The sequence below is a fragment of the Pelobates fuscus genome, chromosome 6 (assembly GCF_036172605.1).
Source record: "Pelobates fuscus isolate aPelFus1 chromosome 6, aPelFus1.pri, whole genome shotgun sequence".
Taxonomy (NCBI): domain Eukaryota; kingdom Metazoa; phylum Chordata; class Amphibia; order Anura; family Pelobatidae; genus Pelobates; species Pelobates fuscus.
The window spans coordinates 290,058,617-290,110,224 of NC_086322.1; the positions used below are offsets into that span (position 1 = coordinate 290,058,617).

Consider the following 51,608-nt stretch of genomic DNA (forward strand, 5'->3'; position numbering starts at 1 on the left):
GCGCTTTATATTCGATGGCGCGTTATATTCCATGGCGCGTTATATTCCATGGCACGTTATATTCGATGGCGCATTATATTCCATGGCGCGTTATATTCGATGGCGCATTATATTCCATGGTGCGTTATATTCCATGGCGCGTTATATTCGAGTAAATATGGCATACAGTACTATTATCACACTATATATTACTATTTTTATTTAGATTTATAATTTATTCTAGCAATATAAGATTTTTTTTATTAATATCATCCTTTATTTTCTTATTAGTATAAAGTTAATTAATTATTATTATTATTATTAATATATTGGGAGTTAAAGCCATTCCATTTCTGGGCGTGGCGCGCCCCCTGCTGGCCGCTGCCGGTATCGTCGAGGTTTTTGTCAGTCGAGGGAATGCGCGCGCACCCCGTGACGTGTTCCAGGCGCGTTCCCAGCAGTTGTTCGCATCTCGGTCGGTCTCTGGCTGGATCGCCATCCAGGTGGGTGTGAGTCCCCCCCCAGCGCGGACACGTGACCGGTGAGAGCCAATCGCGTGAGCGCGCAGGTGAACGCCGTGCCGCGAGAGCCCGAGAGGGGGAGCCAGAGCTGATCCCGGCCAGTCTCAGCATCTGACACACAGCGCGGCTGCCCGGCTCCCCCCCTCCGGCAGGTGACATGGTCTGATCCGAGACCAGCGGATTCTCTCACTGGAGGACAGGTAAGGCTGCTGAGGGCCCGGGCAGAACCGGAACCAGAACACAACCCAGAACCAGAGCTAAACCCAGAGCTGAATCCCAGCCACTGACAGAACCAGAACTAAACCCAGAACTCAACCCAGAACCAGAGCTAAACCCAGAGCTGAATCCCAGCCACTGACAGAACCAGAACTAAACCCAGAACTCAACCCAGAACCAGAGCTAAACCCAGAGCTGAATCCCAGCCACTGACAGAACCAGAACACAACCCAGAACCAGAGCTAAACCCAGAGCTAGAATCCCAGCCACTGACAGAACCAGAACACAACCCAGAACCAGAGCTAAACCCAGAACCAGAGCTAAACCCAGAGCTAGAATCCCAGCCACTGACAGAACCAGAACACAACCCAGAACCAGAGCTAAACCCAGAACCAGAGCTAAACCCAGAGCTAGAATCCCAGCCACTGACAGAACCAGAACACAACCCAGAACCAGAGCTAAACCCAGAACCAGAGCTAAACCCAGAGCTAGAATCCCAGCCACTGACAGAACCAGAACACAACCCAGAACCAGAGCTAAACCCAGAGCTAGAATCCCAGCCACTGACAGAACCAGAACTCAACCCAGAACCACAGCTAGAACCCGAGTCACTTCCCCATGGACACAACTAGAACCCGAGTCATTGTCCCGGGACACAGCTAGAACCCGAGTCATTGCCCCGGGACACAGCTAGAACCCGAGTCATTGCCCCGGGACACAGCTAGAACCCGAGTCATTGCCCCGGGACACAGCTAGAACCCGAGTCATTGCCCCGGGACACAGCTAGAACCCGAGTGATTGCCCCGGGACACAGCTAGAACCCGAGTGATTGCCCCGGGACACAGCTAGAACCCGAGTCATTGCCCCGGGACACAGCTAGAACCCGAGTCATTGCCCCGGGACACAGCTAGAACCCGAGTCATTGCCTCGGGACACAGCTAGAACCCGAGTCATTGCACCGGGACACAGCTAGAACCCGAGTCATTGCCCCGGGACACAGCTAGAACCCGAGTCATTGCCCCGGGACACAGCTAGAACCCGAGTCATTGCCCCGGGACACAGCTAGAACCCGAGTCATTGCCCCGGGACACAGCTAGAACCCGAGTCATTGCCCCGGGACACAGCTAGAACCCGAGTCATTGCCCCGGGACACAGCTAGAACCCGAGTCATTGCCCCGGGACACAGCTAGAACCCGAGTCATTGCCCCGGGACACAGCTAGAACCCGAGTCATTGCCCCGGGACACAGCTAGAACCCGAATCATTGCCCCGGGACACAGCTAGAACCCGAGTCATTGCCCCGGGACACAGCTAGAACCCGAGTCATTGCCCCGGGACACAGCTAGAACCCGAGTCATTGCCCCGGGACACAGCTAGAACCCGAGTCATTGCCCCGGGACACAGCTAGAACCCGAGTCACTTCCCCATGGACACAACTAGAACCTGACTCATTGCCCCAGGACACAGATAGAACCCGAGTCATTGCCCCGGGACACAGATAGAACCCGAGTCATTGCCCCGGGACACAGCTAGAACCCGAGTCATTGCCCCGGGACACAGCTAGAACCCGAGTCATTGCCCCGGGACACAGCTAGAACCCGAGTCATTGCCCCGGGACACAGCTAGAACCCGAGTCATTGCCCCGGGACACAGCTAGAACCCGAGTCATTGCCCCGGGACACAGCTAGAACCCGAGTCATTGCCCCGGGACACAGCTAGAACCCGAGTCATTGCCCCGGGACACAGCTAGAACCCGAGTCATTGCCCCGGGACACAGCTAGAACCCGAGTCATTGCCCCGGGACACAGCTAGAACCCGAGTCATTGCCCCGGGACACAGCTAGAACCCGAGTCATTGCCCCGGGACACAGCTAGAACCCGAGTCATTGCCCCGGGACACAGCTAGAACCCGAGTCATTGCCCCGGGACACAGCTAGAACCCGAGTCATTGCCCCGGGACACAGCTAGAACCCGAGTCACTTCCCCATGGACACAACTAGAACCTGACTCATTGCCCCGGGACACAGCTAGAACCCGAGTCATTGCCCCGGGACACAGCTAGAACCCGAGTCATTGCCCCGGGACACAGCTAGAACCCGAGTCATTGCCCCGGGACACAGCTAGAACCCGAGTCATTGCCCCGGGACACAGCTAGAACCCGAGTCATTGCCCCGGGACACAGCTAGAACCCGAGTCATTGCCCCGGGACACAGCTAGAGCCCGAGTCATTGGCCCGGGACACAGCTAGAGCCCGAGTCATTGGCCCGGGACACAGCTAGAGCCCGAGTCATTGGCCCGGGACACAGCTAGAGCCCGAGTCATTGCCCCGGGACACAGCTAGAGCCCGAGTCATTGCCCCGGGACACAGCTAGAGCCCGAGTCATTGCCCCGGGACACAGCTAGAACCCGAGTCATTGCCCCGGGACACAGCTAGAACCCGAGTCATTGCCCCGGGACACAGCTAGAACCCGAGTCATTGCCCCGGAACACAGCTAGAACCCGAGTCATTGCCCCGGGACACAGCTAGAACCCGAGTCATTGCCCCGGGACACAGCTAGAACCCGAGTCATTGCCCCGGGACACAGCTAGAGCCCGAGTCATTGGCCCGGGACACAGCTAGAGCCCGAGTCATTGGCCCGGGACACAGCTAGAGCCCGAGTCATTGCCCCGGGACACAGCTAGAGCCCGAGTCATTGCCCCGGGACACAGCTAGAGCCCGAGTCATTGCCCCGGGACACAGCTAGAACCCGAGTCATTGCCCCGGGACACAGCTAGAACCCGAGTCATTGCCCCGGGACACAGCTAGAACCCGAGTCATTGCCCCGGAACACAGCTAGAACCCGAGTCATTGCCCCGGGACACAGCTAGAACCCGAGTCATTGCCCCGGGACACAGCTAGAACCCGAGTCATTGCCCCGGGACACAGCTAGAACCCGAGTCATTGCCCCGGGACACAGCTAGAACCCGAGTCATTGCCCCGGGACACAGCTAGAACCCGAGTCATTGCCCCGGGACACAGCTAGAACCCGAGTCATTGCCCCGGGACACAGCTAGAACCCGAGTCATTGCCCCGGGACACAGCTAGAACCCGAGTCACTTCCCCATGGACACAGCTAGAACCCGAGTCATTGCCCCGGGACACAGCTAGAACCCGAGTCATTGCCCCGGGACACAGCTAGAACCCGAGTCATTGCCCCGGGACACAGCTAGAACCCGAGTCATTGCCCCGGGACTCAGCTAGAACCCGAGTCATTGCCCCGGGACTCAGCTAGAACCCGAGTCATTGCCCCGGGACACAGCTAGAACCCGAGTCATTGCCCCGGGACACAGCTAGAACCCGAGTCATTGCCCCGGGACACAGCTAGAACCCGAGTCATTGCCCCGGGACACAGCTAGAACCCGAGTCATTGCCCCGGGACACAGCTAGAACCCGAGTCATTGCCCCGGGACACAGCTAGAACCCGAGTCATTGGCCCGGGACACAGCTAGAACCCGAGTCATTGGCCCGGGACACAGCTAGAACCCGAGTCATTGGCCCGGGACACAGCTAGAACCCGAGGCATTGGCCCGGGACACAGCTAGAACCCGAGGCATTGGCCCGGGACACAGCTAGAACCCGAGTCATTGGCCCGGGACACAGCTAGAACCCGAGTCATTGCCCCGGGACACAGCTAGAACCCGAGTCATTGCCCCGGGACACAGCTAGACCCCGAGTCATTGCCCCGGGACACAGCTAGACCCCGAGTCATTGCCCCGGGACACAGCTAGAACCCGAGTCATTGCCCCGGGACACAGCTAGAACCAAATACAGAACCAGTATTATTACCCATGCCATCACTAGAATCAAATACAGAACCAGTGTTATTACCCATGCCATCACTAGAACCAAATACAGAACCAGAGTCATTGCTCCTGCCGTAACTAGAACCAAATCCAGGACCAGTCATTGACCCGGCCATAGCCATAACTAGAACCAAATCCAGAGCCATAGTCTCAAGGAACAGGATAAGGGGACAGGCATCCCCAGCCATGGGCAGAATCACAAGCCATAGCCAGAAGGTAAAGAAGGGCAGGGAGTGATAATAAGGCATGTTTGGCTATGGTTACCTAGCCATAGAGCTATACCAACACAATGAGCAAGGCTAAAAGTCACATGAACATATAGGGCTTCTCTAACATTCCTGACAAATAACTAATAATCACAGGATATAGCAGGGTAGGTATCCCCAGCCATTTATTTATAGCTACATTATAAAGGCGGGTAGGTATACCCAGGGATTTATTTATAGTCGTGGTGTAAAATAAGACAGATATCCCAAGCCATTTATAGCCACGGTATAGGCAGGATGCGTAACCCCAGCCATTCATCTATAGTTACAGCAGATATCCCCAGACATATATCTTAGGGCTCGACCAATATCATTTTTTTTTTTTAGAGCAGATATTGATTAGCAGTTGCATTTTGTGCCGATTGGCAGTAACTGGTACCAATATTCTGTATATTTGGGAAAGCATTGGATTGGCTGAAATCATCAGTCAGTGGTAAGCATATTATGGCAATATCGGTAACTATGGAGGCCTATTACGATTATTATAAAAATGCCGAATATCGGCTCGAATAATCGGCCAAGTCAATTGATCCCTAATTTATCTATAGGTGTGGTTAACAGCGGGGCACTGATTTTAGGCTTTTTTTGAGCAGAAAGATGTTTTGCCACACTTAATCTTCAAGCATGGAATGATTTTCTTATAAAGAATTTTGTTATATAAAATATTTATTTTGCACAATGCTTATATTTGAATTTCAAATGTATTACGATGTTGCATTTACAAACAGTAGGAATTGTTCAAACAGCTGAAATGTTTTCTGAATTGAGTGATAAATGGCAAACCACAAGTGACGAAACATCCCTTTCCGTGTACATCCTGTATGTTCTTATTTTCACACTTCACAATCAACTTTAAAGGCTACAATACCGTGAAATTATTTATACATTGGGCATATGTTTATACCATCCACAGTTTCCATTTTACTTTGTGATCAAACTGCAACTAAACCATTTCATCCTGTCTGCGTGGACTGACCATCGTGTATATATTTCGATGTATATACATGCATACTTTTTATTCTTTGTAAGTGGGCAGGACCTCAGTCGTAATTATTTATTTATTTTCATTTTTTTATCATCGCAAAGACGGACTTTGGAGCCTGATGAGTTGCAAAGAAGGGCAGAGTATTGATTTAAAATCCCTGTCTCCTCTTGCTCGGTCCCATTATCTGTCACTCTGGCTTATACTGGAGCAAAATTATATTTTAAATATTTTGTAGATAGAATAGGGGCTAGCCAACATGTAGTTCTTCAGCTTTTGTTCACATACAACATGCGATGCTTAATCAGCCACACATCTTTTTCCGATGATTGCTGAGCATCATGAGACTGAGAATTTATCCTCTGCTGGAATTCTATATCCCTTAATGCCCGGTTATTAGCCATATAATTAAGCTATGTTGCTTTGTAAATCCGCTTACATCTGGTATTTCAAAACCACAAATAGTTTAGACTTAAGACTTATGGTCAAATGGTCAAACACCAGTTAAACAAGTGAAGTCAGCTGATTTTCAGCAGTCCAGTGCTGGCTGCGTTTGTATTTACTAACAGCAAGTCAGCTCAAGGAGATGAAAGCATCATGACTCATTCAATGCTGGAAATGTCATTCTATAATTGTTTTGTGATTCTCATGCAAGCCTAGTTTGCTCATATCCTATTCAGAAATTTCTGCTCCCGCCTGTCTTTGATAATGTGCATTACTCTAATGAGACTGTAGTGATTGCATCTAGTACACGATACAAAATGTTCAGTTCCACTTTGAACAAAAAAAAACAAAACCATGATTTGTCAGTACAGTGTAACGTTTAAAGGGGCACTCTCAGCAGTATCACCACCACAGCTTCACCTTTAGCCACTCTCTACTGTGGTTGAAACTGAATTAAGATTAATATAACATACATACCTGGCGTACAATAGAAAATATGGTTCTCCAGAGAGAGTGTGTGTATTATATATATATTTTTTGTTTTGTTTGTGTATTGTGACAAACATGCTTTTCCAATGATGTTTGCCACAAACTCCTGGAGGAGTGTGGAATCTGGCCTCCTGCCCACCAAATATTGTCCAAGTCTGAGACCCCGTTCTGGAGTTACCCTGCCTAGTCCCCATTAGCAGCTTTCCCTCGGTGCCCCTGGTTCGGCACTTTCCCTCCTCACAAATGGAACCAAATGCTTGCTCCCTACGGCGTTAACAAATCCACGAATAGTCCTCAGCCGCGACCACTATGGAACTAATTTCTGCATAAGGACTTTTTGGAGGGAACGTGCCTGAGACTAAGGGGAACAAACGCTCCCTGAGAGCCAGGAAGAGCACCCCATATTTCGGGCGCAGGTGCTCCCGAAAGTTGACCGTCAAAAGCACAAAACGCTCTGAAACTATTTTGAGCTAGGACCACGTGTACAGCCGGTCTGAAATTTGCACCGGTGGCGTTTCCCCTACACTGCATGGATCTGAGTGCTACTCCGGCGCTCATATCAGGGCTGTTTGGGGATGTAGGACATGTGGGGTTATGTTTTTATTATGTTTTGGGGTACTTTTATGTTTTTGTGTTGGGCTCTATTTAGTTTACCAGTTGTTACGGACCGTTTCAGCATAAAAGGGGAAAAATCCGTTTAGGCGATAATCCCCTTTTCCCAAAAAGGCACAGCTACTGTAAAAGCACCAAAACTCACGAACTGGATATAGGTGAATAAGGTAGCACTCCAGCTGGAACCTCACGAATAGCTGCTAGCAGATGAATAGGAAAAGCAGACATCAGCTTACACTCCTTAGCAATCAATCTCCAACAGCATACAGTGAATCCCCCCAAGAACGAGACAAGGCTCCGTGTTGAGGGTCAAGCAGTGGTCTGAGGTGCTGGGGCACCCAGCCTGGTTTTTATTACATGAGTACACATACAGGCCCCCCCCAGGGGGAGGCATAAAATAACCAATCACATACATGGTTCAGCCCACACATCCCCTCCCCTCAGATAACATTAAACCTAATTATCCGGTACACTTTTCCAGCCAAGTTCTGGATGTACCCCAAAAACAGGGGGTACACCTTTAAATCCAGCATCGCTGGATAGCCCTTATTCAGGGGGGAAACATATCCAAAATTCAAGTCATTCGGATGAACAGTTCGGCAGATATGGGTTTCCAAAGATTTGACCGACCGCATGGGTAAAGTATCCGAAAACAGTTCCATGCATTTTGGCCCTGCGGTCGGTCACAAACAAGGGAATGAAAACAGACGAATTGCCTGTGTTATAGAGCCTGGAGAGGGTTTGAATGAATTCCCTTGTTTGTGGGGTTCTTTCTACCGAACGGCGGGTCATTCGGTAGTTTCCATACGAATTTCTGGAAGTATGGAGGTCTCAGCGGTGTTTGCCTAGTCAAGTGTCCGATTTTAGTTCCAGACACTCGACGGCAAAACACCGCTGTTCGGTAGTTTAAGATGGCCGCCGCCACGTGTTTGTTTCCCGAATGGCGGCCACCCAGAGGACAAAGAATACATTACACTGATTGCCAATTACCTGTTTGCAACATTGTTGCAAACTGTAATTGGAGGCACACTTATTCCTGGGTGGTCTGGTTCGGTAGTTTCACTCAATATAATGAATGGAGTGATTCTACCGAACAATCAGGTGAATGCTGCATACATATCACCCAGGTTAAACTTAACACATGAATACATATACAATATTACAGGCAGTACACTAGAATATGCTTCACAGTCTTAAAGGGACAGTAGTCCCAAAAGTCCCAATCTGTTCATAGATGATTTTAAAGGGCCAGTAGCAGCCATATACATTATCACATGCCCAAATATAGTTTTTATAGAGCAATATGTCCAGGGGCCGTAGTCCAAAGGCAGCAGGCGGGCAACCAGGCTCCTCCAATACAATGTGGCGAGATTGGTTTCGTCACACCAGTCTTTAACTCCATTATCTCCCAATCTCCCAGTATTGTATTATTTGGAGACCCCCTGCTGGGGTATGTGCCAAGTTTGGCTCATAAAAATCAGTTGTACTCCCAGTCGTCTAATTACTGGGAGGGGAAAGGGCTATTCACTACTATACTGTGTGTGTGTGTATATATATCATCCAGAGCTCCCACATACGTTTCATGTAGCCTGAAGAGTGTCAAGGCCACAGTCCTGGATAAAACCCAGAGCATCCACAAATACATCACGAAGATGGCTCCCAAAGATTAACTGCTAAGGGAATACCTGAGACTTCCACAGATCGAGGATGCAGAAAAGGTTCCTTGGCAAGACAAACCTTTCCATGGGGTGTACCACCGGCAGATAGTGGATGTGGCTCACATGACATCCTACCAATGGTTGGAAAAGGCAGGACTGAAAGACAGCACTGAGGCACTAATCCTAGCAGCACAGGAGCCGGCAGTCAGCACTAGATCAATAGAAGCTGGAGTCTACCACACCAGACAAGACCCAAGGTGCAGATTGTGCAAAGAGGCCTCTGAGACAGTCCATCACCTAGTAGCCGGAGGCAAGATGTTAGCATACAAGGGGAGACACAACCAAGTTGCTAGGATTATGTACCGAAACATCTGCACAGAATATGGATTGGACCTGCCTAAGTCCAGATGGGAGATACCACAAAGGGTAGTCGAGAATGACATGGCTAAGATCCTGTGGGACTTCAAGATCCAGACAGACAAGCAAGTGCTGGCCAACCAACCAGACATTGTGGAGGTAGACAAGGAACGAAAGACTGCATTTGTTGTGGATGTGGCAATACCCAGTGACTATAACATCAGGAAGAAGGAACATGAGAAGGTGGACAAATACAAAGGACTGAAAGAAGAACTACAAAGGATGTGGAAAGTGAAGGCAGTAGTAGTCCCAGTTGTGCACTCGGGGCTGTGACTCCCAAGTTGAGGGAGTGGCTTCCACAGATTCCATCTGAGATCGTTGTCCAGAAGAGTGCAGTTCTAGGAACAGCTAAGATACTACACAGAACCCTCAAACTCCCAGGCCTCTGAGAGAATGAGGAATAAACATACCACCCAGTAGGGGTGAGAAAATCAATTAAAAAAAAAAAAAATTAAAAAAAATTGTGTGTGTGTATATATATATGTATGTATTAAGGACGTTTGGCCTGTAATTGTGGGAGGGGCTTATTACTTTACTTGCCTATTTAAGGAACACCCCTTACCTGGTTCCATACCGTTCGAGGTCAGCATTTGAATGATCCTCCCACCACTCCACATTCTCAACACTTTTTCCTTTCTTTTTCTCTTTTCCTTTCTTTTCCTACTCCTTGGTGGGCCCTCTTTATTTACAGGCCTACCGTATCGTCAGTTCCGGCACACCACAACCGACTTGTTCTTTTATACTACCCTACGCTTATACTGGATCGTTACTCCTTATACGGCTATGTGCCTCTAACACAAATAAATATATACACACTCATGTGTATGTCATGTAACCATTTTTTGCCCCCTAGTGTGCTTTAAAAAGATACAAACTGCCTGGCCTTTAGAAAATGGAGACTAGATAAATGCTTACAATTAACATGTTCAAAGATACAGGAAGTACAAGTGTTTCGAATTAGGTTTTGTTTTGTATATAGCTTGTGGGTTTGTTTGTGTTTTCCTCTTTTTGTTTTCTTGCTGACATTTGTTTGTCTTTTTGACAGTTGTTTCCTACTCAATGGCAGAAGACAATGAGACCTCAGTAGGAAGTTCACCCGTGTCCTCCCCAGTGGATGAAAATTCTGCTGATCCCCATCAAGGCTATATCTGCACTTTGACCCCTGAACTTATCCTAAAAGCCAGAGAAGAACTGCAAGAAAAGCCTGAATGGAGGCTACGTGATGTGCAGGCTCTGCGGGACATGGTATGCAAGGATTACCCCTATCTGAAGACCCGTGTCGATGACTCTTTCCTACTCCGGTTCCTGAGAGCAAGGAAATTTGATTATGACCGTGCTTTACAGCTCCTGGTGAACTATTACAGCTGCCGGAAAAACTGGCCCGAGGTCTTCAATGATCTAAGACCCTCCGCTATAAAGCCCGTGTTGGACTCTGGATTTATTACAGTCCTTCCTCACACAGATCACATGGGCCGTCGGATTGTTTGTATTCGGCCTGGTATGTCACTTTTTATCTTTTTTTTTTTACAATCCAAATATCAACCATGTGTAACCCAGCTTTATCAGATTGAGCAAGCAGTGGCTAAAATTTAAGCTAGCTATTGAATTGCAATTTGACCAAAACTGAAGTAATTTTTTTTTAAACCATATACAAATTATTACAAATTCAGATTATTAATTTATTTTTTTTTTTTTATTTCTCCCTCTAGTTCCGAAAAAGAATAGTGGTGCAGGAAAGGTTTTCTAATTAATCTCTTATTGTATACACTGATCAGCCACAACATTAAAACTACTGACAGGTGACATTAGTAACATTGATTATATTGTTACAATGGCATCTGTCACATGGGCAAACATTGTATTCCCAGCATGCAGTGGTTAGTACCTACTAAAAGTGGCACAAGGAATGACCTGGCATAAGGGTAATAGGCGTCCAAGGCTCATTAATGCTTGTGGGGAGCAAAGGTTAGTCCATCTGGTCTGATAACACGCAAGAGCTGCTGTAGCTCAAATTGCTGAAAAACTTCATGCTGGCCATGATACAAAAGTGTTAGAACTGACCGTGCATTGCGGTGTTCTGCACATGGGGTTACGTAGCTGCACACTCCAAATAGTGCTTTGATAGGTGACTCTGGGACAGAAAGGGCCATTGACTATGTTTTACTGTACTCCGGCAACTCAGAGATCCGATCAAGCGTTCCAGAAAGGGACCCCAGGCACTATTACCAATTCAGTAAGGTGAAGTCGTGCTTACAGTGTCCATTTAAAACTTCTAGTCAAAAGTTTTCTATTTTAACTAAATAAATCACAGTTCATATAGCTTTTGCGAAACTGCAGTGATTACCTTGTAGGACTAAGAGGCACTTCCTGGATCCTAACAGACTTTTAGTCTCCTGACACTGGACGTCCTCACGCTCTGCATGAGGACATCCAGCGTCCGTAAAATCCCCAATAAAACCAATCTTTCCTATGGGGAGGGCTTAATGCGCTTGCGGCGCTCGCCACTCAATCGCATTAGGTCCTCCCATTGGAGGTGGCGGAGCGCTGACTCACCACAGAGGGAGATCGGCGCAGGAATTGCAGGTGTAAACAAAGGTGTTTATTTTTTAACCTTTTATTTCACATGGGTGTTGGGATGGGTCACGAGGGAGGGGTTACCAGAGGGCACTATATTGTAAGAAATACAGATTTTTATTCCTTACACTATAGAATCCCTTTTACCCAACGCACTCGACCTCTGACCTATTGATTTGTCATGCACGGTTCAACATCATAAACCCATAGATGCAACCACTTTAAAGATGTCCTACTCCGGCCCTCTGAGACTGTCACCCCATGACAGCACCACAACGGAACAATACACAGGCCTATTCTTTACTGTGTCCCGGAATTTGACGATCCAATGCAAAGCCAATGGTTGATGTCAGAAATCCAGCTAGATTAGACTAAGAAAGGTCTGTACCCAAAAGGGGCATTTAAAAAAAAATATATATATTGACATGATTAATTGCTCATCCTCCAAGCATCATCTCCGGCCATTAATAAGAGGGGTCAGGGGAGGATATTGCAGAGCTGATCACGACAAACACAATAATTTTCTCCAACACATTAGCCCAGGTAGATGTTCTTTATGGTGTGTTGTAGGGATCGACTGATATTGATTTTAAGAGCCGATACCAATAATCTGTGAACTTTCAGGCTGATAGCCGATTAGTTACCGATATTCTGTACATTTACCGTATATTTTTTTTGCAAATCTATTTTTTATTTTTTTATTTTATTAAGTGGTAATTGCACAAAATATACATGCCAGTCAGATTTATTTTATGTTTTCAAGAATATTTATGTTTGTGTGTAGTGGATGCAGTGAGAGTATTTGATTAGTAAATGCAGTATTTGTGCTTGTGTAGTGGATGCAATGTGTGTGTGTGTGTGTGTTTGGGTAGTGGATTCAGTGTTTGTAAATATGTGCGGAAGGAACTTCCACCACCCCTTACCTGTCTCTTAGTGCCCCCCATTCCCCTTATTGTTCCTCTCCCTTCTCTTTTAGTGGTCCCCCCACTACCCCAGTGTTCATTTTCCCTTCCCTCCCTGTACCTTAGTGTCATCCCTTAATGTTCCTCTCTCCCCCCTAGTGTTCTCCCCCCCCATCCCTGTTCCATAGTGTTCTTCACCCCCCCTTCCCTATCCCATAATGTTCTTCACCCCCCTTCCCTGTCCCATAGTGTTCTTCACCCCCCTTCCCTGTCCCATAGTGTTCTTCACCCCCCTTCCCTGTCCCATAGTGTTCGTCACCCCCCTTCCCTGTCCCATAGTGTTCGTCACCCCCCTTCCCTGTCCCATAGTGTTAGTCACCCCCCTTCCCTGTCCCATAGTGTTAGTCACCCCCCTTCCCTGTCCCATAGTGTTCGTCACCCCCCTTCCCTGTCCCATAGTGTTCGTCACCCCCCTTCCCTGTCCCATAGTGTTCGTCACCCCCCTTCCCTGTCCCATAGTGTTAGTCACCCCCCTTCCCTGTCCCATAGTGTTAGTCACCCCCCTTCCCTGTCCCATAGTGTTAGTCACCCCCCTTCCCTGTCCCATAGTGTTAGTCACCCCCCTTCCCTGTCCCATAGTGTTAGTCACCCCCCTTCCCTGTCCCATAGTGTTAGTCACCCCCCTTCCCTGTCCCATAGTGTTAGTCACCCCCCTTCCCTGTCCCATAGTGTTAGTCACCCCCCTTCCCTGTCCCATAGTGTTCGTCACCCCCCTTCCCTGTCCCATAGTGTTCGTCACCCCCCTTCCCTGTCCCATAGTGTTCGTCACCCCCCTTCCCTGTCCCATAGTGTTCGTCACCCCCCTTCCCTGTCCCATAGTGTTCGTCACCCCCCTTCCCTGTCCCATAGTGTTCGTCACCCCCCTTCCCTGTCCCATAGTGTTCGTCACCCCCCTTCCCTGTCCCATAGTGTTCGTCACCCCCCTTCTCTGTCCCATAGTGTTCGTCACCCCCCTTCCCTGTCCCATAGTGTATTCCCCCATCCCATCCCATAGTGTTCCTTAACATCCCTCCCACCCCATAGTGTTCCTTACCACCCCCACCCTCTCTCCCATAGTGTTCTAACACCCCTGTCCCATAGTTATTCATACCAAAGGAGGGAGTGATGTGCGCCCACCTCCTGCCGGTCACTCCGATCTAGTACACCCCGGGCTGGTGCGCCCTAAGACGGCCGCTTGTGTCGTCTTATGGACACGCCAGCCCACCCATTTATTATCAGTATTGCCGGTGATTATCGACCGATACTTACAAAAAAAATCGAAATATCAGCAGATAATATCGGCAAAACCGATAATCGGTCGATCTCTAGTGTGTTGGCTTCATATCTAGAGCAGCACATTGTATCTGCTGACCCCTAAGAAGTTAAAGGAACACTCCACGCACCGTAACCACTACAGCTCACTACAGAACAATCAGGTGACACTCTCTGCAAATAAACTAGCCCTATACTGCAGAGGAACTAACTGAAGTCCATGGTCAGGAACTTTGGCTCTCTGGCATTAGTAGTGGAGGCGGGGAACGGTGCTGGACAAACACCAGGTAAGCAGTCAAACTGTTTAAAAAAGGTTTAACTACTTACAGACAGTGCTGGCACCATAGCCACTACAGCACACTGTAGTAGTTATGCTGCTTAAAGTGGCCCTTTGATGACAGATGCCACACTTCTGGTGTAATGCTTAAGGGGCTTGGAGTGTTACTTTATATTATTTTGAACAAAATATTTTTTGTAAAATGGCAAACAGGGATATGCCATTTATAGACACAGACAAGTTCTGCGAACACTGGGAGATGAGGCCATGTTTAAAGCCTCTTTAAAGATCATACGTTTGCTCAGTTGGATGAGTCAACATTGACTTTATTAGTGAATCATTATGGGACTCATCTTCATCCAGTAAGCTCAAGATGAGAAGGAATCATTGATTCCATATATACCTCAAGTGTGTCTTCCCAAAATGGCAGTGACATTATATTAATCTAAAAATTCAAAAATCTTACCCTCAACTATATAAGCAAAAGTTTAAAAAGTCTGTATTATTGGTGGGGTTTTCTATTTTACTTACTTTTTACATCTTTATTTGTAGGTCAGTGGAGTCCCAGAAATTATCCTATGACTGAGAATGTTCGGGCCATATATCTCTCTCTGGAAAAACTGGTGGAGTCGGAGGAAACACAAGTTAATGGTATTGTAATCCTTGCAGACTACAACAACGTCGGCTTGTCTCAAGCTTCCCATTTCGGCCCATTTATGGCCAAAAAAGTCATTGGGATTCTTCAGGTAAGAGACGTGACTCTTGTTTGGGTGTTTATGGGGTAACTACGTAACCAAAATCTTGTTCTAGATAATGGTGCAATGACGTGCCTGTCCATGGGTCCCTGCAAGCAGTTGCCTTGCTTCTCATTTACAGCAATTTGCAAAACTTGCTGCAGCTATAAGCTCTACCCCATCATTCACAAATTACAGAAGGATAGCTTTATATTTTACCATTCCGTCCATCCATGCAAGAACGTATATGGCATATGCATGCTGTAAAAATCCTCCACTTACCATAACATGCTCCTACACAATTTACGGCATCACATCTGTAGATCTGTTCATAAAAAAAAAATAACGAAGCTATAAGCAAGATTATATTAACCACAGTGCAGCTACTATCAGCTTTAGCAACGATCGTCAACGATCGACAGCAGTTTCATTCATTTTGTCGTATGAATGGAACTTCTATCAAGTGCTGAACTACATCCCATAAACCTTTGCTTTTTGCACAATTCCCATTTAAAGAATTGAAAAACCTGCATTTTACACACAAAAAGCAGGAACTTTAAAGGATCACTATAGTGTCAGGAAAACAAAGCGGGCCCCTCCGGTGGCACTGAAAGGGTTAAAACCCCTTCAGCAGCTTACCTTTATCCAGCGCCGGGCTCGCTGGGAACGCACGCGCATTCAAACAGTCCATAGGAAAGCATTTCTCAAAATTTGCATTCAGCATCGCAGATGCGCCTCTAACGGCTGTCAGGAAGACAGCCACTAGAGGCTGGCTTAACCGCTAATGTAAACATAGCAGTTTCTCTGAAACTGCTATGTTTACAGCTGCAGGGACCTGGCACCCAGACCACTTCATTGAGCTGAAGTGTTCTGGGTTACTATAGTGTCTTTTTTACATTTTTATAATTTTATTTAATTTAAATATTTTCAAAATGGTAGTCTGTCCATTTAACTGATAATCCGATAACTTTATCAAGTTTTCTCACTGTTGTTCGACTTGTCTTACTGAACAGAGTGCAATGTGTTTTTTACCGTACAGCCACTGAATGGGATATAAAAATATTCCTTCTCATAATACTAAGCTGTAGCATAGCAAATGTATTCAATCATTTTCTGATTTTACAGCTGATAATGTTTTCCTTTAAAATAGGATGGCTTTCCCATCAGGATAAAGGCCGTAAATGTTATAAATGAACCAAGAATATTTAAAGGTATTTTTGCTGTTCTGAAGCCATTTCTGAAAGAGAAACTGGTGAATCGGGTGAGTGTATGAATATATTATCTTCATATTGTCTTATCTTAAAGGGATACTATAGGCAATAAAATAACTTTAGCTTAATGAGGCTGGCTGGATGTATAGATCACACCCCTGCACTGTCATTGCATATAGGAGTATCCCGTTTTTTGATTAAAGTTCAATTTACAGCAGGAGCTAAAAACTTTTAAAGTAAGTTTAAGGTCTGATTTGAAATTATAAGACATTTTTTCATAGAGGTTGTGTCAGTCACAGTCAGGAAAGGGGGGGGGGGAGGGGGAGAGCTACAGAAACAAGAGTGATTCAACTCCTAAATGGCAGAGATTTTTGGAGCAGGTGCATGATCTAGACATCAAAACTGCTTCATTAAGCTACAGTTGTTTTGATGCCTATAGTATCACTGAAGGTGTTTGTGATGTGATACCCTGTCACTTGTGTTAGTTACCTTCTTCATTTGTTTCAACGTGCCCCCTGTTCGTTTCCCGAACAGAGATTGGTATCCCCCTTTTATACTACCAAAACCCAGATAACCTCCCGGAAACGCAGGCAGCGGTACTTTGTTTTAGATCACATGGAACTAAATTCGGACACTACAACTCGCGAATCTGGTGAACGCCGCCTGCTCCTCCTACAGACAAGCCAGGAAAGCGCTCTTCAGGGAAAAGACTTGGTGAACTACGAGGAACATTCGTTCCCTAAGAGCCAGGGGGAACATTCGGTTGTTTTCTAACAGGAGCTCCTGAAAGTTGACCATCCACTGACTCTTTCTCCCTTGTACTGTTTTGGACTACAACCTCGTGGCTGGCTGGTCAAAACTTTACCCCGGTGGCAATTCCACTACACCGAACGGATCGGAGGGCTCTTTGGACAACTTGGGTGCTCAGATCTGGGCTATCCGGAACATAGGACATGTGGGGTTCCTGTGCGGATTTAATGGGGCCTTGGGGTGTTTTTGTGCAAAATCTGTATGTATCCCTGTAGCTGGGAGATATTTGAATTACCATGCTTTTGACTCCATTATCTCCCAGTCACAGAGACACCTGGGAGGAGTTTGTGTTGTTCTGTATGGAGACCCCGTGCTGGGGGTCTGGGTATAAATTCTGTGTGCTTTGCCCAAATAAATCAGATCTACTCCCAACATTAAGTCTCGACTACTGTGGTTGGAGAGAGCTATTTCACACTGGCAAAGAAAATCTGTGGCGGCAATATTCTGGTGGTCCACCACAGCGTTAATCTGAGTTGCCCCCCCCCCGAGCGCCCTTCCACACAGTTTCTCTCTTTGAGCAGGCAAGGAAAGCATTGGGCACTATTGATTGGCTGAGTGCATCAGCTGATGCTTTTCACAGGATACTATAGTCACCAAAGCAACTTTAGCATAATGAAGCAGTCTGTGTTTAGATCATGCCTCTATAGTCTCACTGTTTAATTCTCTGCCATTTATGAGATTTGTTTCCTTGCAGCCCTGCCTGTGATTCACACAGCCCGTGTAAAAAAAGGCTTTGTTTTCAAACAGATGTTAACTTACCTTAGAAGTGTATCTCCTGCTCTGTAAATTAAACTTTAATCACATACAGGAGTCTCTTGCAGGATTTGGCAAGCTATCGGCAGAGCAGGAGATAAGAAATTCAAAATTAAACAATTTGCAATAAAAGAAGTGTAAGCATTAGATGACTCTTTACAGGAAGTGTTTAGAAAGGCTGTGTAAGTCATATGCAGGGAGGGCAGCATAAGCAAAGTAATATAGTTCCTAAATGGCAGAGAATTAAGCAGTGAGACTGCTGGAGCATGATCTATGAACCAAACCTACTTCATTAACCCCTTAAGGACACATGCCATGTGTGACATGTCATGATTCCCTTTTATTCCACAAGTTTGGTCCTTAAGGGGTTAAGCTAAAGTTGTTTTGGTGACTATAGTGTCCCTTTAAATTCAAGGAAATTTGACAAAGCCCTGATCTAGAGAAACTGATAACTCAAGGATGTCAAATGAATTTGCTATCTTCAATCTATATTGAATTGTATTTAGCATATTAGCACAAACGTGTTTTAAAACAGGAACTGGTCACATTATACAGACCATCTGGCATTTATCTGCTGTCAAACTATGTTTGTCGTTAAACCGCCTTACAGCATGTATTAAGATCGCCTCTCTCTTTCTTGTGACTTACAGTTCTTTCTCCATGGGTCAGACTTGAACTCCCTACACAAAAACATTCCAAATGATATCCTGCCAGATGAATATGGAGGAACGGTGGGGAAGCTCGATCCATCTGCATGGGGTCAGGTACTTCTGACCTCTGAAGAAGACATTGCTGAAAGCCTTTGCCGGGCTCATCCTGCCTGTGAAGGCTCCTTGCAAGGGTTTGTAGAGGACAATAGTGAGTTTGACTACTTGCAGTGTGAAGAAACAGCACGCGGGGTAAAATCACAGCTATACTGTTACTGAACGACATCTCATCTCCGATATTGGGTATATATTATGTCTGTGCGTGTGTTTTATACAGCAGCAGAGCTGTAGCTAAAACTCTAAATAAATGTATACCTATTTTATATGTGGGTTTTTTTAATCCGTTCCCTTGTGTAGTCTTTTAACCAAACGTATATAACCCATAATGCTTTGCCAGTCTTAGAGAGGCATAGCACTACAGTAGCTGAGAGGGTACTTTTTTGGCCTTAAATGAAATTATTTGCCAAATCATAATAGGCCAAATGTTATCGAGGTAACACGTTCTGACCGTAAACCGCTTACGCTTTATTTCAAAGATATTCAAATAGTTGCCTTCCTACTGCTGGCAACTCCCACAAGCCTTTGCCAGGCGCTCCCTGTGTTTCTGGCTGTCAAAAGGGTCCAGTATTTCATTACTAGTTTGTGGTGTTTAAAGGTCTTCTGTAAGGGAGAATAAAGAGGTTTCAGTGATGTATGAGTGAGAAAGAGAGATATTTTTCAACTCGAATATTAATTTGATAATGTCAAAAAAAATACACTGCTGTTGCGTTACCTGTAAAACGTGTTGTCTGCTGTTACTTGATTTTTATGTGCCCACTTGGTATTTCACCAAAATAAACCTGCAGCGATCAGCCATTTTGGTTTTCCAATAACCCTCCTGTGGGGTTGATTATTATTAGATCAATTTGTATAAAATGCAATTATTGTTGTATCTAGATGCACTTTGTGTACACAATTCTACAAAGCATTCTCTGTGTATTATGTTTTAATGTATATCAGATGCATATATACACTGTCGGCAGTGAACAGTATACATTGTATAGAGGGGGATTACTCCGAATATATTTTATAGGTATTTATTATTCATGTTAAAGGACAATGGTCGCCACAAAACAATTTTTTTAATCTAGTAATCCTTTCATCAAGTTTTGAAAGGAAAGCTATTTTTTTTTATATGATGTATATGTAAAAAGGAAAAATAGAAGAGCTTTAATATATCTACCTTTTAATATATGACCGGATCCTTCAGCCACATACATGCACCTTTGGTCAGTCAGTGTTTGAAAACCGACAGCCTTGTGGTCTTCCTCCTTTTTTCCATATACCTAATTAAAAACAAAATGTATTTCCATTCGAAACTTGATAAAAGGATTATTATAGAAAAAAAAAAAGATTTCTTTTAACCCCTTAACCCCTTAAGGACACATGACATGTGTGACATGTCATGATTCCCTTTGATTCCAGAAGTTTGGTCCTTAAGGGGTTAAATGCAGACTATCCACTAATGGAGGTATTCACTAAAGTGTAAACTGGCAGGAGTTCAAAGCGAATTTCATGATTTAGGTCCAAGTGATTATTATTACTGCAATGTGCCGTATAACCTTGACATTATTAGTGAAACTTTTAGTTCATTTAGCAGATTTGAATAGAACTGTATGTTGACCATTCTCCATCTAATGCTTCATTTTCTGTTCAATGCTTAATGCTCTGCTATGTGACACCTCTACAAAAGGCAATTTTTTGTAATTTTTAAGAACATTCAGCATTTTCAGTGCTTAGCCCAGTGACGTCCAGTTTCAGGTCTTGGACTGAGTAATAGAAACTATGAAAATGTCTCAGGATGCTTAATACGGATTGAAATGTACTATTTCCCCTTTTTCTGCATTAAAAAAATGGTTTACATATTACCATTTGTTATTGGACAAAAATATTTATTCCCCTCTGTATGAATCCTAAGTTTCCCCCCTCTCCTTCCCAGTTACTTTGGTTCATACAACTTATGCTTATAGCGATCGCCAGCTCTTGTGCATACAGGTTTAATGTTAATAAGAAACATTAAGCTGGGTTTTGCATTATTTTTCATGACCTGTCACTCTGCACCTGTTGCCAAGTATTGTAGGAGAGAAACGCACTTAAAGCAGACTTGTCAGGTTTTCTACACGGAGACTCTTATACTCCAAGCACCCACACCAATTCAGTGATTTGAAGTGAGCATGGTGGCTGGAGTCTGCAGGTGTAGCACATTTGGATTATAACACCACCGGCAGCACCATTTGGATGATATTTGTCAACAAGACTTCTGGGCTAATTATTGTAACTTCTGTGCATATTCCTATGCAGAAAATTGCATTCACTAGCTGAGAACAGTCAGCTGACAGTCTCAGCCAGTGATTGGCCAGCAGGATCAACTTCCGGCTTCTGTAGAAGTCACATGTCATCACTGGCCACAGGAGGACACACTGTTTGTCTCATTACCAGGGTCTTCTTGGCATCATAACCAGTACAGCGGGCGTAAATACTGCCCGCATATTCCATTGAAATGTCATTTAACTGAACATTCCAGTCCAATAACACTTTTGTGCCATAAGGTAATGCTTTCAGTTGGAGAACTGATTGACAAACTTTCTGGTCTAAGCAGGGATCCTTGCAGAAGCTGTAATACTTGATATATTTTTTTGTGTATGTATAGGGTTGGTTAATGGGTCCACACTTGGTCTAACTCAGAAGTAAATGAATACACACTTAAATAGGCTCTCAATCTCAGTTTTTTTTAACAGATTGATACCCAAGATGTTTCCTGGATGACCATCTGCAATATTTTTCCCTTCTCCGTTTGACTACTGTACTAAGCAGAGAAGGAATCATTGGGCACATGTGATTGGCTGATAGCATCATTGGCCACCCATTGTTAATAGCAGTGCATACAATAGGTGGCCAATCACAGATTGAGAGTGTTAGCTGATGTTGTAAACCAAACACCAGCCCCAATGCGTCTCGCTGCTCCCTCTCTGCTCCCTAAGATGGAAAGAAGAGAATAGAGAAAACATTTAGGACAGGAGCCCAGGGAGCATCTCAGGTGTTAAGGCTGTTTGAAAGCAACTCGCCAACAAAACCGGTGCTACGAGGGAAAAAAGGTAAGTGAACCTTTTTTTAACCAAGGCAGAGGGGGTCGGTCACCTAAATGGTGACTAGCACTATAGCGTTAGGAATACATTTGTATTTCTAATTCTAAATTGTTTCTTTAAGATAAGATGGCACCCAGGGACTTCAGCCTTCAAAACAACTTCATAGAGCTACTTTGAGGGTAAAAAAAAAAATCCCTCTTAATCAAGAAATATTTTGAGCGATTTGTCAGTTTGGATTGTTGAATGTAAGAACCTTTTCCTAATCCAACTCTCGTATCAATAGGTTTTAAATACCATTGTAACATGTTCCCAATAGATCTAGTCTTGTAAACTTGGTTTGCAAGCCAAGTTTGCCTATTCATCCTCTGTTTCATCACTGGTAGATAAGACGGTTGTAACAAATTGATTTTATTAATATTGGCCATGATAAAAATGGTGTATAACCTTATTTTAAAATTCTTGTGGTGGATGAAATGTTTTATTTTTATAACGGTTTATTCATTGACAGTTTTATAAACAAAAGTGGAAATGTATTTAAAATGTCATTTGTAATGCATGGGTGAATAAAATATGTTTTTAAACCTACATCTTCATCTTGAGTCGTGTGTTGTTCTGTTGTAAAGCACCTAAGGGGGTCCTAATTAAAAAAAAAATAAAAATCATGCCTGACTGCCAAGCTTAAATCAATTTTATGCAGCCCTAGTTATATCTCCTTGCATGTGACTTGCACAGCCGTTCTAAACACTTCCTGTAACTAGTCATCTAATGTTAGTACTTCCTTTATTGCAAAATCTGTTTAATTTAGTATTTCATATTTTCTGTTCTGTTGACTGCTTGCTAGACCCTGCAGGAGCCCCCTGTATGTAATTAAAGTTTAAATTTGCAGCAGAAAAAAAAACAAATTTGAAAAAAAGTTACATTGATGAAACGGTTTTCTTTCAGGAAGCTGTGAGTCACAGCCCGGGGAGGTGTGGTTAGGGCTGCAGAAACAAAAGTGACAACTCCTAAATAGCAGTGAAATCAGAGGCATAATCTATACACCAAAACTGCTTAAGCTAAAGTTCTTTTGGTGATTAATGTCCCTTTATCTCTAACCCACAACTAAGTGGTATTCTGGCAAGATATGATGATCTGAGCGGTTTTGGCCTTGGCTGGCTCAGCAACTGGTTTGTGATCAGCTGAATACTTATCCCAGGACGAAGCACCGTTGCAACGGGAAGTCTGAGGCCTATGCCAGGGAAGAGATTCTCCACAATTGATCCCTTTCAGGCTGAGAGCCGTACGGGGCTTTCATCCTTACCACTACCCACACGTGTGGAAGACCACCAAAAAGATCCGACAGACACCGTGGTCTGTTTTCTAGGTCTCTGTACAAACCCATTGTGGGGAAGACCGCAAGCAAAACTGCTACTGGGGCACTGGCAATATGGTGCGGCTCACTTGCAGGCCTGGGGCTGGTATGTTTTGTGAATTCCCCTGCTGTGCTCCAATACTTGGACCTGCCATGAGACCTACCTATGGGTTTATATCACCTCTTACATGACAATATGACCATTCTTACCATTTCAGTCCTTAGAATTATACTCTTATTTGCAGTTTTCTACTATTTCAAAGTGTGCAGCCCAATTTGTGATGCTAAAGTGACAGTATTCCATTTTCAAATTGTCCAGATCTGTGTTATGTAAACTACCCTGTGACATCATTTAAGTAGCTAATCTATACCTGCACAAAAAAATTTAGGCTATAACTTAACTCTAGCGAAAGTGCGTGGCACCCGTTAATCCTTTTCAGATACCAAACAATGAGTAACATACTAAAACCCTCCCTGTTTAGAAGAAGCATGCATTATTAACCATTTCACTCTGCTGAACAGCGTATGTTAAATGAGGCGTGATTGTTTTACAAAGTGGGCACAGTCCATGCTTATATTTGCAATCCAAGAAATAGGACAATGGACTAAGCTTGATTTAAAGATTATTTTATTTATATATTAAATAGTACACAGAATGCAGTGCAAACCTTTAAGTGCTTATACCATTCTCAACCATCACATTATATCCGTCCATTCTGCCTTAACCCCTTAAGGACACATGACGTGTGACATGTCATGATTCCCTTTTATTCCAAAAGTTTGGTCCTTAAAGGGTTAAAGGGAATTTCACCATCAAATGAGAACTTAAGTCTTTAAATAAATTCAAACAATGTTTTTTGCCAACTGCAGTTTGTTTAAAATGTAATTTATTCTCTCTTTTTAAAGAGTATAATATATCTGTTTGGAACATGGCACTAGGTGCCTAGGGAAAGGTTTAGAAAGATTGAATTGAAAATAGGTTATTTTTATCTTCTGATGCCAAAAATCCAAGTGTAATAATCAAAGTCTTAAATTAGAGTTAACCAACTTTCATAAATGCCTTAAAAAGAATGAAGATATTATTGTTTTCAAATGGAGACACGGAACGTAGAAGCACTTCTAGTGGCGGTCTCAGAGGTGTTACTAGGCAGTAATGTAAACACTGCATTTCTCTGAAAAGGCAAAGTTTACAGTGATGAGGCTGCAAGGACAGGCTGTATAAACCGGAACCACTACTTTAAGCTGTAATGGTTCCAGTGACTAGATAGTGTTCCTTTTGAGTGGTGTAGATCCAACCAGACGTTCCTGCAAGGACTGGTTAAAAATGGGGAGAAAAACCAATGGATGAGAAGCACTCACTTCAGTAATAGGTGATAGTGCTTTAATATTTTATGGCTCATATTCCGCTGCTTATTGGAATGTAGAAATGAAATTTGACATACTATAAAGTGGACATTTTCAAATAAAATGAATGCCTTACCTTTGGCACCCTAACATCTGAAAATGAACCACGAGAATTGCTGTAAGTCTACATTTGTATTATGCAATTGGCGTATTTCAGGTTGTGTTGGCAGGACTATAAGCATGGTTGTGTAGGTTAGTTTCGATGATGGGTGCCCTTTAATGATGTACATCAGCACATTCTTTGGACATTATATTCCACAACCAATAAACAGACTGGCAGCAGAGATCGATGACAATTTCATTGTTAAAAATTAAAAGGGGTATTTGCTAAAGTGATAAATCAAAGTGAATTTCAAGATACGCCGAAATAAATGAGAGAAATACTCCATGTAAATTCTATTTTCAGTCTGACTATTTTGGTTTTACCTGTGAAATTCCTGGAAATTCTCACTTTCGTTAATAATCCTGTTGGACTTGGTCAATGTCCACAATTGTTGCAATGTCCTGCATTACACAATATGATCTGGTCCAAAGGGCAGGGGGCAATCTTTGGCACTCCAATTGTCTTATACACAACTGCCATCATGACAAAGATTGTAAACCCAATTGCCACAAAACACAGAATAAAAAAACATCTCTTCAAACATTAGTAGAACAGCTTACAAAAACAATTACTGTATATTTTAAACACCATCAATTACAGTAAGTAGTGCCACATAAATAGAACGTATAGAAAATCTGACATCCATTTAATACTAGATTAAAAGTTTCTTTGATACCATATATCAGGCAGATCAGCAGTAGCAAATAAAGCAGCAGAATACATAATATAAAGCTTGATTAAGGGGGTCAATTCACTAAACCGTGATTAGTGTCTAGCGATCAGACTTCAAAAACTGTAGCAAAAACAAAAGGAGGAATCCTTTCCCCTCCTAACTTGGCAAACCAGTTGTTTGTGAAATGACCCCCAAATAAAAAACATTTCTTACAGTGAAACCCAACGTGTTTTGTTTGTGTGGGTGTAAGCCTATACCAGCAAAAGTTTATTTTGCTCTTCGTTGGCTAAATTTAACTGAAGTCTCGATTGGTGAGGATAAGGGGCGCTATCATGGTCCAGAGATACAGCAGCAGACACACCCAGCTGGAAACCATCTTTACCCAAACAGCGGGCCACTTGCTAGTTATGGTTTTAAGATCCGCATCCGGGCTGCAAAAAAGAGAGAAAAAAGCTTATTTACAAAGGAGCATTAAATGGTTTTGTCGTTACAATATTATATCCATTGGGCAGATGGACTTCAAGGTATTGCTTTAAACATACTCTGGTGTTTGACATTTTCTATAAAGGTTTTGGAAAGTAATGTCACTTCAATTATAACTTTCATACAGCAGATATATAATTTGCATTGTGAGTGTATACAAATAAGCACTTTAATTGTTTAATTTATAGTTTTAATTCCATGTATCAGATTAATTTGCAAAATTATATATATATATATATATATATATATATATATATATATATATATATATATATATTTCTCAATGCTCTTACTAACAGATTGTTTAAATACACTTCAGCTTATTTAGCACTAGCACCATTTGTCTCCCAAGTTTGTAATTAGTGTAGGACCCACCAATTATTGGGGTACTGTGAAGTAGTGGTGGGCTTAAAGGAACACTGTAGGCACCCAGACCACTTCAGTTTATTGAAGTGGTCTGGCTGCAAACTCCCATCACCCTTAACCCTGCAGTGGTAATTATTGCAGTTTTTATAACTCATCCTCTAGTGGCTGTCTACCAGACATGAAACTGTCCGTTATCGGACGCTAGACGTCGTCATGCTATGCATGAGGACCTCTAGCATCAGATTGTCCCCATAGGAAAGCATCATATCAGTTTCCTATGGGGAAATCCTAATGCAAGCGCAGCCTTTGCCGTGCATTGCATTAGGTCTTCCCCACCGGTGGACGTAGTCAGGGGAGGAGCGTGGGCACTGGACCACGAGGAAGCTAGTTTGTTATCCTGGCACTATAGTTTCCCTTTAACACAATATGACCATATGGTGGAACTGAATTCCCATATTGGTTTGCCGAGATAGGTCATTTTAAGTAGCCTTGTAAAATCTAGAAATGTATTTTATTAGTCCACTGTTCCTTAATCTGTATTATGTATACATTTTGGTCACTACGGCAGTACTATTCCTGCAAGATGCATGGTCCCCCCAGTTCCCTTTTGTTTTTACTATATAAGCCAAGCTACAGGCAGCTAGAATGAAATATTACTACATGCCATAATTCATGCACAGTTCCACTCACCTGTACCAGTTAGTGAGAGTCATCATTACATAAAGAGATGCAAAGCACAACAAGGCATGATAAAAAGAATAGCTGTACTGAACGCCATCTTTTTCATTGTCCTCAACGCGACGGACCTCCCCATCCTCCAGTCCAACGTTGCTTCCAGTAGTGTCATCGAGCATGACGCTGTCATGTCCAGAGAGAGTAAGCTTATTGACTTGGCTGTGGGAGGAGTTACGGATACTGCAACAGAATTGGGACGAATATAATGAGCAATTTAAAAACTAAAATGCGTTAAATCAAATTTAGATCTTGCCTTCACTTGGTGGAAAAACAAAACATGATCGACCAGGAATGCTGCATTAGAATTTAGTGTGTTTGTGATTCAACGGTTTTTACTCTGAAAATACTTGTAATATTTATGTCTACAATAATTAAGAGCCTCTGTCACAGCCCACATCCCAAAATAAAATCTTTATGAAATAAGCACATTGTGTTGGAAATTCACTATTGACAGCTATGAGTGAAAAGGCTTTGTCTAAGGATGCTCTCACAGAATCCTCCATGAGCCATCAGAGATGTATTCTCACACGTGTGGGCTCCTGACAGATTAAGCATCGGGAGCTAAATAGAATGCACCAGATGGTTATGGCGGTAGTGAGAGACCGCTTCACGGAAGTAAAATATATCTTCCTCTGCACCGCAAAGTGAACATCGGGGATCTTTGCAAAATATGCAGACTCCATAGAGAGAGACGCTTTAAAAATTGTATTCACAGAACATTACAATATCCATATCAAATAAACCCACAGCTAGGGTTGCAGTCATAACACTTGCTAGCATGGTTTTCATATTGTATAGGCATTTACTGTTCCTTTTATTTAAAGTATTCCATTTCCTTGCAGAGTAAAACAAAACAAAGTCTACATATTTTGGGAAGCTAAGAGAGACATATAGTGTTTGATTTTTTTTTTACTGTTTATTTTGCATTGCTGAAGCACAACCATTCCTGAAGAACCTTATCCAGATCCTGGTCCAGGAAAAGAGTGAGATATTGATGTACCTGACTTTGTTTTTTATCTTGTAAATAAAGCTGTTAACTGTGTTTATACTGCTACACAATGGGTTTGTCTCTCCTTTCCTTCCATGTACTGAACAGGAGGTAAGAGAAAGAAGGTCATATACGATGAAGGTTTTTTTACGTGCCTACTATCAATTGTACCTTTGTGAGTACAATAATTACTCCTCCTACTTTTTTTATTCCTTTAGATTGCATATATGTTTTGATATTTTGGGAAGGGTTTTTTTATTTTATTTTATTTATTTATTTATTTTTAAACCTCCAGGACATAGGATAAAGCAGAATAGTCATGATACCAAGGAATGCATTTAAGTTAGTTCTAAAAGTAGTTTTCCAGAAACCATTACCCCTTATTAAGACTCGGCATCCACCTAATTGGCTGATGTTATTTGAAATATTTTCACATCATTACGATTTGTTCCAGAACTGGTGCCGGAATCAAAAGATAGGCAGGTTTATAGCTGTAAAAACAGGCTGAACACAAATTTGTGCTCTCTAAACTACACCTTGTTTGACAAAACGCTGCCAGCTGGTTTGGGCCACCAGTGTGCTGTTCCGGTTTATTCATTTCGAAATGGACCATAATAAAAGCTAAGTATTGTGTGTGCTGTTATTTGTAACCACGGCTGGCTTTACCATGAACACCATACTTTCAAGCTCACCTGGAATACAGCAGACAAAACACAAAGAGTACAAGCCCGATAATATTCTGGGTATCCCACCACTGCAAGGACTTAGGTGGTTCAACTGTGGCAGGTACCATGGTTCCATTTGCTGTGTTGTGCGTTGGAGAGGATACAGAGGAAATGATGCTCAGTAAACTTGGGTTACAACTTCGATCTGAAAACAAGAGCAAATAATGGTTTTACTTGTGATACAAGGTCTCGCAGTAAACCCACTCTGCAATCAGTCTCTGCTATAGCTTGAGATCTCTGCACAAGTGTACATGTCATTAGTTTGAAGATACTCACCAGGTTCGTTGGACATTGCAGACCAGGTCAGGTATACGGTGTACAGGGTGATCATTGACGACTGAAGAAGACCAGAATTTGGATTTGCATCCTGAAAGGAACAAACATTCATTAAATGTTCTAATAATGTATCCAGAATTAAGGATTTTACGACACACACCAAGTACGTATACTGTACCTGAATTTTAGGGAGGATGGAAATCACAGATAAAATGACACACAGTATCAGGTTAAAACTGATGAAGAATTTGTTTTCTGTGCATCCATCTGATTTTGTGTAGAACACATAGAAAAGGACCACACCGATCGCGGCCACAGTGTAGAGAAATCCAGTAACAGAGAGCAACACTAAAATAAAATGGAAGAAATTCAATTATCAGGACACAATGGGCCACACAAAGTGATATGGTTTATGCAACGGCTTTCCCACAGGGGAAATAGTAAGCTTACAGTAAAATCTGCAAAAAAATAAAACCATTTTACTTACCTGGAATCCAGGGCCAGGTAAAGCTCTCGGCACGTACTTCCCCACCCCCACCTACGTCACAGGGGCCTCACGCATTCAAGTCACAGGCTTCTCTAACCGATTCACCATCTAAGATAGGGGTCCTCAAACTCCGGCCCCCCAGATGTTGCTGTACTACATCTCCCATGATTCTTTGAATTACATAGATAGCAAGAGAATCATGGGACTTGTAGCTCAGCAACATCTGGGGGACTGGAGTTTGAGGACCCCTGATTTAAGAGCACATAAGTGCACACTCGGGGCCGGTGAGGGTCGGGAGTTTTTTTAAAACACATGAATACTGCTGTGCCATAAAGGGAGTCGTGAAGTGAATGGGGAAGCAGGCGCTCTGCCTGTAAAGGAGAAATTAGCATGTCTGTCACCAACGCGCTTACAACAGATGCAAAATATGTACAGAGTTGACACTGGCTGCCCTGGGCAAACCAATGTCACGTGTGCTGGGGGTGCAACTTGCCCCTGGCACACAATTAAAATTATCTCAGTATGTGCAGAGTTTCAAGCAGATACCACAATAACCACTTCTAATCACTGAAGTGGTAATGGTGGTTGGAATATCCCTTTCAGAGTGCCCATTGAAAGATTATGAGAGGATACTCTTCACTCCCTTCCATTGTCAGAATATTTTTTTCTAAATATTTGCAACATATCACAAAATAATAACGAGAATTTAAAATATCTGCCACAGATCAGTGGAACGCACAGTCCCAGATATCATTTGTTGCTAAGGAGCGTAACTACCACTAACACAGGGCTCTGTGCACAGGTTTTCGTTACAAGGAATGACGAGTGATGTCACAAATCATGAACTTCCAGTTTAATTATTGTTTCTGAATCCATGGAAATATGAGCAGAACAGCTGCATAGACAGGACTGTCCTCAAACTACCCACTTACACAGATACCGATGGACACACGCATAACCACAAATTCTCAGTGAGACCCACTAACACGCCATGACACCTCAGCCCAGGGCCAGAGGGGAACGCGAAATAGACCCAAGTATTAAAGCACCATGACCACTTGAATTATTGACGTGGTCATGGTGCCTGGAGTCTGTAATGTGTAGTTGAAACGCTGCACATACAGAGATTGACCTTTTAGCTGCCAACTGTAACTCGACCCGAGAAACAAGAGTTTCGGGTGACTAATGTCAATTCTGTGCAAAACTATATCTGACTCCAGCACGCACACCATGCAGGCGCCAGACAATCTCCTCCACACAGTCTGTCCACCTTCCCCTCCAGTGAGGAGGCGTGACATGAGTCAAGGAGGAGTGGGCTGAGGAGAAAACCTTGTAAACACGGAACACAAATAAAAATCCCATTCTTAAAATTATATTTTTTTCAGTTTGGGTATCACTTTATAGCAGACCTGTCACCTGAAGTAGGATTTGTTTTTCAGCGGATCACACATAATCAGGAAGGGAGGTACAAAATCAGGATGTTCAGAAAAAAAATATTAAGAAGTCCACTGCACCAACACCGAAGGGAGCAGAAAAGATTGTGGCTAGCACATTTCTAATGAAGCTTAAGTGGGGCCACATCTTACCTGCATACCAGCACTTTGAGTTTCCCTCCTCCATACGCTGGACCCATCTTTCATTTAACGAATGTGCAAAATCATTCAGCAGCACCAACTGTATAACGATGAACGAGCAGGCTCCGCCGATGCCAACCCCAAACCACACTACAGAAAAGAATGCAAGGTTTAAAACGAATGTTTAGGCAAAGATCCAGGAACACAAATTTGCGTAATGAGTAAGGCAATGGCGTACACTATCTTAGAGGAGTTTATGACACACGCTGATGATAACGGACTGACAATATTAAAGTTAAAGTAGCCAGGTTGGAAAAAAATAAAAAAAATATTCAAATTCTATAGAGATTTTTTTCCCAGCCTGTGAATTTTAGCCATAGGTTTTGCTAGTCTGCTGTCACATGTCCTCCATAAACCGAGACATCTCGAATACATTTAACCTGGTCACTTAGCATAAATAGCCAACATATTTATTTTAATTGGACATTAGCGTTTTCAAGAGATTGACTATAAACTCCTATTGAGACGGTGATGTACATCTTCTATATATAACACCATATTTATTTAGAAAACCTAAGTAGTGTCGGAGATGCCATGGAAGATCACTGCCATTTCTAATTTGTGAAAATTAATTTGCTCTGAACGTATTGAGATGGGTGTATGACCACATTATCAAGACTTCAAAGGTAAAGATCCCCCTTCGAAGCCCCTCTCTTACTAAACTATATGCCCTTTTCTGTATCTCAATAAAAAAAAGAAAAGAAAAAAAAAAAACACACTTCTAAATCAAAACATATCTAATGCCACAAACACATTGAGGGTTATTCAATAAAGTAAAACTTCAAAGTAAATTTCAAGTGAACTTCTTACTTAAGGGCAAAGTAACCGAACTGGATACCTAGCTGACTTAGAGAATCTTCCACTTTGGCTATTTTTTATCCTGAAATTAAAATTCACTATGAATTCTTACTTTAGTGAAGAACCCTGAAGACTTCTGGGCTATAACAGTTTGAGTGCAGCTCTTAAAATGTATTTAATTTATTATTTTTGTTTGGTTTTTAAAAACAGAAAACGATTTCTGTAAAACTTTGTGCAATACAACAAAAATGTCTTCACGGATAAAAAATAAAAAAATTACAACAAGCTGCATTTTAATAGATCTTCCTCTCTCCTAGATTCTAAATTTGCCATCCTCTCATATAAAGAATTCATGGGATGTGCTGTACAACTACACACACACACACACATATACATACACATACACATACACAATCTCAAGTAGTTGAATGGTGTTATTAGTGTGATTACCTCTTGTAAACGACCCTTCTGGAATGTAGAAAGCCCCAACCATAATTCCAACGATTATCAATATTTTGAAGAACCAGAATCTATAACAAGTAAAAATAATCTTATTACACAGGTATCTGTAAAGGTGAGAATGCCATCAAAACAAGTTAAAGCACCTATGCTATGATTATCATTGTCTGTACAATGCATTATCTTTTTAATGAGTCATGTAAATTATAGAATACCAAAAGGACCAAATTATCCGCTTCCACGTCAATCAGACGTGTAATGAATAAGTCCCTTGCATATTCATTAGAGTTCGGATATATTAAAAGAAACCCATTGAGAATTTTACTGACATATTAATGACATTTGTGTATTTACTCCAAGGGATGTACGATTTAGAAACGAACAAGCATGACAATTCAACTATAATGCAAGCAAAAGGCAAATGAAGTCGCGTTTGGGTGACATGAACTACGAAAGTGTCAGCTTTGAGACTGGAGTTTCCACAAGTTAGATAAACACATTCATATTGATTTTATTACTATATTCTTAGATAGCTGAAATTGTATTCGTACATTTAATAAGTATAAGAACATTTTTAACAAAGATCATTCGTGCTCACCCATTGTGTATGGCGGCTCTTGGATCTCTGCTAGTTTTCACATTAAACATCAGCAGGCTGAACAAAAAGAAAAACACGCTCATAGCGAAGCCCACACGATAGACAGCTTTGTATCCAACTAACATATTGCAGTCCACATAGCCATTTCTATGCAAGATCTCAGAGCCAAAGCTTTCTTCGCAAAATCCAGGCACCTGGGTCGGGACAAAAAAAAAAAAAATCGTAAGAGAAGTCACTTATGTCCCGGTCACTTGACAATTTTAAGTCCTATGTAATCTCGCTGTATACAATACATTCAGGTGGGATCAGGCTAGATCATAACATGAGAAAAGCAAAGATGGATGGGAACACACGTCAGAGCAAATACAATGGTGGGGACAAGGAAAGATGTAGTGAGGTCAAATGATTTGGAGAGATAGAGACTACGGCAAACAGGCTGGGTGGGCCAGAAGTTTGAAAGAACTACCAAAGAGTCAAAGAATTTCATTTGTGAATAGGCAGATTTTCAGGAGCGTTCGCTAATCGGAGAGGAGTATGTTTGCTTGCAATTCTGTATGTCCCACAGTGACAAGTTAACAATTACGACTTATTTTGTGTGTTTCTGTCATGCAACGTATCATAGTGGTAATAATGGAAACTGCAATTTCATCTATGCTGCAACAAAATGTGCAAATAAACATGCATTCAATATGGCGGATTTGAGCACAGAAGCATAGAAGTGCAGCCATGCTAGTCAGTCATATAGCACAGCATTCTGGGATTGCGCCATGATTTTGTGAGAACAATGTGTCTCACTAAAACGCTCTAGATGCAGACATGAAACATACAATTTCTGGAGCTTATTATGTTATTATTATTATCGCCATTTATATAGCGCCAACAGATTCCGTAGCGCTTTACAATATTTAGTACATGTATACTTAAAAGTGCACACTCTGTAAGACAGTTTGGTAATTTTAAAAACAGCCATACACACCAGGCTTAAAGGGACACTCCAGGCACCCAGACCACTTCTGCTCATTGGAGTGGTCTGGGTGCCAACTCCCACTACCCTTAACTCTGCAAGTGTAATTATTGCAGTTTTTCATAAACTGCAATAATTACATTGCAGGGTTAACTCCACCTCTAGTGGCTGTCTACTAGACAGCCACTAGAGGTCACTTCCTAGTTTATAGCACAGGTTTCCTGTGCTAGAGCGTCGCTGGACGTCCTCACGCTGTGTGAGGACCTCCAGCGTCGCTCAAAACCCCATAGGAAAGCATTGAAATTATTTTTCAATGCTTTCCTATGGGGAGACTAATGCGCATGCGCGGCATTTCCGCGCATGCGCATAAGGTCTCCTCGGCCGGTGGGCGAGATTAGTCTCGCCCACCGGCCGACGTAATCACAAGGAGGAGCGTCGCGGAGGCGGAGACAGCGGCGAGGGGCATCGCCGCTGTCCCTGGTAAGTCACCGAAGGGGTTTTCACCCCTTCAGTAACCGGGGTTTGGGGGGTGGGAGGGAGAGGGACCCTCCAGTGCCAGAAAAACGGATCGTTTTTCTGGCACTGGAGTTTCCCTTTAATCCTTATAAGTAGGAGTGGCAAATCATAAAAGAAAGCATAGAAAAAGGTAAAATTCCCTAAAAATTCTGCCAAATCATAAGAAAAGACTAACTAAACAATGATACGAAGGAAAATCTTTAAGACGGGTGCAGAGCAAACACAAGTCCAAATACCCGTTATATTGGCTTCCTGGTGGGAGATTTGAGACTGAAAACCACAATTAAACTTTAAATCTAAAAGGCACACAGCAATCTAAATGCTATAAAGAATATAATTCAACCATGGGAAATCAGGAAAATATATCTGACGTGTGAATTGATCAGAATACCTTCAAATATGTTCATTTAAAGCGGACTGGACATCAACTGATGGGTAAATGGTCTAATTTGTGCAAGGAACACATTTTTACTTACACACTAATCTAGCCACACTACTAGGTAAAAGTTTTCTTTCATTCCCACAATCACCATGCACAGACTTGCAATGGCACAACGCACAATAATTGTACATGATGCCATGTCTCTGTACACAAACTTTGGGTATGTTTGTGCCAACAGAACACACAAACAGAGTTATTCACAAAAGTAAGAATTGTCAGGAGTTCAAAGTGAATTTCAAACTAAACGCCAAAATGGCTGATCTGGAAAAGATCTTCAAGATAGCTATGATTCCAGATATTTTGTCCTTAAATGACCACTATAGTGCCAGGAAAACATACTCGTTTTCTTGGCACTATAGTGCCCTGAGGGTGCCCCCACCCTCAGGGATCCCCTCCCGCCCGGCTCTGGGGAGAGGAAAGGGGTTAAAACTTACCTTTCTCCAGCGCCGGGCGGGGAGCTTTCCTCCTCCGATCCTCCTCTTCTCCTCCCATTCGGCTGAATGCGCACGCGCGGCAAGAGCTGCGCGCGCATTCAGCCGGTCTCATAGGAAAGCATTATCAATGCTTTCCTATGGACGATTGCGTGCTCTCACTGTGATTTTCACAGTGAGAATCACGCAAGCGCCTCTAGCGGCTGTCAATGAGACAGCCACTAGAGGATTTGAGGGCTGGATTAACCCATTCATAAACATAGCAGTTTCTCTGAAACTGCTATGTTTATAAAAAAAATGAGTTAACCCTAGCTGGACCTGGCACCCAGACCACTTCATTAAGCTGAAGGGGTCTGGGTGCCTAGAGTGGTCCTTTAAATTTCAAATTCCCTTGCAATTCCCAACAACTCTCCCTTTAGTGAATAAGTGAAAATATCTGTTTAATATGAAAAAGTCTCAATCCAATATTGAGTTTCTCCTTTCTATGGTTCACCTCCTTTAGACACCATGTGTGAACAGGCTATTTGTATTAATAGCTTCTATTATCAGATATACCTTTTTCAGCTGGTCCGATATTCCTGGTGCGAGCATCACGCAGGAGAGGACAGCCCCAAGCAGCATCAGGAAAGCGTACACAAGACGCGTCACAGTAGAATTGCCGGTGCTTGGGCAGCATCTGCAAACGACACAGGCAGCACTGCTGCACAGACAAGGAATCTGGGGGAAAACAAAAATAAATATTAATTTAAATTACTTTCTAACACAAAACCCTTGCACTGCATGATGCTCTTACCTTTGCCATGATGAGAGACACTCAAGTTAACACTAAACTGATACAGGGGATATAGTTATACTTTCTACTAACCACTTGAAGACAAACAAAATGACTCATTTGGGAACAGTGGCAGGAAATCTGATTACCGAATGCCATACAATGAGCACGATTAACCTATGGTTGATTTGCTACTATTGTGGCAGACAGACTTCGTAACACTAAAAGACCCAATGTAAATGTTGTTGTTTGTTTAAAGAGACATGCATTGCTTTGAGACAACTCTGCAAAGAATACATGAATAGATGTTTTTTTATCTTATGCACGCCACACCCACTCCTGGCACTGAAATAAACCAACCAGTGGGCTATGCCTAGGAATGCTGTAAACAGAGCTATACAAGTGCAGTTGGAAGATTGCTGCACAGTTATGTTCTGGTTCTGTCATAAATGGACTGGGTCTGAAACAGATAGGTGGATAAGCGGGTGAGTAAGAGGTGTACCTATCATTTCAATCTGACCTAGTTTATAGTACGTTTATAAAAGTTTATTACATACTTTCCTTGCTATATTATGGTTTGTAACTTTGAGGGGGGTAAAAAAAAAAAAAGGTCCTTTAAAAGAAACTATAATCACCAAAACAACTTTAGCCCAATGAAGCAGTTTTAGTATATACATCATGCACCTGCAGTCTCACTGCTCAATTTTCGGTCATTTTATGCAGCCCTAGTCACATCCTAAACAATTCCTGTGCCGAGTTATATAATCTTTAAACTTCCTTTATTGCACATTCTGTTCAATTTAGAATTTCTTATCTCCTGCTTGGATAATGGCTTGCCAGACCTTGCAGGGGCCTTCTATGTGCGATTAAAGTGTAATTTACCGAGCAGGAGATAAAAACCTTCTAATGTAACTTAACATCTGATTTAAGATGTCAGGCACAGCCAGGGGAGAGCAGCATGGACAAAACCAAAAATGATTTAACTCGTAAATGGCAGAGAATAAAGCATTGAGACTTCAGAGGCCTGATCTGTACACCAAAACAGCTTCATTAAGCTAAAGTTGTTTAGATGACTATAGTGTCCCTTTAAGCAAAAATTGAAATCTAGATCTTTCCAGGAGAAAGCTAGTTTGGTAATAACAAGACATTTCAAGATCTTCCCGATAACTGTTAGCATTAAAACGACACTAAGCACCAAAATCACTTCATATTTTGTGGAAATGTAAAACACTGGTGTTTCAGAGAACCCCAATCTTTACATTTGGTAATAAAACACACCTCTACTGGCTGTCATGCTGGATGATGAAAAAAAACGTATATGTACTGAAACCAATATTTATCTTTGAAATTCCTGTAATTGCTGCAAATCCCCAAAACTTTACAGAATTCACCATGACCTCAAAACGGGACTAGGATATGGCTCAACCGGGGCGGAGCTTGACAGCCCAGCCGAGCGGTCGCAACACAGGAGAGCTCCGGGTGAAATAGCCCAATTTAAGCCACAAACTCCTCCACACACGACAAAGTTCCTGACTTTAAACCCCAGAACTAGGGGCCTGCAACGGGAGGAAGGCCAAATCGACATATGGACCCGGCTGGGCGACCACAGCCGATGGATGGACCTGAGGCCTACATGAGGCCTACCTGGGAGGCGCGGGGGAGACGGACGATCCCTCAGCCGCCCGAGGCCCATTACGCTGAAGGTCTCCAAGAGCCACCCTCTCCCTCCCCCCCTGCCGGTGAGGGATATCCCGGCAATTAAAGCTTGTAGTCCAGCATGGAGAGGCAACCTCAAACGACCGACACGCCGACATACACCATGGCAGATGCCACGTGGGCCTCAGCGCCAGAGCATGATCTGCCCCCACTATCGGTGCGAATAGACCGCATCCTCGCCGATTTCTGGGCTAAGATCTCCAACCGCGGGAACACCCTGGATGAAAACCCAGGGACAGCGACTAAACGGACACCCAAGCTAAAGCCTGCTACACGGACGAACGCCCCAAGAGGGCCACAGAGAGCGGGGAAGAGCCGTCCAAAGCTCATTGACCAACGCCCACGGATGGGCCGTCTGGGTCTCTGAGCAGCGGCGAGTCGCCGGGAGCCCCCACAGAGACTTACCCCAGGTTTGCCCCATCAGCGGCCTGCACTCCACCGGCCACGCGCTGGGAGACCCCGGGCCCCACGACGAGGGCCGACCCAGAGCAATCCCTCCACAAAAGCCCAAAAGCATACCAACCAGCACACAAGCACTGCAAGGTGCTCTGGGCGCCCACCTTGCCGGGGCGGCAGCTAGCCTTTCCCTACTAGCCTAACAGGAATGCCTAAGAAAAGAAAATGTTACCTGCGCTTTTTCCTTAATCCCTATGTATATTTAGACAAATGGAGGTCATTTAGTTGCTCCAATGGCCATTGGAGGGATGCCCGCCTGCCAACGTCAAGGCAGACCCCCCCTAAGCGGGTCCTAACACTGACCCTTCAGCCTGCTTCCTTGAGCTTCTGGCAAAGATATCTCTAATGAGACAGAAAGGGGTATTTTTTATATACACCCCTTTACTTATTAACCCTTAATAGGGAACACATGGGATGGGTAGCAGCATTGTAACCAGGCTGTGTGATACAAAGTAAATACAAATACAAAAAGAGAAGTCCTGCGCTAAAGCAGCATGGACTACAACACACATCAGCCCCAATATGTAGTAAAAACCAAAGAAAAGAAAATGTTACCTGCGCTTTTTCCTTAATCCCTATGTATATTTAGACAAATGGAGGTCATTTAGTTGCTCCAATGGCCATTGGAGGGATGCCCGCCTGCCAACGTCAAGGCAGACCCCCCCTAAGCGGGTCCTAACACTGACCCTTCAGCCTGCTTCCTTGAGCTTCTGGCAAAGATATCTCTAATGAGACAGAAAGGGGTATTTTTTATATACACCCCTTTACTTATTAACCCTTAATAGGGAACACATGGGATGGGTAGCAGCATTGTAACCAGGCTGTGTGATACAAAGTAAATACAAATACAAAAAGAGAAGTCCTGCGCTAAAGCAGCATGGACTACAACACACATCAGCCCCAATATGTAGTAAAAACCAAAGAAAAGAAAATGTTACCTGCGCTTTTTCCTTAATCCCTATGTATATTTAGACAAATGGAGGTCATTTAGTTGCTCCAATGGCCATTGGAGGGATGCCCGCCTGCCAACGTCAAGGCAGACCCCCCCCTAAGCGGGTCCTAACACTGACCCTTCAGCCTGCTTCCTTGAGCTTCTGGCAAAGATATCTCTAATGAGACAGAAAGGGGTATTTTTTATATACACCCCTTTACTTATTAACCCTTAATAGGGAACACATGGGATGGGTAGCAGCATTGTAACCAGGCTGTGTGATACAAAGTAAATACAAATACAAAAAGAGAAGTCCTGCGCTAAAGCAGCATGGACTACAACACACATCAGCCCCAATATGTAGTAAAAACCAAAGAAAAGAAAATGTTACCTGCGCTTTTTCCTTAATCCCTATGTATATTTAGACAAATGGAGGTCATTTAGTTGCTCCAATGGCCATTGGAGGGATGCCCGCCTGCCAACGTCAAGGCAGACCCCCCCTAAGCGGGTCCTAACACTGACCCTTCAGCCTGCTTCCTTGAGCTTCTGGCAAAGATATCTCTAATGAGACAGAAAGGGGTATTTTTTATATACACCCCTTTACTTATTAACCCTTAATAGGGAACACATGGGATGGGTAGCAGCATTGTAACCAGGCTGTGTGATACAAAGTAAATACAAATACAAAAAGAGAAGTCCTGCGCTAAAGCAGCATGGACTACAACACACATCAGCCCCAATATGTAGTAAAAACCAAAGAAAAGAAAATGTTACCTGCGCTTTTTCCTTAATCCCTATGTATATTTAGACAAATGGAGGTCATTTAGTTGCTCCAATGGCCATTGGAGGGATGCCCGCCTGCCAACGTCAAGGCAGACCCCCCCTAAGCGGGTCCTAACACTGACCCTTCAGCCTGCTTCCTTGAGCTTCTGGCAAAGATATCTCTAATGAGACAGAAAGGGGTATTTTTTATATACACCCCTTTACTTATTAACCCTTAATAGGGAACACATGGGATGGGTAGCAGCATTGTAACCAGGCTGTGTGATACAAAGTAAATACAAATACAAAAAGAGAAGTCCTGCGCTAAAGCAGCATGGACTACAACACACATCAGCCCCAATATGTAGTAAAAACCAAAGAAAAGAAAATGTTACCTGCGCTTTTTCCTTAATCCCTATGTATATTTAGACAAATGGAGGTCATTTAGTTGCTCCAATGGCCATTGGAGGGATGCCCGCCTGCCAACGTCAAGGCAGACCCCCCCTAAGCGGGTCCTAACACTGACCCTTCAGCCTGCTTCCTTGAGCTTCTGGCAAAGATATCTCTAATGAGACAGAAAGGGGTATTTTTTATATACACCCCTTTACTTATTAACCCTTAATAGGGAACACATGGGATGGGTAGCAGCATTGTAACCAGGCTGTGTGATACAAAGTAAATACAAATACAAAAAGAGAAGTCCTGCGCTAAAGCAGCATGGACTACAACACACATCAGCCCCAATATGTAGTAAAAACCAAAGAAAAGAAAATGTTACCTGCGCTTTTTCCTTAATCCCTATGTATATTTAGACAAATGGAGGTCATTTAGTTGCTCCAATGGCCATTGGAGGGATGCCCGCCTGCCAACGTCAAGGCAGACCCCCCCTAAGCGGGTCCTAACACTGACCCTTCAGCCTGCTTCCTTGAGCTTCTGGCAAAGATATCTCTAATGAGACAGAAAGGGGTATTTTTTATATACACCCCTTTACTTATTAACCCTTAATAGGGAACACATGGGATGGGTAGCAGCATTGTAACCAGGCTGTGTGATACAAAGTAAATACAGATACAAAAAGAGAAGTCCTGCGCTAAAGCAGCATGGACTACAACACACATCAGCCCCAATATGTAGTAAAAACCAAAGAAAAGAAAATGTTACCTGCGCTTTTTCCTTAATCCCTATGTATATTTAGACAAATGGAGGTCATTTAGTTGCTCCAATGGCCATTGGAGGGATGCCCGCCTGCCAACGTCAAGGCAGACCCCCCCTAAGCGGGTCCTAACACTGACCCTTCAGCCTGCTTCCTTGAGCTTCTGGCAAAGATATCTCTAATGAGACAGAAAGGGGTATTTTTTATATACACCCCTTTACTTATTAACCCTTAATAGGGAACACATGGGATGGGTAGCAGCATTGTAACCAGGCTGTGTGATACAAAGTAAATACAAATACAAAAAGAGAAGTCCTGCGCTAAAGCAGCATGGACTACAACACACATCAGCCCCAATATGTAGTAAAAACCAAAGAAAAGAAAATGTTACCTGCGCTTTTTCCTTAATCCCTATGTATATTTAGACAAATGGAGGTCATTTAGTTGCTCCAATGGCCATTGGAGGGATGCCCGCCTGCCAACGTCAAGGCAGACCCCCCCTAAGCGGGTCCTAACACTGACCCTTCAGCCTGCTTCCTTGAGCTTCTGGCAAAGATATCTCTAATGAGACAGAAAGGGGTATTTTTTATATACACCCCTTTACTTATTAACCCTTAATAGGGAACACATGGGATGGGTAGCAGCATTGTAACCAGGCTGTGTGATACAAAGTAAATACAAATACAAAAAGAGAAGTCCTGCGCTAAAGCAGCATGGACTACAACACACATCAGCCCCAATATGTAGTAAAAACCAAAGAAAAGAAAATGTTACCTGCGCTTTTTCCTTAATCCCTATGTATATTTAGACAAATGGAGGTCATTTAGTTGCTCCAATGGCCATTGGAGGGATGCCCGCCTGCCAACGTCAAGGCAGACCCCCCCTAAGCGGGTCCTAACACTGACCCTTCAGCCTGCTTCCTTGAGCTTCTGGCAAAGATATCTCTAATGAGACAGAAAGGGGTATTTTTTATATACACCCCTTTACTTATTAACCCTTAATAGGGAACACATGGGATGGGTAGCAGCATTGTAACCAGGCTGTGTGATACAAAGTAAATACAAATACAAAAAGAGAAGTCCTGCGCTAAAGCAGCATGGACTACAACACACATCAGCCCCAATATGTAGTAAAAACCAAAGAAAAGAAAATGTTACCTGCGCTTTTTCCTTAATCCCTATGTATATTTAGACAAATGGAGGTCATTTAGTTGCTCCAATGGCCATTGGAGGGATGCCCGCCTGCCAACGTCAAGGCAGACCCCCCCTAAGCGGGTCCTAACACTGACCCTTCAGCCTGCTTCCTTGAGCTTCTGGCAAAGATATCTCTAATGAGACAGAAAGGGGTATTTTTTATATACACCCCTTTACTTATTAACCCTTAATAGGGAACACATGGGATGGGTAGCAGCATTGTAACCAGGCTGTGTGATACAAAGTAAATACAAATACAAAAAGAGAAGTCCTGCGCTAAAGCAGCATGGACTACAACACACATCAGCCCCAATATGTAGTAAAAACCAAAGAAAAGAAAATGTTACCTGCGCTTTTTCCTTAATCCCTATGTATATTTAGACAAATGGAGGTCATTTAGTTGCTCCAATGGCCATTGGAGGGATGCCCGCCTGCCAACGTCAAGGCAGACCCCCCCTAAGCGGGTCCTAACACTGACCCTTCAGCCTGCTTCCTTGAGCTTCTGGCAAAGATATCTCTAATGAGACAGAAAGGGGTATTTTTTATATACACCCCTTTACTTATTAACCCTTAATAGGGAACACATGGGATGGGTAGCAGCATTGTAACCAGGCTGTGTGATACAAAGTAAATACAAATACAAAAAGAGAAGTCCTGCGCTAAAGCAGCATGGACTACAACACACATCAGCCCCAATATGTAGTAAAAACCAAAGAAAAGAAAATGTTACCTGCGCTTTTTCCTTAATCCCTATGTATATTTAGACAAATGGAGGTCATTTAGTTGCTCCAATGGCCATTGGAGGGATGCCCGCCTGCCAACGTCAAGGCAGACCCCCCCCTAAGCGGGTCCTAACACTGACCCTTCAGCCTGCTTCCTTGAGCTTCTGGCAAAGATATCTCTAATGAGACAGAAAGGGGTATTTTTTATATACACCCCTTTACTTATTAACCCTTAATAGGGAACACATGGGATGGGTAGCAGCATTGTAACCAGGCTGTGTGATACAAAGTAAATACAAATACAAAAAGAGAAGTCCTGCGCTAAAGCAGCATGGACTACAACACACATCAGCCCCAATATGTAGTAAAAACCAAAGAAAAGAAAATGTTACCTGCGCTTTTTCCTTAATCCCTATGTATATTTAGACAAATGGAGGTCATTTAGTTGCTCCAATGGCCATTGGAGGGATGCCCGCCTGCCAACGTCAAGGCAGACCCCCCCTAAGCGGGTCCTAACACTGACCCTTCAGCCTGCTTCCTTGAGCTTCTGGCAAAGATATCTCTAATGAGACAGAAAGGGGTATTTTTTATATACACCCCTTTACTTATTAACCCTTAATAGGGAACACATGGGATGGGTAGCAGCATTGTAACCAGGCTGTGTGATACAAAGTAAATACAAATACAAAAAGAGAAGTCCTGCGCTAAAGCAGCATGGACTACAACACACATCAGCCCCAATATGTAGTAAAAACCAAAGAAAAGAAAATGTTACCTGCGCTTTTTCCTTAATCCCTATGTATATTTAGACAAATGGAGGTCATTTAGTTGCTCCAATGGCCATTGGAGGGATGCCCGCCTGCCAACGTCAAGGCAGACCCCCCCTAAGCGGGTCCTAACACTGACCCTTCAGCCTGCTTCCTTGAGCTTCTGGCAAAGATATCTCTAATGAGACAGAAAGGGGTATTTTTTATATACACCCCTTTACTTATTAACCCTTAATAGGGAACACATGGGATGGGTAGCAGCATTGTAACCAGGCTGTGTGATACAAAGTAAATACAAATACAAAAAGAGAAGTCCTGCGCTAAAGCAGCATGGACTACAACACACATCAGCCCCAATATGTAGTAAAAACCAAAGAAAAGAAAATGTTACCTGCGCTTTTTCCTTAATCCCTATGTATATTTAGACAAATGGAGGTCATTTAGTTGCTCCAATGGCCATTGGAGGGATGCCCGCCTGCCAACGTCAAGGCAGACCCCCCCTAAGCGGGTCCTAACACTGACCCTTCAGCCTGCTTCCTTGAGCTTCTGGCAAAGATATCTCTAATGAGACAGAAAGGGGTATTTTTTATATACACCCCTTTACTTATTAACCCTTAATAGGGAACACATGGGATGGGTAGCAGCATTGTAACCAGGCTGTGTGATACAAAGTAAATACAAATACAAAGTAAATACAAATACAAAGTAAATACAAATACAAAAAGAGAAGTCCTGCGCTAAAGCAGCATGGACTACAACACACATCAGCCCCAATATGTAGTAAAAACCAAAGAAAAGAAAATGTTACCTGCGCTTTTTCCTTAATCCCTATGTATATTTAGACAAATGGAGGTCATTTAGTTGCTCCAATGGCCATTGGAGGGATGCCCGCCTGCCAACATCAAGGCAGACCCCCCCTATATAAAAAATACCCCTTTCTGTCTCATTAGAGATATCTTTGCCAGAAGCTCAAGGAAGCAGGCTGAAGGGTCAGTGTTAGGACCCGCTTAGGGGGGGTCTGCCTTGACGTTGGCAGGCGGGCATCCCTCCAATGGCCATTGGAGCAACTAAATGACCTCCATTTGTCTAAATATACATAGGGATTAAGGAAAAAGCGCAGGTAACATTTTCTTTTCTTTGGTTTTTACTACATATTGGGGCTGATGTGTGTTGTAGTCCATGCTGCTTTAGCGCAGGACTTCTCTTTTTGTATTTGTATTTACTTTGTATCACACAGCCTGGTTACAATGCTGCTACCCATCCCATGTGTTCCCTATTAAGGGTTAATAAGTAAAGGGGTGTATATAAAAAATACCCCTTTCTGTCTCATTAGAGATATCTTTGCCAGAAGCTCAAGGAAGCAGGCTGAAGGGTCAGTGTTAGGACCCGCTTAGGGGGGGTCTGCCTTGACGTTGGCAGGCGGGCATCCCTCCAATGGCCATTGGAGCAACTAAATGACCTCCATTTGTCTAAATATACATAGGGATTAAGGAAAAAGCGCAGGTAACATTTTCTTTTCTTTGGTTTTTACTACATATTGGGGCTGATGTGTGTTGTAGTCCATGCTGCTTTAGCGCAGGACTTCTCTTTTTGTATTTGTATTAACAGGAATGCCTACCTGCTTCCTCCGCTCACCGACCAGCCAGGGCCCATCATGGCAGGGAGACAGCCTCAAACCTGGGACTCAAACTTGGCCCGCTAGCGGCATAGGCTGAGAGACACCGGAGAGATCCTCGCTCAGCTCTGCACCGGACTCAAACCCTGCAGCACTGCTATTTCTCCTCAACACCTCCAAGATATTGACCCACAGTTACCACACAGTTGGCTGGACATTGACGTTTATTTCTATATGTCTCCTCATCTTTACCCAAATACCAGCATGGTTTGGCATGGATCCTGCCCTAAGCACTCATTTCCCGACCACCCACGTGTCTAGCATGTACAGCAAGTTTGTATAGCCGCTACAAACTTGAATTACCCTGATTCTGATCAGTCTACATCTAGCTATATAGCCAGAAATGCCATAAATACCTAAGTCATATATGTTATATTCCTACTTGTAATATCTTGCATATTGAAACAGTTGATGCTAGTATCATGTTTAAAGTTTTGGGTGCCTCAGTGGCTTTAACCTCCCAGTGTCTGACAAGCATTTTAGCCTGCACAGCTGCTAGTCTATAGCTATGCATACCTCTAGAGGCTACAACAGCCTGACAACTGTTCCATGTGGCACTTAACTGACAAGTACATCTTTCGTCTTATAATTATGATACTAATTACCTTCTTGGACATAGTGTTACCACCGACTACCCAGCTACTAACTCAAACATGTTAAAAAATGGCTGAATACTAATGTTAACAACGTCTGTTATTTTACAGTTCACCAATAAGCCTGTTTAACCTTTAACAAGATGTAACTGTTTTACTCACAATGCCCTCTTTTACATATACGACCTATTCCTTAACAAAAAACGTGCAACAGTAAAATTACCGTTTGCGCGGGCCTGATCCCTGCTTACAAGCCTTGGGTATAGGGTGAAGGTACCAAATATCCCACTGCTCACTATAGCCTCCCTGCCCATTTAACCATGTTCCTACACTCTGCGAGCTAAGCTAAATAGCCGTTGGTGGTTTCCCTAGCTAACAATACTATGTTATAGCCTACCCCTTACTAGCACAGTTCTCATGTTTAAGTCCACGACTATACAATTGTTTATAGCTAATACAGAGGTCTATGTCACTATGGGAAAGTGAAGCATTTTTGACACCTCTCAACCTCGCTATGCCTTTTCATGTATATTCTTGAATACACCAATGGGATGTGTCACTGTATGCATGTTTGTTATAATTTGCACCTATATTGGTATGGTGAAAATAGCGTAGTTAAGCATTAATTGTTTTATTTACATTCATTTTTACTCTAACGTTCTAACTGTATGGTCAAGCTTGAAAGATATATATAAAAATGTGCAAACTGCAATGCCACTATCTAACTCTTGCAACTCTTACATAACGCTGTTGTGGCGTCTGTTAACTATCTGTAACCAACTGCACTACATAAATAAAGAATTTTAAAAAAAAAAGGATATGGCTCAACCAATCAGAATTGTATTCACCTTTATTCACTGCTTACAGTTTCTTCAAATAGAAGGCCTCAGACTGCTACGGATAGAGGAGCCACTGGTTATCTGAGAGAGTCAGCTGATGCTTTAAGCCAGCGGTTCCCAACCCAGTCCTCAAGTACACCCTACCAGTCCAAGATTTATGGATTACCTTGTTGTGTCTAGAGTGGTTTTTTTCTTCTTCTAAAAACACCTTAGACACAACTTGGTAATCCCTAAATCCTGGACTGGTAGGGGGTACTTAAAGGACTGGGTTGGGAACCACTGCTTTAAGCCAACAGCTCAGCATCCACAAAACAGCATGAGAAACGCAAGTAATTAGCGGCGCCCCTGTCTGCGGCAGTCCAAGCTTCATGGGAGACGTGAAAGGACAGGGCAGAGCGATATGGTGCTGGAGAGAAGACTGAGGTTAAATAATTCACAAATGGTTCAACCCCTAAAGGTAAAGGGGCACAAGGACCTTCTGGCACCATAACCACTTCATCCAGATGAAGCTGTCATGGTGCACAGAGTGTTCCTTTAATGGAGTTGTATATCATAACAGTGCACATATTGAAAAATAACACTTTACTTTAATTAATTTAAGTATTGGTTCTTATCAAGCCTATGAGCTCATTATTGTGGTAGCCAAAGAATAGGCCAAAAGGTAGCGCGCCAGTATTAACATTTTATTGACTTCACTGAAAAACACTGATCATCACCTAGAACATGCGTTAACCTTTTTTATTTTTTATTTTTTACTAGATTTTCTGTTTTCTGGTAAATTTATATTTAAGATTTATCAAATGATCACAATCCAATACAGAATGAAAATTGAAAAATAAAGTTTCATTTTTCTCTTAATGCTAGGTGGGAAGGACAGACACGGACAGAGAGTTAAAGGGGAGGCTATCAGTAGGAGGATAAATTCTATTCATATATTTTATGGGGGTTTTCAAGATCTCACAGATATAAAATGCTAAATATAGTGGTAAGTATTAAAAATCCTGGCAAGTGACAGTTACCCTTTAAGCTTCTATTTCCATCCTATTAAACTAATCACATTTACCGGAGACTGGGAAAAACTGGTAGGAAAAAAAATGGCAGGAAGCACAAACATTTTAACCCCTTAAGGACCAAACTTCTGGAATAAAAGGGAATCATGACGTGTCACACACGTCGTGTGTCCTTAAGGGGTTAAGGGTTAAGTACATGTGTAGCTCTGCACCAATGATCCCTGGTGACAAATGTCATCAGGGTACAAACTTGTAGCCAGTGTATGAGTGTCTTCAACAGGAAGTACAATAAACGTTTATTAACATGTCAGAGTGTTGAGCAACAAATTGCAAAGGAATAAGTTACACAAGCCAACGGAAACTAATGCAGGTGTGTGTAACAAAAAAAGAAAAAAACAACACAAAAATAAATAAATAAATAAATAAATAACTAGACTGTGGGACTATAAAGAAGCCTAGACCTTCAGGTAGAAAAATACATACCTGTCTTTATGAAAATATTCAATAAATACATTTATGGTATTTGGAAACTAAGGTAAAGGTAAAACTGGGTACATTCCAATCATCTGCCCATACATAAGCAATCTCGCTATTAAAGTTTGACACAGATTCTCTGAACAAAAACGCTAAGCACTAAAGCGTGCTGTCACCACCATGTGCGCATCTGATGCGCCATATTTCAAAGTTATTTTACCACTCTGCAAAGGGAAAGGAGGTAAATTATACAAACAAAATATGCCAGTAGAATGTTCAGATCTGTCAAGGCACACAATCGCTTCGTGGGACATTTTCCTTTTATTCTTCCCAATCACTCAGACATGCTGTTACCTGGTATCAGGAAGACTGAGGGAAACTACAGCGCAAGCCCATGATTAAACACGGTCATGGCTCCAAACACAGTGTAGTGGTTATGGTGCCAGCAATGTCCAGACGCCCACCACTGTAAGTAGTCAAATTATTTTAGAACTGATTTGGCTTCTAAACTGTGGTCCAGCAGTTGCTGCTCCAGAACTAAGCTACTTCTGAACAGAGAGACAGAAGCTCAGGTATTCCCATATTATAATAATATTAATATATCCCACATCTAACCATCCCATATTATAATAATATTAATATATCCCACATCTAACCATCCCATATTATAATAATATTAATATATCCCACATCTAACCATCCCATATTATAATAATATTAATATATCCCCCATCTAATCATCCCATATTATAATAATATTAATATATCCCACATCTAACATCCCATATTATCATAATATTAATATATCCCCCATCTAATCATCCCATATTATCATAATATTAATATATCCCCCATCTAATCATCCCATATTATCATAATATTAATATATCCCCCATCTAATCATCCCATATTATCATAATATTAATATATCCCCCATCTAATCATCCCATATTATAATAATATTAATATATCCCCCATCTAATCATCCCATATTATAATAATATTAATATATCCCCCATCTAATCATCCCATATTATAATAATATTAATATATCCCCCATCTAATCATCCCATATTATCATAATATTAATATATCCCCCATCTAATCATCCCATATTATCATAATATTAATATATCCCCCATCTAATCATCCCATATTATCATAATATTAATATATCCCCCATCTAATCATCCCATATTATCATAATATTAATATATCCCCCATCTAATCATCCCATATTATAATAATATTAATATATCCCCCATCTAATCATCCCATATTATAATAATATTAATATATCCCCCATCTAATCATCCCATATTATAATAATATTAATATATCCCACATCTAATCATCCCATATTATTATATTATTATATCCCCCATCTAATCAGCCCATATTATTATATTATTATATCCCCCATCTAATCAGCCCATATTATATTATTATATCCCCCATCTAATCAGCCCATATTATTATATCCCCCATCTAATCAGCCCATATTATTATATCCCCCATCTAATCAGCCCATATTATTATATCCCCCATCTAATCAGCCCATATTATTATATCCCCCATCTAATCAGCCCATATTATTATATTAATATATCCCCCATATTATTATATGAATATGATATCCCCCATCATATTATGGGATGGCTGATGAATAACCCAACATTACAAAGCAGAGTCACCATGACAACCCTGAATCCTATATTATTTTATATTAAATGACAGAGGACCCCCGTGTCCCCCCTCCCTCCCCTATCCTTACCCAGCTGGCCACAGAGCACAGTCCCAGAACGCCACCCATGGCTGCACTGCCTTCCAGACGGTTTGTTTACTTCCCCCCCCAGAGACCAAGATGTCGCCTCCTCCTCCTCCTTCCTGTCAAGTTCAAGGCCCGTGACGTCACCCGGAGCGCGGCTCCGCCCACACATTCCTAAAAAGGACTGCGCAGGCGCACTGCGGCTGGTTGGCGCCGATGGGCGGTTTTGTTCTGAATTGCGCGTGCGCAGTACTGTCCTCGCTGCGGCTGTAGGGGGGGGGGGGGAGGTTGAATGGGCGGGGTTTGTAGCAGGAGATTGACAGCGGGTGGAAACGCTGAGAGTTGTTTCTCATACATAGACAGCTGTTGTCTGTTATATAAATACATACGTGGTGATTGTTATACATTCCTAAAAAATATCATCATTGCATACTGCAATACACAGTTTATTTTTGCATACCTGCCAAGTGTCCCTATTTAAGAGAGACAGTCCTTATTTTTGGGCTCAAATCCCTCTGTCAATTTTTGTATGTGTGTGGCAGTATATCTGTATCTGGGTGTAGTAGTGTGTGTGTCAGTATTTCTGTATCTGTGTGTAGCAGTGTGCATCTGGCAGTATGTCTGTACATGTGTGTAGCTGTGTGTATGTGTGTGGCAGTTTATCTGTATCTGGGTGTAGTAGTGTGTATGTGTGTGTCAGTATTTGTGTATCTGGGTGTAGTAGTGTGTATGTGTGTGTGTGTCAGTATTTCTGTATCTGTGTGTAGCAGTGTGCATCTGGCAGTATATCTGTATCTGTGTGTAGCAGTGTGTATGTGTGTGGCAGTATATCTGTGTGTAGCAGTGTGTAAATGTGTGTGGCAGTATATCTGTATCTGGGTGTAGTAGTGTGTATGTGTGTGTGGCAGTATATCTGTGTGTAGCAGTGTGTAAATGTGTGTGGCAGTATATCGGATTCTGTATCTCTGTGTGTAGCAGTGTATCTTTCTGTGTGACAGTTCATATCTCTGTATCTGTGTGTATAGAAGTGTGTATTTCTGTGTGACAGTTGATATCTCTGGATCTGTGTGTAGTAGCAGTGTGTATTTATCAATATCTTAGTTTACACCTTTGGTAAAAAGCATATCCAATTGGTTGAGCATTTGTACCATCTTAAATTCTAGTCTGTCAACCTCAAATTTCTGTATTGCTTGTAAGTTCAGCTGAGAAAGAGAATGTCTCATGTCCTTAATAAGCCTAGAAATTAAATACTTCTCTTACAGAAACGACTTCTATTATCACAGTATAAATCCCTAATGTAACAAGACTACTTGGACGCTTTAACAAGTATACCTTATAACAGGAGAATGCCGGCAAGGGGAGCAGAGGGTAAATGCCCTCCAGGCTACTTGCATACCAGGTTTGTGGGTCACAGGCTCACTCTGCATATCTGTAGAATAAACGAGCAGCAGATTAGACTATTTTGGCACAGTGCTGTTTGAGAGTGGCAGCAGGAAGACATTGTTAAAAGCCATT

General features: G+C 42.9%; 2 protein-coding genes across 3 annotated transcripts; one reads left to right on the forward strand and one right to left on the reverse strand.

The window, feature by feature from the left end:
* The first annotated feature begins 425 nt into the window (after positions 1-425).
* Positions 426-20,103, forward strand: TTPAL (alpha tocopherol transfer protein like). 2 transcript variants are annotated; one of them, XM_063425605.1, is made up of 5 exons: positions 426-482; positions 10,471-10,923; positions 15,042-15,235; positions 16,374-16,484; positions 18,648-20,103. In XM_063425605.1, the coding sequence occupies exons 2-5, from the start codon at positions 10,485-10,487 to the stop codon at positions 18,921-18,923; spliced, it is 1,020 nt and encodes a 339-aa protein (XP_063281675.1). In that variant the 5' UTR covers positions 426-482; positions 10,471-10,484; the 3' UTR covers positions 18,924-20,103. The 2 variants fall into 2 exon arrangements, with proteins under 2 accessions (XP_063281675.1, XP_063281674.1); XM_063425604.1 differs by lacking the exon at positions 426-482 and adding an exon at positions 536-700.
* A 3,998-nt stretch (positions 20,104-24,101) lies between these two features.
* On the reverse strand, positions 24,102-50,246 carry SERINC3 (serine incorporator 3). Its single transcript, XM_063459425.1, has 10 exons — positions 50,100-50,246; positions 35,818-35,979; positions 32,910-33,103; positions 32,303-32,382; positions 31,007-31,144; positions 29,112-29,281; positions 28,934-29,024; positions 28,625-28,802; positions 26,900-27,124; positions 24,102-25,791 (listed from the first exon to the last, which is right to left on the reverse strand). Exons 1-10 carry the CDS (start codon positions 50,136-50,138, stop codon positions 25,653-25,655), a joined length of 1,416 nt encoding a protein of 471 aa, XP_063315495.1. The 5' UTR covers positions 50,139-50,246; the 3' UTR covers positions 24,102-25,652.
* Between the last annotated feature and the right edge of the window lie 1,362 nt (positions 50,247-51,608).

Bases quoted from the DNA above. Each gene is read 5' to 3' on its own strand.
- TTPAL (XM_063425605.1), top strand. From the start codon at position 10,485: ATGGCAGAAGACAATGAGACCTCAGTAGGAAGTTCACCCGTGTCCTCC. The intron at 15,236-16,373 runs GTAAGAGACGTG...CCTTTAAAATAG, and splicing joins AAGTCATTGGGATTCTTCAG to GATGGCTTTCCCATCAGGAT. The intron at 16,485-18,647 runs GTGAGTGTATGA...TGTGACTTACAG, and splicing joins AAGAGAAACTGGTGAATCGG to TTCTTTCTCCATGGGTCAGA.
- SERINC3 (XM_063459425.1), bottom strand. From the start codon at position 50,138: ATGGGTGGCGTTCTGGGACTGTGCTCTGTGGCCAGCTGG. The intron at 33,104-35,817 runs GTATATCTGATA...GTCCCGACCCAG, and splicing joins TATCGGACCAGCTGAAAAAG to GTGCCTGGATTTTGCGAAGA. The intron at 27,125-28,624 runs GTGAGCTTGAAA...ATTCTGTTGCAG, and splicing joins TTTTGTCTGCTGTATTCCAG to TATCCGTAACTCCTCCCACA.